This window comes from Thamnophis sirtalis, unplaced genomic scaffold, assembly GCF_051295495.1.
Source record: "Thamnophis sirtalis isolate CommonGarterSnake01/CBP01778 unplaced genomic scaffold, rThaSir2_p1.2 scaffold_4, whole genome shotgun sequence".
Taxonomy (NCBI): Eukaryota; Metazoa; Chordata; class Lepidosauria; order Squamata; family Natricidae; genus Thamnophis; species Thamnophis sirtalis.
In genome coordinates, this window is record NW_028261384.1 from 111,301,318 (window position 1) to 111,373,406 (window position 72,089).

At 35.8% G+C, this 72,089-nt stretch overlaps 6 protein-coding genes and 1 pseudogene across 6 annotated transcripts; 5 read left to right on the forward strand and 2 right to left on the reverse strand.

Annotated features, from left to right (window-relative positions):
- Positions 1 to 2,536: 2,536 nt before the first annotated feature.
- Positions 2,537 to 3,280, reverse strand: LOC148046210 (olfactory receptor 14J1-like). The gene has a single exon (XM_087714582.1). The coding sequence runs from the start codon at positions 3,278 to 3,280 to the stop codon at positions 2,537 to 2,539; it is 744 nt and encodes a 247-aa protein (XP_087570708.1).
- A 6,477-nt stretch (positions 3,281 to 9,757) lies between these two features.
- On the forward strand, positions 9,758 to 14,236 carry LOC106550516 (olfactory receptor 5G29-like). Its single transcript, XM_087711949.1, has 2 exons — positions 9,758 to 9,775; positions 13,322 to 14,236. Exons 1-2 carry the CDS (start codon positions 9,758 to 9,760, stop codon positions 14,234 to 14,236), a joined length of 933 nt encoding a protein of 310 aa, XP_087568075.1.
- Positions 14,237 to 19,840: 5,604 nt separating this feature from the next.
- Positions 19,841 to 21,199, forward strand: LOC106550515 (olfactory receptor 14C36-like). Its single transcript, XM_014068445.2, has 2 exons — positions 19,841 to 19,861; positions 20,285 to 21,199. Exons 1-2 carry the CDS (start codon positions 19,841 to 19,843, stop codon positions 21,197 to 21,199), a joined length of 936 nt encoding a protein of 311 aa, XP_013923920.2.
- An 8,946-nt stretch (positions 21,200 to 30,145) lies between these two features.
- LOC148046211 (olfactory receptor 14A2-like) lies at positions 30,146 to 30,717 on the forward strand (annotated as a pseudogene).
- A 14,313-nt stretch (positions 30,718 to 45,030) lies between these two features.
- On the reverse strand, positions 45,031 to 45,798 carry LOC148046212 (olfactory receptor 14C36-like). Its single transcript, XM_087714583.1, has one exon. The coding sequence runs from the start codon at positions 45,796 to 45,798 to the stop codon at positions 45,031 to 45,033; it is 768 nt and encodes a 255-aa protein (XP_087570709.1).
- A 14,704-nt stretch (positions 45,799 to 60,502) lies between these two features.
- LOC148046213 (olfactory receptor 14A2-like) lies at positions 60,503 to 61,417 on the forward strand. The gene has a single exon (XM_087711950.1). It carries the CDS (start codon positions 60,503 to 60,505, stop codon positions 61,415 to 61,417), a length of 915 nt encoding a protein of 304 aa, XP_087568076.1.
- A 6,516-nt stretch (positions 61,418 to 67,933) lies between these two features.
- Positions 67,934 to 68,848, forward strand: LOC148046214 (olfactory receptor 14J1-like). The gene has a single exon (XM_087711951.1). The coding sequence runs from the start codon at positions 67,934 to 67,936 to the stop codon at positions 68,846 to 68,848; it is 915 nt and encodes a 304-aa protein (XP_087568077.1).
- Positions 68,849 to 72,089: the final 3,241 nt, after the last annotated feature.

Here is a 72,089-nt window from a genome sequence, read left to right on the forward strand (position 1 = left end):
CTGCCAATGTGCGTTAAAAAGAGATTTCTACTCTAATGCCAGAGACAAAAGTAATCACTCACAGCTCAGGTTGTTTCCTGAAATTTTAGACTTCATTATTAGCTTTTAAAAAGATGATAGTACTTTTAACATCTCAATCTAGGTCTCTTTTTTACCTATATGTAAGGATGTTTTCATAGTTCCAATTAACACCCTCCACTAAAGAAGACTCCGAGGCTAACAATTCCTCAAAGTTCCATTTTATTGGAGATGTCATATTGGCACATCTGGGAAAACCTGAATCTGAAAGTCCCCTTAGTTTTCCTCACCCAAAGGAAATTCAGTCACATCCCTTACATCCACAGGTTCATCCATGATCCAATCAATCCATCATCCCAACAGGAGATGGTCTCCAGTCACACCAAACAAGGTGCAAGCTGAACATCCTTGACTCCCAGAGAAAAGAATATTGTAATGGCAATAGTGTATATCTCCACCAACTTCTTGAAACCCCCCTCCAATCTTCCCAGAGCACTAAATGTGGCGGCCCTGAAGATCCATAGAAAAAGATGGCCTCCAGGGCTAACACATGTTTTTGTTTTCTTAGCCAAAACCATTTCTCTGGTATGTTGAGAATGAGCTTTTTCAGCAACTATACAAAACAGAGCATATTCTGGAAGTTCTTGAATAAACTTTCAACTTTTAAGAAATATATAAATCCAGCTTGGATAGAAATATATTACCTATAACTTTACTACTTGTAGAAGATTATTAGAATCTATGTGTTGTCTTGTGCAATTCTCACAGATAATTGTCTTTTATTGTTTGATCACTTATTTTCTGATGCATCACATATGCCGTATGTAGCAATAGCACTTAGACTTATATACTGCTTTGTGGTACTTTTACAGCCCTCTCTAAGTGGTTTACAGAGTTAGCATATCCCCCCAACAATCTGTATCCCCATTTTACCCACCTCGGAAGAATGCTAGGCTGAGGCAATCTTAGGTCAATGAGATTTGAACTGCCAAACTGCAGCTAACAGTCAGCTGAAGTAGCCTGCAGTGCTGCATTCTAACCACTGCACCATGTCGGCTCTATAACATAAAGTGTTTAACTACATATTAATAAATATACATATATACATATAAATACGTATGTATTTTACAATGTATTCATGTCTGTATCCTATGAAAAAACATTGACCTTCCCCCATTAATAAATAAGTTTTGTTTACCTGGTAATTTTTACCTTCAGGTTTGCAAATAGCCTTTTAGAAATGGTAAAAATCTCTCAAATTCTCTCAAGATGCCATCAAAATCTGGATGGCATCTTGATTGGTTATCAAATTCAGGGATTTATCAGTTCCACACCCAAGGCAACAAAATGTGATCCCTGGGATTCAATTTCACTCTTGAATTTAAGACCTCTGGACTGGCAGAAATCTCTGGGATCAATTTAGATGACTCTTTTGTATACTCCCCATTTGAAAAACACATTTTGCATGCAAGTCTTTATTATGTTTGACATTTTAGGATAGATTGTTAACTCTTCTACCTGAATATCAAAACTGATATTCTTTCAAGAAACCGTGTGTGTACGCGCGCACGCGAGAGAGAGAGAAATAGAGAGAAACCTGAAGAAAGACAATAGTTGAGAATTTACCTAATACCTTATTTTATTCATCACATTTTCTGCATCACTAAAATTAAAAAAAACTGCTTTGTATTATAGTACATACATACATACATACATACATACATACATACATACATACATACATACAAACATACATATATACATACATTCTTCCAGTCTTGATTCCAATTGGTTCTTTGTAAATGGCATATATACATAACTTCCACCTTTTGCCTGTTTTTCCATGTTAATAAAAATCAATATTTTATATACTGATTCATTGGATAGTTGATGAAGTACTCATGCAATGTTTGTTAAAACATTGTCTGGATGATTGAATAAATTTATTATTAAGCAAATAGGTCTCAGATGCTGATTGCAAAAACAGTTCTTTTTTATGCAAAGATACCACTCAGAAGTAGTATGCTCGATATGCCAGTGTGATAAAGGACTGAGATGTAACAGAAATCATACACAGGCAGGAATATTATCAAAGTCCTTCATATATATATATATATATATTTTCTTAATCAAAGAAAAAGCTGTATGGCTTTTCATTTCTAATCTGGTCTTTTTATTTCTATATGATTATCCCATATTTGACATTTATCTAAAATATTAATTAGATATTATTTAGTTTATAATTATAGTTCTGTATTAACACAATGTTTCAATTTATTAATTACATTTCAAAATTCCGACATTAGTTCTACAAAAGGCCCAATATTTTAAAACATTTATTTTGGTCTGATATAACAAAATCTATAACACATTAAATAATCAATTTATATTCAATGGGATATGCTTGAGTAGTTACCCTTATCTAACTGCAACTTCTTAGTCTGCTTAATTCCAAGTTTAAGATGATAAACAAATTCGTGTATCAAAGGGAAATTATCATTCTTCACCAAAATAATTGTCAACCAAGCAATTTTCTAAAGGCAATTTTGACATCTTTGTTCCTCATGCTGTAGATTATTGGATTCATTAAAGAAGGTGCAACTGCATATAGTGTAGTAAATATTTTGTCCAGTGTGGATGGAGAATTTGCAGGTAGTATCAAGTGAGCCAAGAGGCTACTTCCAACTAATAGGGAAACCACAATCAGATGGGGGATGCAAGTAGAGAAGGCTTTTTCTTTTTTCTCAGTTGAGGGCATTCTCAGCACCGTGGTAAAAATCCATACATAGGATAAGATAATGAATGAAAGGCAGCCAACCTCTAAGGCTGTACTAAAGATAAGTATGTAGGTTTCACCGACGTAAGAACCGGGACAAAAGAGCTTAATTAATTGTGGAACTTCACAGAAGAAATCATTGATGATGTTGGAGCAGAAAGGCATTGAAAAAATATATCCTGTGTGAAGAGCTCCATGCAGAAATCCAACTACCCAGGCCCCCCCGGCCATTTGAATGCAACTGGACCAATTCATTATGGATGCAAAGTGTAGTGGGTGGCAGATAGCAATGTATCTATCATAGGCCATAACAGTGAGAAGGAAGAAATTTGATGATAAGAAAGAAAGATAGAAAAATAATTGAGTCATACATTCAGAATATGAAATCCATTTGGAGCCCATGAGGGCATTTACTATAGATTTGGGTATAATAGCAGATGTCCCACCAAGGTCACCAATAGATAAATTGATTAAAAAGAAATACATTGGTGTGTGCAAACAACGATTGAACAGTATCAAAAAAATAATGAGAAGATTTCCCCCCAGAACAAAAAGATACATTATAAAGAAAACACTGCTGTGTAAAATTTGAACCTCTTGATTTTCAGAAAATCCAACAAGGATAAAATCCAATATATTTGTTGTGTTCAGCATGTCATTATGCTGTAGGAAGATGAAATATAAATTATATACATATCTATTACTTTGAAAAGTTTATTTTCTCCTAAGAGCAACAATGTTTTATAAGTGTATAACAACTTTTTATTCCCCCTGTACTTTTTTCTTATATGCTTAATATATATTTGAGAATAGATAGTTATAAGAAATGGCTTATATCTTACTGAAATTTATGTAATTTTATAATGTTCAGTATAACTGTAAAAACCAACATTAAAGTTACCTTCCCCCCCTTCATTATGTGTAAGAATTCTTTATTTATTTCCTAAATTCTGAGCACATCTCCCATTTCATGTTCAATGCTTACCTGTGCATCACTTGTGAAGAAGTACTATCTTCACAATAATTTTTACAATGCAAACTAATCACTGCTCCCATGTGCATAGCAAAAGACATTCAGTAGCGTAATGTCAGCAAACATTAAAAATACTTGAGGGGATCAGAGGTACACTTTTAAAAACTTACATTTTAACAATTCATAAGTAAGTATCAAAAAAGAGATGCTGCTGGAAAAAAAACCTGACTTTTTAAAAATATTCAAATTAATAGAATGGAAAAGTAATAGAAAGTTTTAAAAGAAAAAAGGCTCCTAGCAGCAGATTGTTTATATTTATTCTTCCATAATCTGATTCAAATTTATGCACACAAAATGGCAGATTTATTTTGAGTTTCCTTACATGCTCCTCTTCAGCTTTTACACAAGAAATAGGCAACATATTTCTTATTGCAGATTTAAATTTTGCAGTTGTGATTCATTGTACACTTGGATAATGCACACTTAGGAAACCTGTTTTTGAGCAACAATGAATGAAAATGTGATAGCTAACTGGCTGATCCTGACATCCAGATTTTTCCCCCATTTCACATTACCTCAGTGTTAAAAGACCACGGTTAAAACTAAAAGAGAGGAAAAGAATTGAATTTTCTAACTGCAACACACCATCTTAAAATTTGTATTCTAAGGTTACCTTTCATATCTATATCAGAGATGGTTTGAATGGTGCAATATATGAGTCCAAGTAAATAAATACATAACTGTCACCTATATTATCATGCTGCAAATTTCATGAGGCCCACATAAGGTGATCTCAACATTTCAAACTCACTCTCACATGGGAAGCAATATTAATGGCATCTATACATAAGGGAATAGTCACACTAAGTAGTTTTGCTGGGGCTGATATAATTGTTCAGCTTGATTATCAACGGCATTGTACATACCTACATTGTTAATAAAATGTACAGATGCATAGGAAAACAGTGGCTATCTGCATCATCTAGGATTGAGCAAACTTCTATATTTTAATGTCCGTTACAGTTTATGAGACATGAACACTAAAATGTCTGCTGTTTTTCAAAAGAATGCCCAAATTTGTCTCAATTGTTTTCATCAGGAAATGTAAACATTCTTTTTTCCAGTATTATATGGAATTTTTATGGGAAAATGCTATTAATAAATTATTTATATTTATTATAAACAGAAGAATGAGTAATAGGCAATGTTTTACATAATTGGAAAAAAAGAAGAAGAACAAGGTATCAGGATAACAAAATAACAAAGTTGGAAAATCTTGGAGGTATTCTGATCTATTAGTTCATTGGCTGTCCAAACTCTTCTTAAAAACTTCCATAATGGAGTACTGATGAGCAGTGATGAGCAATGGTGTCAATTGGATTCCTCCTTAATAATTTCCTGCTTCTGGAGGCAAATTGTTTCACTGATTAATTGTTCTAACTGTCTGCAAATTCCACTTTAGTTCTAGGTTAGTTGTCTTCTTGATTAGCTTCCATCCATTGCTTCTTGTCCTGCCTTCAGGTATTTTAGAGAAGAGGTTTACCCACTTTTCTTTGTGATAGCCTCTTAGACTGCTAATGTCACCTCTAATCCTTCTTTTTATTAAAGTAGACTTCTCCAATTCCTGCAACCATTCTTTGTATATTTTAACCTCCAGTCCTCTAATCATCTTTGTTGCTCTGGTCTTACAAAAGTGTTATAAAATAATACTAACAATTCACATGATCTTGATTCTATCCCTCTGTTAATGTAGCCTAGGACTATATTTGCTTTTTTGAAGGTGATGTCACACTGCTGGCTTACATTTAAGTGGCTGTGTGGCAGGGGGGGGGAAGTACGCCAGAAGTGGTTCGTCAAATTTACCATACCTTTTAGAACCCCTTTGTCCAGTGGGACAGTACAGGAACGCTCCCCTCACCCCTCCCCCTGCCTGGTCACTGCTCTCTTGCTCACTTGCCCCTCCTGTCCACACCATGCTTGTCCTGCCCACCCACTTCTTTTGCCAAGGCTCCAAGGCTGCAGGCAGCTGGGGAAGTGGGGGGAACGCTGCCTGTCTGCTGCCCACTCCAAAAGAAACTGGGTGGGCCCTGGGACAGTCAGCAGCCATTGCACCACTGCCATGTGACCGGTCTAGGGGCACAACACCTGCCCAGACATGGCTGCAGCCGGCAACAGGATGAAAAGAAAAGGCCATCCAGCAGTGTGTTCTGAGTCAGTGAGTTGGTGGGAAGGTTGTGCGGACTGAAGGCAGCAGGAAGGTGGGACATCGAAGCCACCCTGGATGCCTGCAATGGGACATGGCAGCTACTGGGCTACTCCTTTGTGCCACATTGCCAGCAGAGTTGGCTTTCTCCTGCTGATCCTTCCTCTCCAGGAATCTAGGTGGGCCCTGGGTCAGTCAGCAGCCTATGCGCTGCCACCCCATGATGCTCTGGGGTGCAGCCAGGAAAGATCGCTAGGAGAATGCCAACTGCAGCTGGGAATGTCCCCAGGTCAGTGGGGTGATGGAGAGTTTGCGCAGGGCTGGACTGGAGGCAGCAGGAAGGCAGGGATCAAGACTATGCCCCCGTACCAGTGAAAAAAAGAATATCCTGCCATCCTGGAACTGTGCCATGAGGTAAGGGAAGCAGGTCTTGGGAGAGACCTCCCATCTCCCTACAGAGAGCCCATGCCAAAAGAGAGGAGGCGGACTGGTTTGAATGCAGGCAAGCAGGCAGTTTAGTGGCCTGACTAGGTGGTGAGTGGAGAAAGGAGGTATGCAATAGCTGAGGGCGAAGATGTTCCCCTTCGCCCTTGGTAACAGGGATGCTTAATCACAAGCCTCCTTTCTTTCTCTGCCTGCCTGAATGAGCAAATGAGGTGCTGTCCCCAAACTGCCCACTCCTCCGCATTCCAACCAGTCCACCCAATTTTCTCTCCAGTTATGGGCTCTCTGGAGGGGAAGGGAAGGTTCTTTCAAAGGCCGGCTTCTTTCCAGTGTGGCGGTGATGGCAAGAAGTGGCTGCCAGCGAAGCTCTCAGCAATAGCAAGTCCCGCCACCATGCTGGATTCAGCAAAAGTGCCTACAGCAATAATAGGACATTATTGGGGAAGGGAGAGCTGAAACTAATTGCCTGGGATTGTGCTTCTGCCGCTGCTGTGAAAATATCTGTTTTCCAAACCACAGAAGGGAAGGAAAGAAGCTGGTCTTTGGAAAGTACCTTCCTCCCCCCTCCAAAGAGCCCATGCCCTCAGCTATCGCATGCCTCCTTTCTTTCTCTGCCCATCTGAGCAAAGAAGGTGGGCCACTAAACTACCTGTTCACTCGCATTCAAACTAGCCCGCCCTCACTTGATTTTCAGCATAGGCTGTCTGGAGGGGGAGGAAATGTCCCTCCCAAGATCTCGATTGTCCTGGCAGAACCCCAGCGATAACAGCTGAGAGAGGGAAGGAGAATTTCTGCAAGTTGAAGTCCACAACAGGACTTCCTGCCCAAAGCCTGGAACTTACTGCCCTGGATTGTGTTTCAGCCACCATAGCCACTTCTGTTACCACAGCCACCAGAGACTCCTTCCTCACCGCTGCTTTGTTTCAGGCCGAGAAGCGGAAAAAAAGAGAAGCTCCCCTTTCCCCTCTCACTTTCCTAAGCCTATGTGCTATTCGGGGGGGAGTGCCCCTTGGCTTTCCCTCCAGGAGGATCACCCCATATCCTCCATAGATGGAAGGTTGAAGGGGTGACCACAGGTGAAGAGCACTGGGGGTTTTGGCAGCATGGAAGAAAGACTTCAAAATCAGTGGAGGTGGTGTGTGGCTGGCGCACCTTGTTCTGACTTTCCTCAGGTACAAAATGCTTTAAAAAATAAAGTTTTAGGTTTTGGGGGGGTTGTAAAGAGTTAGGGGTGCAAGGGTCTTGTAACTTGGCAGCTTTAAGATTTGCGTGCTTCAAAAGCCAGAGTTCCTCAGCCAACATGACTGGAGGAGGAATTCTGGGAATTGAAGTCCACAAGTCTTAAAGCTGTCAAGTTTGAACATCCCTGGATTTTTTTCTAAAAGATTAGGGGTGCAAGGGTCTGGTAACGTAACAGCTTTAAGACTTGCACACTTCAAATGCCAGAGTTTCTGAGTCAACATTTTGGTTGCTAAGTAAGAGCATTGTTAAGTGAGTTTCACCACATTTTATAAGTTGGCCATGCCCACCCGATCACATGACCACCGAGCCACTCCCACAAAACAGATCACACCTACAGAATAGGTTCTAAAAAAAATGAAACCCACCACTGCTGTCTAGGATTCCTAGTTTCCTCTCAAACTTATTGCTACTGGGCCAGGTACCACCCATTCTATACCAGTGCATTTTTTGTCTAAGTGTAAAACCTTAACATTTTTCACCACTGAATTTCAAGTTTGTTAAGATCCTTCTAGATCTTAAACCTATCTTCTAAAGTGTTGGCTATTCCTGCCAACTATGTGTTCTCTTCAAATTTGATGAATTTCCCTTCTATCCTACCATTTAAATCATTTTGGAAGAATCATTTGCTTTGATATGGGTGGAAAATAAATAAACATTTACAATTTTTTTTAAAAAATGATATAAAAGTCTAAACATTAAAAATTATAAGATTTAAAAATTATAACATTCAAAAATCTAACCATTTTATAAAATTGGAACACCTATTTTTATTTAATTTTTAGTTAAAATATGTTAGTGGTGAAGAGCTATATAACCTGTGGAGTTTCATGCTGAAGTAATGCTTATTTTAGCTCCTCTCCTGGCGAGTTCTGAAATTTACCTTCTTCCACATTGCTACCATTTTCAGTTGTCACTCTGTTTTCCACACATTCCCAGTTTGCCAGCACAGCCTCCTTTGCAATACTGCTGGACCAGAAATTCTCAGGCTGCTCTTTAGAAATTGTTTTGCATCTAGGCCTCTTAACCCCAATATTTTGTCCTACAGTGACCTACTTGGATGCAAGGTTAGGTACTGCTGCCACTAGTGGTCTACTCTGCCTCTGGTTGCTCTGTGCCCTGCAGCTGGCCATGGCTCCACCACTGGTTGCTCTACAGTGTCATGGGTGCTATACTCTCTCTGGTTGCTCTGTGTTACTCTGGGTGCTGCTGCCATTAAGCTTCCCTTTGCTCAGCCACTGGTTGTTCATCCCAGAATCTGCACTTCTCCACTCTAAGTTCTTTTTAGACATTTATGATTGTGATTTTTATTCTGAAAGTTTACCCAAGATATACTGGGAAAGAGCTAGAATTGTAAAAGAGCTCAAAATAACTTCTGTCGATTGCCATCTTTAAAACTACAAGTAGAAGATAGTATTATTACAATCATGATACCATGATACGATTACAATTTGAAAGATACTAGACATATATTAGTCTAGGGATTGTTATACGGAGGATTTGTCTTCTAGACACTACCAGCTGACATTCTTTAATTAATTAGATCTGCAGTATTAACATTCTGGATCAAATTGGGTGGAAAGAGACTCTTGGAAAAATATGTTCTCCCAAATAACCTGGTCACAAATACATACAACTTTAGCACCTTGAATTGCACCCAGAAATGGTAACCAGTGCAACATGTATTAGTGTCTTTTTTTAATTACTTACTATTCATGCAACTGCATTCCAGTTGCTAAATGTAATTGTTCATTCTTGAAATCTTCACAAACTGGAAATCTCCATTAACTCACCACTAGATTTTCAAATGGGGAACTGGCCTCTGGAACACTTGTGGAATACTCTTTTAAAACATTGAAACACCATGTTCTTTAGACACACATCTATCCACCAATGATACCAACATTTATGGTGGTGGTGGTGGTGGATTTCTTCATGTAACCGCATAGAAAATAAACTTGGAAAAAGAGCAATCAAAAATGTGTGTGTGTGTGTGTGTGCGTGTGTGTGTGTGTTATTTATTTATTAAACATATACACCTTGTAAGATATAATAGAATAATAGAAATTCAGAAGGATTTCTAGAAACTTCTAGAAATTTACTAATGGCAGTTAGCAATTTAGTAAAAGCCGAAAACATGGAAAATGGTGTAATTCAAGGTTTTGGAAAGCAAATTACCCTAATTAACAGTTTAAAAGCTGCATTTTTCAAAGAATTTCAGAACTGAACATCTTTACAAAAATCTATTTAATAACATATTAAATTTTGAAATCTATAAATTAATTCCTGGATTAATCTTATTCAGTTTAGATCAATTAAGATATGTAGAAGTTTGTTATTGTAATTATTTAATACAATTCTGAAAATAACTATGATTTATTCATACTCAGTTAAGTTTTCTCATGAGTAAAATACCATTAATTTTAATAGGCTACCACAAAGGGGCAATGTCTTGTATTGTTTAATCCTATTATATTCCCATTTTTGTTAGCAACTACAAGACACAAATGATCAAAGGGATAAAAATAATTTTTCACTGTAGATGAAAGTTCTGCTTCTCCTCATTTTTCTCTCAAAGGATCTTTCACAAACTAAAAAATCGATATCCCTTTTAAAATTTGTTTTTTTAAAGTTACAGTAATTGATAAATTCTAAAACTTCAGAAAAGAGATCTATAAATAATTAGCATAATCCAAAGTCCTACCAATGCAGAATAAAACATTACTTTCACTCTCAGTCTTGACATAAGCAGTTGAGCTAGCTGAACTGCTAGCTCAACTAGACTTAGATAAAACTATTTGCATGGAGACCACAGGTCGCCCTTTATGATGTTCTGCTGATAGTATCTGCCTGAACTCTTATGTCAGTTGCCTGGAGATAAAAGGCAGCTATGGTAACCTCAGGTTGCTGCTACACAACTGAAGAAGGAAAGCTTTACAGAATAAGTCATAAACCTCATCCTTTAAACTTTAAATATTCTTAAATTTTAGTTCATTCTTTTAGTAAGCTTATAAGAGTTTGATTGTGTATATTTATTCTTTTATGTTTATATGAGCTCTGATCTATGATTCATGTATAATATATTATTATGTTTAAAGCTATTATTGATTAACCTTTCCATCTTGTCAAAATAGTTGCTTTCAAAGCCATGAATATAGACTATTTCTAGTTTCCATTCACTGTTTTCATCCAGGAACAATTATCACAACCCAAGTGTTTTTTGTCCAGTGGGAATTATTTCATGTAACCCCAGGGAAGGTTAACTTTGAATAACAGCCATGTATAAGTGTACATATAATAGAAATTTAGTATGATTGCAAATGAAAGTTCTCAATGATATAAGAAGGAAAGCATAAAAAAATAAAAGTGCAGAATCTATTTGATAGTTAAATTTAAAGAAACTGATATCATGAAGCCATATTTGCACTGTTATAAATTACAGGTTAATTCTGATATTTCTACTTAGAAGTAGCTGGCTCTGAATTTGATAAGATTGACCACCGGTAAGTGAGTATTATAACTTCAGTGTTACTTAATTCTTTTTGAAGATCTATTTTCTAAAATATTACATAATCCAACAAGATCAGCTTGTTTTGTGTGGAAGAGAGAAAAAAAATAGGATCTTTATTTTTCTGATTTGATCATATCAATAACACTATTTTTGCTTTTCTTTCAGAATATTTTAATGTAACTTCAGTGGAGATTAAAGCAAGAAGAAAGTCATTATTTCATAAGCCCACTCAGAGAAAAATCTTTTCCCAGATCAGCAAAGGAAGGGCAGACAGAAATATAATTTCAGAGAACTAAAAATATACTTACTGTACATCTAAAAATATGAATCATTGGTTACAGTAGACTGTTTTGAAGTGAATGCAATCAACCAATTTTCTTTTAGAGGCAAGCAAATAGTAGTAGGCAGTGCACAACACAGAAAATGAAGTGTTATCCAAAACATTCATTATTTGGCAATATTTGTGCAGCTTGATTTTCAGTCACAATATAGATTGCCCAGTGCCACAAATTTCAGCTTTCTCAATTCTTGAATTAACCTTTAACACCAGAATTCATCTGAGAACCAACTTTCCCACTCATTGGAGTCAATGTGGCTATTGTGATCTGTTCTAGATGAGCTGTAGATCAGTGGTTCTCAACCTTTTCTTCATCACAGACCCCTTTAAATAACTTTTATGCCCCCAAGACTTACCTCAAGATTTCTTCAACCTTCACAGAGCCCCTGTAATGATGTTGCAGCCCTGCAGGGATCTGTGGATCAGAGGTTGAGAACATAAATCACAACTCAAAATCACCAACTCAAAATTTAAGCTGCATAACAATGTACCACAGATATAGCTGGTGACAAGTAGAAAGAATATTGTATGAATATAATAGGACTGACTTTAAGCTAACCGGATTATAAAGGAGGTTCTAAGAAACACTTGAAAATAATCTTATAGCACTGTTCTTCCTTTTATAGGGGCAACTAGCAGTTAAACTCACAGGAGTGAAGTAGCATCAAATGAGTTTGTGCACAAAGGTAAGATGACAGTGAAAAAAAGTAATTACAAGTAACACTTGATTACAACAATCCAGTATTTCAATCCTGAGCTACCTATATTTTCTACTATTGCATTTAAATAAATAAAGATTTTGGAATTTCAAAATAAATTTAGATTTAATCTCCACAAGCTCATCACAACCTTAATGTATCTGTGTACTCATCTAATACAAAATACCTCCATGGTAGGTATCCCATTTTTAAGGAAAATTTTAGACTTCTTGTTCTGAATGGTAGCATTCAATTTCCTTTTTGTTTCTACCTTTCAATTGGCTCTTGAACAATGTCCACTGTAGCACTCTAGGAATCTGAAATCAATTTTTAAGATGTGTAGTAATCATTCTGGCAACTGGAATATTGGAAATCATTTTTGTTTCTCATATTGTTATTTCTTCCTGTATTTGTATTTACTACTTTTCAGGGAAGTCTAATAATTCCATTCCTCCATTACCTTTTTAAATATTTATTTTATTAATATATATGTGTGTGTATCATAATCATAATATACATATCAATATTAATTCCATAGTAATATGATTAGCTTATCAATCTTAAAATGTTTTCAATATATACTTATCCTTTTAATTTTTTTTAATTTCTAACCTCTCTTTCTGTTAGTTAGCCAATGGTAAAACAAGTCCCATGTTAAAAAGTTTTATTATCTTCATGATCACTATAAGATATCATACAACTGAGAATTAGTGATTTGATTTAATAAAAGGAGCTCCATCCTCACAGTTAGTGACTGGCATTGTTGATCAAGAACATAAGAAACCACATATCTAATTAGTTTGAAGTATATCATTCTTGGCAAGAATCCCCAAAAGCAGGAGGCTTCAATGTTCTAATGGAAATTAGCCAGTGGCCACCAACTCACTACAGCTAACTTTTTATCCTGATCTAGGTTTGCTACTTCTGAAATTGGTGTAAAAGGAAGCAATTACACAAAATGGATTTATAAAAATCACTATGGACTGATGATATTTTTTTAACCTTGGCATTCCTTGGAATTACCAGCATTGGCTGATTAAACACCCAAGAAATCTTCAAAATCCCAAAGCTTCAATAATATGATTAAAGATGGATGCCAGGCCAACAGAAAATCAAAGCCAGACAAGTGTTACAGGATTTCTCTTGATGGGTTTTTCTATTGACCAAAATAACCAGAATCTTCTTTTTGTCATAGGACTGTTTATCTATTTGTTAACATTAGGAGGGAATCTATCCATCATTACATTGATCATTATAGATCAGCATCTCCAAACTCCTATGTACTTTCTCCTTGGCAATCTCTCTTTTGTGGAGATCTGCTGCACTTCCACTATTGCTCCTAAAATGCTATGGGACCTCTTGTCAGGGGACAAGACCATCTCCTACATAGGGTGTGCTTTACAATTGTATTTCTTTGGTACTTTTGGGAGCACAGAATGTGTTCTTCTCTCAGCTATGGCATATGATCGTTATGTAGCTGTTTGTCACCCCTTGCACTACACTCTGTTCATTAACCAAACAGTACGCCGACGTTTGTTGGCAACCTCCTGGATTATTGGCCACTTCAATTCCACTATTAATACAGCCATGGTCTTTTCCCTTCATTTCTGCCATTCTAATAAAATAAATCACTTTTTCTGTGACATTCCTCCCTTACTACACTTATCTTGTTCTAATATATTTGTTAGCCAGATGGTGACCTTCACCATCTCTGGTGGTATTATGATTGTGTCATTTAGCCTAACCCTTCTTTCCTATGTTTTCATTGTTTCCTCTGTCCTCAAAATCCACACTGCTCATGGTAGGATGAAGGCATTTTCCACCTGTGGATCACATCTCACTGTGGTGAGCATCTTTTATGGCACTCTGATGTACACCTACATAAGGCCTTCCTCTGCTCACTCCATAACAGAAAACCCCCTAATTTCAATTTTATATACCATAATTATACCATTCCTCAATCCCTTGATCTACAGCTTTCGAAACAAGGAAGTGCAAGGGGCTCTTTACAAAGTTCTTGCAAAGAGGAGGTCATAAATGTAAGTTTTAAATTTTACAAATTTTTGAAAGTTGAGTCCACACAAAATCATAAAAATAATAGATGCAAGGAAAATCACTGAGAGGTTTTCTCTGTGATTATTTGTAATAATGTAATGTAACTAATAATGGAAATAGCTTCCATATTTGTTTTTAAAATTGTGATAGATAACAGAAACATTCACCTGTCTTCTTCAGACATTTTCATTTGTTTCACAAGAATTCATAGAACAGTAACCTGGATTAGCAATCTATCATTCATCTTCAACCGGAAAGGGAGTTTTTATTTATTTATTAACTTTTGGATTATCGATAGAGGCCAAGGTTATTATTTTATTTTCCATAAAGATCCATCGTGCTTTATCTGAGTGGCTTTTATTAACATATAGAAAATTATGAATATGTAACCCAGAAGATTGGTTTGCAAGTATTGCAACTGTTCCCAAAATGGCATTTATTTCTGAGAAGGCACCAAGCAGTTTAATATGATGGCTATGAATTACTTTGAATGTTTCTCTTTCCAAAAGAAAGTTTACAAAGTTCACCTTTTGGAAAGAGAAGCAGTAGATGAACTTTCTACACAATAGCTATTCCATGCAATCCTGGGATGGGCACTAATTTTCAGGACTGCTAGGATTTAGCAACTTCCAAAATGGCACCTGTTTGGTGTGGCACAAAGCAGCTTCTATATAGGAAGGTTGCATGAAGCATAGACTGCTTTCTGAAAGATAATCTTAAAAAGAGGTAAACAGTGCAAGACATGATGGCATGAGGGAGGGCCAAATGTGTGTGAGGTGCTGCAAGGAAAGAAATAGGCCCAAGAGCTGTGGAAACCCATTCTGGTCAGAAGTAGGCCCAAGGGACCCAGCAGGGCACTATGGAGACATAATACTGTCCCCTGTAACAATATAAAACATAATTGAAGTGAAGCAAAACTTTGTCAAAAATGTTAACAATAGAAATGTACCAAATCCTTTTTTTTAAAAAAAAATATTACTTTTATATTAATTATATTCCTTAGTCCTTAATAAACATCATGTTTTCTGAATATTTAATTTGCTTAACAATACAAATGCAATTCTTCCTCTACACCGCTTTTTTCCAACCACTGGTAAAATAAATTCTGAGTTTGATAATATTCTATCTTCTTTGTGTTTGATTTTCAATGTAAGTCTGTCCATTTCTGCAGAGTCTTCTTAATTATAATTATCTTCTTAATTATCTCATCATCCTGAGGTGTTTCTTCCTCTTTCCAATATTGTGTGAAAGTGATCCTCGCTGCTCTTAAAACATATAATACTAAATACATAGTCTCTTATCAATTTTTTCTGATATCATCCCTAATAAAAATAGTTCAGGTTTAAAATATACATGTTTCTCTATTATTTTTTCTAGTCTAGATATTTTTGCCCATTTTGGGGGGTTGTCTTGGCACAAGTCCATCACATATGATAAAGTGTGCCCATCTTTAGATTAAATTTCCAACATTTTAGTTACCCTAGCCATCCATGTTAGATGCCATCTAAATTTAACCAATCCTTGAACTCACTGGGAAACAAAATATTATTCTTAAAGTACTAATAATTGTATCAAATTGATGTACATCAAGTGACAAATTACTTTTCTTCAATACTCCATCATTCCTTTCTTGGTTTTCTTCAGCTTTTCCCCAATGAAATATAAGCATAATCTCATGTTTTCCATTTCCTTTTTTATTTCTCTTCAGACTTAATTATGAAGAGGGAAAATACTAGGAATGACATTGAGAAATTGCATTACTGTTCAAAACTTGCTATTGTGCAAGAAGTCTCTTATTCACAAGTGACTTTAGGAGCATCTCTGTTTGATATGTGAGTGATTTGTTAATTTTGCAGCATAATAAATTCAGGCAATAAATCTAACTATGAAAGGTCATCCTAAAATATAATTTTTGAATATGGAGCATTAAATTTAGAAAAATCTGTCTATCTCTCTTTAAATTTATTCCTTCATCTAATTATGATATTAAGGATAATGTCAACATAAATGAAGTTTCCTAATTAGAAATTTATCTGAGGGGAGAGCATGGGAGAAAGCTAATTAATACTGTGAAAATAACCATGAGTTTGATTGATGTATCCCAAAATTATACTCCATATCAATAGCTTGTAGATTATTAGAAAATAAAGTTTAATTGCTCATAATCATTACTGAATAAGTAAGTGTCAGAATATATTCATATACTGTTCCCATTCTCCCTAAACTGAAAGAAAGATAACACTATAAAAATGCTCAGTTTATCATTTCAGAATAATGCTACTTAAATTATATTGATCTACCTACAAAATCAACTTGAAATAAAATAAGGCATTTTGATGTATATCTCTCTGGGTTTTGTTTTATTTTATAAAGTTATGTCTTTACTCATAAAGGAAAATAAATAAAGGTTACTAACATTGATTGGTAACTAGAAATAAATGTCATCAACTTTGATTTTCTTTCAACCTCTCACTGAAGCATCAAGGTGACTTACTGTTTTTAAAGAAGACATTTTCACAAACAACTTTATTGCAATCCTAGAAAAATGTGGAAAGATTTCAAAGTTATATTTAGCTCTCCAGTTTTAAAGTAATATTTCTCTTTTTTCCCTGATACATTTTGCCATGGATACAACGTATGACAATTTCCTTGCAATGGCATTTTAATTACATATTTTGGAATGACAATTCCAAGTAAGTATACTACAAAACATAAAGAGCCTTCCAGACAACCATGGATGAGAATGGGGTAGGTCTTCATTTCAAATTTTAGTCCTATAGAAAAGCAACCTTTTCAATTCAATTCACTTCAACCCACTGTTAATGTCTTCTACATCCATGTATAGAAGGGAATGAATCCATTCAGAATCATTATTTATGAATCTCAGTAAGCAGATGGTTGTTGCCAAAATAAAGGCTTGAATTTGCTACTCTACTTAAGTAGAGATAGTACCATTGCTCAATAGAAAGAGTACAGCTCCTTACAGAGTGCCTTTGCACTGCTCTCTTCTCTTCAAGTTAAGCCTTTGTACTGAGGTGAAAGGGCAACCAAGCCTGTTCATATTCAGAGAAAAACAGAATGACTCTTATAGATTGCTCGATGTGTCCTGTCTCAGGCCAAGCCCACACATACATTCAAGAGGCAGTTGCAAAACTTTTATGTATAACACACAACAAAAAGCCATGTGCTAATGTACACAAAGTAACCAAGGTTTCACCAGTCCATCCGCTTGCATAAATGAAGTATTGCAAGTTCAGAGAGTCAGGCACAAGAGGAGTCAAACTGATCTGGAGTCTAATGCATGGAAAGGTTTGTCAACTAAGTGGTTCCCCAAAGCATGAGACAAAAGGGTAAGGCAAGGCAAGGCAAGACAAGACAATAGCAGATGAGGCAAGATAAGTCAAGGCAAGGTAAGGCACAGCATGGCAAGACAAAGCAAGGCAAAAGGAGTCAGAGTAAGGGAGTTCTCCATGCAATGATTCATTTGGCAACCCTGGAGCAGGCTGATTGTTGCCAGTCTCCTTGTCTGAGCTCACCAAGCCAGTCAATCTTCTCAGCAATCTTCTCAAAAAGGGAAGTTAAGTTAAGTTAAGTTTATTTCATTTATATGCCACCCTTTTCCCCCGAAGGGGACTCAGGATGGTAATTGTCCAAGACCATTAGGTCAGAGATACTTCCTTGAGTAGTGGGCCTACCACTAGCTCCTTCAAAGCTGAGGACATCTTCATTTCCATGAATGAAGTTAAGATCATTGCATGAACCAAGCTATCAGTAACCATCTGGGAGCCTTAATAGTGAAATTTTAGAAAAACTGAAAGCATATTGTGATAAATCTTCAAACATGCTTTAAAAAATTGTGCCTAATAATGACTTAACTAATGAGTTTCCATTTGATGAAATAGTTAAGGTGAAGGCCTAAAAAACAGGGGACTGTGAGTTTTAAACCTCATATAGCGGGGGAGAGATATTTGTTTGTTTGTTTCATTTGTTTGCCACCAAACTCACCAGGACGTGACTCTGGCAGCTTACAATATAACATAATACTATCATCAAAATTATTCACTGGAATATTTATAAAAAATATTATGTGCCTATAATGAAAGAATGGTGAAAAAGTAGAGTTGGAAAAAAGTAGTGAAAAATGTCCGGATTAAAATATTGTGGGATTTCCAAATACAAATTGATAAAAGTCTTGGCTCATAACATGCTATGCAATTGTGATTGAAGAGAGCAAAGTATGGATAATTGATATGTAAATACCAAAAAATAATAGAACAGAAGACTAACAATTGAAATAGATCATAAAATAGCAAAATCTGAAACTGAAATTGAAAGATTGTGATATGAGGCAACTGGTTATCTTCACATTGGATGCCGTAACAAATAAAATCTGACAGCACTTAAAAAATATGCACATTGACAAAATTTCCATCTGTCAATTTCAAAAGGTCACATCATTTGGAGGCACATATACACTATTATACTACTACATTATGACATCTTAGGTTCTTGAGAAAAAATTCAGTGCATATAAATTTAAAAAACTAAATACAGTTGAACTAAAAAAATGACATGTGTAATTTCGCATTGTTGTATATAAAATAATAACAAGTATTACCAGAAAAGAAAGGAAGCAGCATGCTAGAAATCAAAACATCAACTTTTAAAATTACCAGTATTCAAAAGATCTATTCACATTATGTGACTAAGTGATGGAACTCACTGATACCTAAATCACTAGGTAGAAAGCAGTTCAGATGGCTTTGATATAGCATTGTAAAAAATCAAGGAAATGGCTTTGAAGTAAATATTAAGAAATCATTGTGTAAATAAAGAGTGGGAAATCATTCCTTAAAATCTGGGAAGGGTTATGGCATTAAGAAGAGACTCAGAATAATTAAAACCTGATTTATTGGGGCAAAGGAGAGAGACGTACTAGATGTGCAACATTCTATTGTAGCCTATCGGTAAAATATATTAGCAATGAGATTGCTCTAAAACATGCTCACACATATCCTATCTTCACTTAATTCATATCTGAATATAGATAGCAGAAGCTATTGCTAATTATGTTAATAAGATACTAGTATTAACATTGTGTCTCATTTTGATTGTGTTGTATTATACTGTATAATTAGACCTTGAGGGAAACAATTAACTGATTAATCAGTTTGCTAACTATACATCTAATTTTTTCCACTCATTTATTTGCACATCTGTATCCAACAGAAGTTTGATAGTATTTATCCAATACTGCACCTATACTATATGGTGTAAAGAATATGCAGCAGAAGACTCAAATTCTAAGAATACAAGTAGTAAGTGATTTGTTGACTAAACATTTAACAGCAAAGCCATATCCTGTTTTCTCGGTCAAATTGTCATTTAATTAAACATGTCTGACTCGACTATTTGTTAGACTCAATTTATATTGTCAACATTGGAAAGAGAATTTAAAGAAAAGATAACATATGCTTTCCTACAACATAAAATGTTATATGTTTTTTTTTCAGAAATTTGGACTCAAATTAAAAATATTATGAATCAAAGTAATGAGAATCTATTTGTGTGAGGACAGAATTTTATATGAATCTGAAGCAACAAAACTAAGGCATATTTAAAGAGATTCTCAAAGGAGCTTTTTTCATTTCTTCAAAAGGCAACTGGATTGTTTTTTTCCTTGAGGAAGAAGAAAATGTTTCACTTCTAATCCAAGAAGCTTCATAAGTTCTGATGGTAGGAAGATGGAAGGTTAGGTACTGACAGTTGAGACGGGTTGAGATGGGATCGAAGGATATGTTCTGATAGAGTGGTGGGGAAGTGTGAGTGAGTCAGATGTATGTTATACTTCCTTATGCAATTAGAGAAATTCCATCTTCAAGCTTCAGTGTAACAGTGTTTAGTAAGTGCAGATTTTCTAGCTTTGTATCATGTCTTTTTGGAAATCAAAATACCATACATGCCATAGGTCCTTGCCTTTCCTCTAATGTGTTTCCTTGTCCTTCCTTGTTGGTATGTCATAAATTAATAATGGAGAATCAAACTACTGTTCCTTATTTTCTGCTCCTGGAATTTTCCAAAGATCGTAACCTGCAGCTTCTACATTTCTTCTTATTCTTCATATTATACCTGGCAACAGCAATGACAAATCTTTTCATCATCACTGTAATAGCTTTTGACCATCAACTGCACAACCCCATGTATTTCTTCCTAATGAATTTGGCTTTGCAAGACCTGGGCATTGTTTCAGTCATTGTCCCCAAATCCATGATAAATTCTCTTATGGGCACCAGACAAATCTCTTACTTTGGTTGTGTTGCTCAAATTTTTCTCTTTATCTCCTTTGAAGCATTTGAATTGTCCCTCCTGACAGTCATGGCATATGATCGGTATGTTGCCATTTGCCGTCCACTGTACTATGAATTGTTGATGAATTGGAAAGTCTGCATCAAAATAGTGATTCTGGTGTGGGTTACAGGTATACTCTATGGAATGTTGCACACCACTGGAACTTTTTACATCCCTTTGTGTTCTAATGTTGTCAACCAGTTTTTCTGTGAAATTCCACACTTGCTAAATCTTGCCTGCTTTGATTTCAATCTACTTGAAATTGGATTGCTTGGAATTAGTATAACTGCAGGACTTGGTTGTTCTATTTTTATTATCATCTCCTATGTTATGATCTTCAAGGTGGTGCTGAGAATCCCTTCTGTGAAAGGAAGGCAGAAGACCTTTTCTACTTGTCTTCCACACCTGATAATCTTTTGTATTCTTTTGGTAACTTCATGCTCGACCTACCTGAGACCACCCACTAACACCACATCTTACTTAGATTTAGTATTCACTGTCCTATATTCCTTACTTCCACCCCTGTTCAATCCAATCATCTATAGCATAAGAAATAAGAATATCATACTTGCCCTAGCTAAACTGTGGAAATTCTGACATTTTGTTCACTCATGTTTTTTATTTGATTCTATTGCATTGAGCTTTTTATGTTTTTTGCCTTCAGTTTTCTCAGGAAGGGAAAGCAATTATAAATGGAAACACAGTTAAGATAGAGATAGCTACTAATCATATCCTGCCAGATCAATGCTACCACATGGGAAGGTGACAAAGTATAATTCCATATCCTGAGTCACAGCCTTAACCCCTTCCTCTCAGCAGCCCCTCAAATATTGGGACACTGCTGTCATGTTTCCTCTGGTCCTTCTCTTCACTAGACTAGCCATGCCCAGTTCCCAGTTCCTGCAACCATTCATCATATGTTTTAGCCTCCGATTTCATAATCATCTTGGTTGCTCTTCTCTGCACTCTCTTAACATTTTTATAGTGTGGTGACCAAAACTAAATGCAGTATTCTAGATGAGGTCTTACTAAGGCTTTATATTTATTATTGGTATTAATATCTTTATTGTATCCCTCTGTTAATGCAATTTAGGATAGCATTGGCTTTTTTGGTTGTCGCTGCACACTGTTGGCTCATATTTAATTGGTTGTTCACAAAGACTCCAATATCCCTCTCACAGTTACTGCTATTAATCCTGGTTTCCCCCAGTTTGTGTGTGTATTTTTTATTTTCTTGCCTAAATGTACGACTTTTCTCTACATTGAGTTTCATTTTGTTAGATAGGGCCAGGTGTTCAAGTCTGTCAAGATAACTGAGAAGAACTGGGAAAAAGGTAATTGATTCTTTTACTGATGAAATATATATTTATACTACAGATAGGCTCAGTTTAAAATGTCAGGTGGGTATATATACTTGCCTAAGCTTCCTTTTGTAAACTTATTATTGTGACACACTTTAGTTTCAATGTAGCTGTTGTTAAAATTTATGTAGAACTTTAAGCTCTCTGATTCTGAAGTCATTGCAATCTCTCAAGTTCTCCAATATTAAGTGGGATCTAAGATGTGAATGCACTTTTATTAAAACAAGAAATAAATGTATAAAATTGACATGATCTCTTTTGGAATAATTAGCTGCTCCTTTGAGTTGGTGAAAGGCTGTCTTAAAGACTGTAGTATTAATTCCTTTTGATCATAAAGCAAATTTATTTTACAGAAAACATATTAGTTAAGGCCTTCCCAGGAGTGGCATACAGTTGGTCTAAGCCAAGGGTAGTAAACCTTTTTATACCTACCGCCCACTTTTGTATCTCTGTTAGTAGTAAAATTTTCTAACCACCCACCAGTTCCACAGTAATGGTGATTTATAAAGTAGGGAAGTAACTTTACTTTATAAAATTTATAAAGCAGAGTTACAGCAAATGCCTACCACCTACCATGAAAGCTGGAACGCCCACTAGTGGGCACTAGGGACCAGGATGACTACCACTGGTCTAAGCAGTGATTAGTGCCCCATTGTGGGAGGAGGTGATGCTGTCTCCTTTGAAGAAGACAATGTTATAGCCTTTTCTTAGGAGGCAATCCCTGAGTCCAACTTTGTTAGGAAAATTTGCTGGTAACCAACTTCCCTGTTTTAGAGAAGGCTGGTGAATCCATAGATGGTGCTAGTTTCAGGGGGCATTGGATGAAATAGATTATCTGGATCCTTTTCAATCAGTGTTAAGGCCATGTGACAGCATTGGCAAAGATTAAAATAATCTTTGTTTCTTCTAGCTACATCTTTTGGAACGAAGCAATTCCCAAATTTCCAATTTGACATTTTTGTTCCTCATGCTGTAGAATATTGGATTTATTAGTGAAAACATGAGAGCATATAGCAGCCTGGATGAAGAATTAAGAGGTAATATCAAATGAGCCAAGATACTATTGCCAAGGAATACATAAATAACAATGAGGTGGGGGATACAAGTGGAAAATACCTTTTTCCTTTCTCTACTGAGTATTCTCAGCATGGTAGAAAAGATCCACACATAGATTTTTTTAAAGTGAAGAATAATATTGGGATAAGAATTTGGATGTTACATAACTCAAGAAGAGAGAACTGCCATTGTATCAGACTGATGCTATGCACTCGACATAAAATGCCAACCTCTCTGAAGGTAAGAACTGGATATAACAATTCTATTTTGACAACCTTTGCTTGGATATGACACTACATTCACAAGATGATCTAACAAGCCAAAGAAGAAAAACCAACTTCATATTAATACTGTCAATAAAACTGACTGATCTTTATGTTATCATCCAAATTTTGTCTGTTAAAGGAAAAACAATTTAACCTGCCTTCACCTTAGAACAAGAGCAAAATAAATGTCAGAGATAAACCCTACTTACCTTTTACACCTAATATCTAAAATTTCTTAATCTAATGTCTTCCTATAGGGATGCTTTTGTGATTGGGTGAATTAACTCTGATAATTTCTGAAGCTGAATGAAATAATTATTTCCCATTTAGAAATAGCCACTCTCCCGTTTTACAAATTAAGGTGAATATATGTATCCTAGGATAACGTTGCAGGATCCAATCTGAATCGGTTACCAGGACCAGAGGTTTTGTGTGTTTTGGGCATGTTCTCTGTGTGCTGTATATATGGTATCTGTTGTAGTGGCTTTCTAGATGTTGATAGGGATGTTGATGGATGGCTATTAAGTCATGGCTTTATTTTTATCTTGATTCCCCCTCCTGCATTCTACTGTTTTTAATATTCTTTCCAGCAGCACCTCTTTCTTGATATTTACTCATGGGCAATTTAAAACAAAAGATTGTAATGAGCATTTGAAATACAGCATCTCAATTATTTTAAATCTTTACTTATAGTTATAGGTAGTCCTTGACTTATGACAACAATATTTCTGTTGCTAAATAAATCACTTGTTAAGTGAGTTTTCCCCCATTTTATTACCTTTCTTGCCACAGTTGTCAAGTGAATTACTTCAACTGTTAAGTTAATAACACAGTTATTAAGTGAATCTGGCTTCCCTATTAACTTTGTTTGTTTGTTTTTTTGGATTTATATGCTGCCCTTCTCCCAAAGGATTCAGGGCAGTGTACAACCTTAAAAAAATACATATTACAAAAGTTTTAAAAAATTAGATAAAGTATGCAAAAAACAAACCCAATTAAGATTAACAATAAAATTTGACAAACTTTTCTTTGTCAAAAGGTTGCAAAAGGTGATCACATGTCCTCAGGATGCTGCAGCCATCATAAATACATGCCAGTTGCCAAGTCTCTGAATTTTAATTATGTGATAATGGGGATTTGGCAACCATTGTATAAAAATATTTTAAATCCCCCTTTTTTAATGCTGTTACAACTTTAAATAGTCACAAAATGAATGATTGTAAATTGAGTACTATTTGTATTGATTTACAAGTTCACAAGATTACTAGGCCCTGATAAAAAAAAACTTTCACAGGGAGATCAAAGGATTGGTTAATTTGCATTGTTAAGGTTTTAGTGAAAATGGCAAATCTCTTTAATTATATTTCATCTAACTACAGGAGACAGCATCATGTCATGTCAAACATAGCACTATCTCCTTTATAAAGTCCTGTTTGGAAATCTTCAGATTTTCTGATACTATTCAGTCATGATCTGCACAACCCAATGCATTTCTTTTCAAAAGTTTATCTACAGGTAGTTTTCAACTTACAAATAAAATTACAATGGCATCGGATGAAGGAACATACTATGCACACCCAATTACTTTGAATTACTTTGACTGATACTTTACCAATAGTAGCTATAAATATAATAATAAACAAATCATAGATAATAAAAATCACATTTCAGATTGGGATTTATATGCATCAGCAGTAACAATAACATTGGTGAAGGATTGGATAGAGCTAAAGAATAAAAGAATTTTGACCTTAGAAGGCCATGATCTGCAAGCAGGCTGGCATATATTCCTATGGGATGATAAAAATAAAACGCACAAATACTTTCAAAATCATTTAATCAGAAGAGCGTTATTGCAAAAATGGCTCAAAATAAAAAAAAATCCATTATGTGAAAATCCCGAATTGGCTATCACCAACAGAAAAGACGACTCACCCAAATTTTATAGATTTGTTCAAAATGCTAAGATACAGAGACTTAATTGATAGACAGGGAAATTTAAAAACAATTGAAGAATTGGCAGATCAGAACATGAAAGTTGACTGGCTAACTTACCTCCAAATCAAAATTAAATACAATAAAGATACTAAATTACATGACATTGAAACAGAACCACACAAATTGGATAAAATTATTCAAAGCTCAGATAGAAAGATGATAGAGAGAATATATAAATTCCTCCTGAAGTATAAAATGGAAGAGGAAATTGTGAAAGAACAAATGATAAAATGGGCGCAGAACTTTGGCTATAATATTGAATTAGACAAATGGGAAAATTTTTGGGGAACAAACTTAAAAATGACACTATCAGTTGCATACAAGGAAAATCAGTACCTAATGTTTTACAAATGGCACCTGGCACCAACAAGGTTAGCTAAAATCTTAACAAATACCTCCCCAAAATGTTGGAAATGTGAATCAATACACGGAACATATTACCATTTATGGTGGACCTGTGAGGAGGCTAAAAATTTTTGGAAAAGGATCAAAAATTGGCTGGAGGCAATAACAGGGGTTAAAATAGAATGGAAACCTGACATTTTTTTATTAGGAATAATGTCTGTGAAATACAAAAAATAAATCCAGTATTTAATACTACATATAATTACGGCGGCAAGGATTGCCTTTGCCCAGAAATGGAAAAACAAATTAATTCCAAACGAAGATGAAATAATAAGAAAAGTTATAGACTCTACCAGGGAAAAGAAGAATCAGAATTCTACCAGATATGGGATAAATGGTATAGGTGGATGGAGGAAAGAAACATAAATCAATGAAGGAATATAACAAAACTCAAAAATAATAGTTATGAGTAAAATAAGAGGGTTAAGAATGGTGAAACCCAAATGAAATACAATAGAAGGGGAAATAATATAAGGTGAGCGGTATTGATAATTGCTATTATAAAGAACAGGAAGTTCCTGTTCATATTATATTGTGTAAATGTGGTGTACGTCTAAATTTTGTTTGTGTGTATTTTACATGTTGGTTAATAAAAATCTTTTTTAAAAAAATCACAGGTCAGAACTTATATAAATATGAAAGCATAAATATACATAATGTAAATATACATAATCAAATGTTCATAAGTTTAGTAAAAGAATAAACAAAAATTTAGGCATATTTAATAACTCTCATTTAATAAATGAGAGTGAGGTTTATGATCTTATTCTGCAAAGTCTTTCTTCTTCAGTTAGGTAGCAACAACCTAAAGTTACCATGGCTGCATTTTATCTTCAGGCAATTGACATGGGATAAAATGTCATTAGATATTTTTCATAGTCAGGTAGATAGCATCAGCATGACATCACAAAGGGTACTTTGTGATCTCCATGTAAAGGTTTCATTATTAGCCCAGCTGAGCTAGCAGTTCATGAACCCACCTGAGTCAAGTCTTAGAGTGAAAGAAACCTTTTATACTGCTTCAAGATCTAAGAGAAGGCAAGCAGAGTTTTGGATTATGCTACTTGTTCAGAGGTTTCATTTATAAAATTTTATATTCAACTTATGTGCATTGACAAAATTTGCTACTCTAGAACATGCTTCATGCACATCTTCTCACTTAATTCATATCTGAACATGGATAGTGCAATCTACTACTTGCTAATTACATTAATGATATTGTTAACATTTTGTATAATTTTGACAGTGTGGTCCTTTGCTATATAATTAATTCTTGAGGGACATGTTTACTAAATATACATTCAACCTTTCATACTGATGATATTCTGCATATCTGCATGCAACAAAAGTTGGAAATGTTTTATCCAACACTTCATCCATGCTTCCACGTCAAAGGTGTATGCAGCAGGAGAGAAAAATTCTGAGAAGGAAAGCAGCAACTGAAATATAGACTGAAAATTTAATAGAAAAGATATATCCTGTGTTCTGCAAATTGTCATTTAGTTAAATCTGTATGACTCATCTATCTGTTAGACTCAATTCTGTAATGCTAACATTGGAAGAATTTAAAAGAAATTATAAGATAACACCGTACTTTAATATGTTATTTAAGTGGAAAAAAGAAAATAAAGGAAGATTATTTTCAGAAGTATCGATGAATTAAGAAATATGACAAATCAAAATAATAAGAATATTTGTGGGATTGGATGGGATTTATACACATCCTAAAAAATAAAACAAATGTCTTTTTAAAATAATCTTCTCTCTCCCTCCTGCTAATACTGGAAAATAAAAACATATTTATCCATTGTAAAAATGTAAAAACTAATGAAAGAACTCCCTCTAATAGGTGAATTAATATCACTGGCATTATTTTTACATTCATCTGCACTTAAGGGACAAAGTTTGATGGCATTTCTGAAATTGTTTCTTCATTATATACCACTAAAATTCTCATTCCTGTAATCTCAAACAGCAATACTGTGCACTATAGGACAAAATATTTTCACCCAAGGTAGGCTATCCACAGTATGCCTTCCATGGATCTGAAATTTGACAAATGTTATAAACCATTTTGCGGACAGAATGCAAAATGTTGTAAATCCTCTTGATGTTCGTGCTATATAGTTCAAGATGGGATATTTTTAAGACAGAAACATCTCTGAATGTCTCCCTGTATTTTTAAGAGAATTTTCAGTGAAGGCAGTACTTAGAAGCAGTGTCATTGTTGAAGGCAATGAGAAATTTAATAAAGAAATTATGCCTCCCTGGCAAAGTGGCAAGCAATTCAATAGCAGAGTTGGAAGGGGCCTTGGAGGTCTTCTAGTCCAACCCCTTACATAGGCAGGAAATTCTATACCATTTCAGACAAATGGCTATCCAACATCTTCTTAAAGACTTCCAGTGTTGGGGCATTCACAACTTCTGGAGACAAGCTGTCCACTGATTAATTGTTCTAACTGTCAGGAAATTTCTCCTCAGTTCTAAGTTGCTTATCTCCTCGATTGGTTTCTACTCATTGCTTCTTGTTCTGTCCTCAAGTGCTATGGAGAATGGTTTGACTCATTCTTCTTTGTGGCAATCCCTGAGATATTGTAACACTGCTATGATGTCTCCCCTAGTCCTTCTTTTCATTAAACTAGACATACCCAGTTCCTGCAACCGTATATATGTTTTAGTCTCCAGTCCCCTAACCATCTTTGTTGCTCTTCTTTGCACTCTTTCTAGAGTCTCCACATCTTTTTTACATTGTGGCGACCAAAACTGAATGGAGTATTCCAAGTTTTGCCTTACCAAGGCATTATAAATTGGTATTAACACTTCACGTGATCTTAATTCTATCCCTCTGTTTATGCAGCCTAGAACTGTGTTGGCTTTTTTGGCAGCTACTGCACACTTCTGGTTCATATTTAAATGGTTGTTCACTAGGATTCCAAGATCCCTCTCACAGTTACTACTATTGAGCAAGGTACCACTTATACTGAACTGTGCATTTCATTTTTCTTGCCTAAATGTAGAACCACACTCTTTTTTCACCACTGAATTTCATTTTGTTAGATAGTGCCCAATGTTCAAGTTTGTCAAGATCCATCTGTATCTTTAGCCTATCTTCTGGAGTGTTGGCTATTCCTGACATCTTGGTGTCATCTGCAAATTTGATGAGTTCCCCATTTATCCCCTCATCCAGATCATTGATGAAGATGTTGAAGAGTACTGGGCCTAAAACAGAGCCTTGGGGTACTCCACTGCATACCTCCTTCATGTAGATGCAGTTCCATTCAGGACTACATGTTGAGTGTGGTTGGTCAGTCAGTTATGAATCCATCTAGTGGTGATGCTGTCTAACCCACATTTTTCTATTTTATCTAGTAGTAGGTTATGTAGACACTTTATCAAAGCCTTGCTGAAGTCCAAGTAAATTATATCGATGGCATTCCTCTGGTCCAGTAATTTTGTCACTTTGTTGAAGAATGCAAAAATATTAGTCTGGCATGATCTGTTTTTGACAAACCCATGTTGGCTTTTGGCTATTACTTTGTTTACTTCTAGCAGTTCCATGGATCAGCCAAAGATAAGAAGATTTCACCATGGCTCTCCTAAGGCCTGTAAGGGGAGGGGAAATGGTACAAGCCTATATATTAAAAATGTTTCAAAAAGTTATAGTTGTTTAGTTGTTGATAAATGTTTGAGTTGATAAATGTTTGAATTATTGATAAATGTTCAAGGATGTTTAAGTGATCCTTAAAAAGTCATGGCTAACATATTATGTTTCCATCTAATTTTTAATTAAAAATAGGTGAAAATTATTTAGGTATATTTGATAGAAAGATTTTAATTTCTTTAGGAAAATAGACAGAATTATGAATCATGCCTATGAAAAAATTACAGAAAGCTTATATCTAGTCCAACACTTATCAATGGATAGTTTGGCAAAGAATTTCCCTTTTAAACTCATCATTAAGGCAGCACATTTTATACTGCAATAAAATAAAATAATAAAGTGTGAGAAATATATGAGTGGCCACCAAGAATCGAAAAGATATTTAAGAATGGAAGAGATGATTTTGCACACACATATATTTTTCTCTAATATTATTTTTTACATGTGCTTCCTTACAGTTATGTCATAATTTAAAAACATGGAGAATCAAACCACTGTGTCCTATTTTCTATGCATAGAATTCTCAAAACAATGTGATCTGCGACTCCTACATTTCTTCTTATTCTTCATATTATACTTGGCAACAGCAATAGCTAATCTTCTCATCATCATTGCAGTGGATTTTGACCATCGCCTGCACAGCCCCATGTACTTCTTTCTCATGAACTTGGTTATGCAGGATGGGTATTGTTTCAGTCATTGTTCCCAAATCCATGATAATTCTCTCATTGGCTGTGTTGCTCAAATCTTTTTCTTTTTCTCCCTTGAAGCTTTTGATTTCTCCCTCCTGACAATCATGGCATATGATCAGTATGTAGCTATTTGTCATTCACTGCATTATGAGATAGTAATGAATTGGAAAGTCTGCACTAAAATAATGGTTCTGATGGGGGTTACAAGTCTTCTCTATGGAATGTTGCACACCACTGGAACTTTTTCCACCCCTTTCTGTTCTAATGTTATCAACCATTTTTTTCTGTGAACTTCCATACTTGTTAAAGCTATCTTGCTTTGGTTTCAATCTAGTTGAATTTGGATTCTTGATTATTAGTATCATTGCAGGATTTGATTGCTCTACTTTTATTAATGTCTCCTATATCATGATGTTCAAAGCAGCATTCAGAATCCCTTCTGTGAAAGGAAGACAGAAGGCTCTTTCCACTTGTCTTCCCCCATCTTATAATTGTTTGTATTTTTTTAGTAACTTCATGCTTGGCATACCTAAGATCTCCTTCTAACATCCCAAATTACTTAGATTTAATATTCACCATACCATATTCCTTACTTCCACCACTATTCAATTCAATCATCTATAGCATGAGAAATGAGGAAATCAAATCTGTCTTGTCTAAACTGTGGAGAGTCTGAAATTTTCTTTTTTATTGAATTCTTCTGCATTGAACCATCTGCGTCATTTGCCTTCAACTTTATCAGGAAGAAAAAGCAATTGCAAAGTGAAACTCATCTGAGATACAGATAGAACAGGGGTGTCAACTCACCTTGCCACAGTAGCGTCATGTGATATATCGGGACTTTTTTTCCTCTTCACTAAATTGGGTGTGATCAGCATGTGATGCATCTGGCTCACAGACTGGGAGTTTGACAGCCCTGAGATAGAGCTTATCATGTCCTTTCAGATTAATTGTCCAGGTCAGCAGTGGAGGAGGTGGTAAATTACAATTCCATACTGAGTCATTGCTATTTCAATTAAGCAGAAGTCAGGAGAGGAATATGAAAGATATGTCCAATTAATTATTTTACCATTGAAATATATATTTACTGTATACTATAGAAAGGATTAGTTTAAAGGGGCACATGGGTGTGTTGACCTGTCTAAGCTTCCTTTAATAACATTAATTTGGCCCAGTTTAGTTCTGATATAGGTGTTGTTAACATTTCTGCAAAACTTAAAATAAAGAGTAATGTACTATATTTTTCAGAGTATAAGATGCACCTTTTTCCCTCAAAAAAGAGGCTGAAAACCTAGGTGAGTCTTATACACTGAATATAGCATTTTTTGCCTCTAGAAACCCCACCCACTTCACCAAAATGGCCGTGCATAGCTTCTAGGAGTTTTTCAGAGAGCTCATGGGGGCTGGGGAAGGTTGAAATGAGTGGAAATGAGCTGGTTTTTGCTCAATTTTGCTCCCCACCCCCAGGCTCCAGGAGTACTTTTAAGCCTCCTAAAGGCTATGCATGCAATTTTTTTTACAAAAATGGGCCCATTTTTGCAAACAATGGCCCCATTTTTTGCTTGTTTTTGGTGCCCTCACCTCCAGGTGTACTATGCAAGCCCCCTAAAGGCTATTCATGCCTTTTGGGGGTGAAGGGCCCGTTTTCACACAAAATGGGCCGTTTTGGGGAGGTTTGCAGAGTGCAAAAACTTGTTTAAAACATTTGCCTCTTCAAAACCTTGGTGCGTCTTATACTCTGGTGCATCTTATACTTGAAAAATGCAGTTTTTAAATTTATTTCTGAACAGTTTGTTCCATTTAAGCACCACTCTGGTCTTGATATCATTGCTGTGTCCCAGCTAGGTTGGCAAATGGATAATATGTATCTTTTCTAGCCAGACCTGGTGACAGCTCTGAGAAAGATTAAAATAAGATGCCTGATTACCTCAGGTTACCCTATTTGGATTTTCATCATTCCAACACTCTTCCTTATATATATTATATCTACTCTACACCATTGATGCTGACACAAAAAATAGTCATTGTGGTTTTGGAATGAGGTCTGTTATTGCTGATTGCCACTAAATGACTACTTTGCCTTTGAGAGTTTGTGGGAGCAACGTAGTGGAGAGCTGGCCATTGGTTAAATTGGGGCATGAAGAGGTGTCATGGCTCAATAAGGAGGAGATCAGAATAGTGGTTCTATTAGATTATTTGCCTAGCAACAGAATAAACATTCCAAACAGTGACAATTGGCTGCAGCAACAGTACAAAGAGTGAAAGTTCACTGCAGTCTACATAAGGGGCTTGGTTATCTCTGTCTTCTTTGCTGGAAACGTCTGGCTCTGGATCTGGATCTCCATGTATGTATTTCACTCTTGAATCTTAGACCCTTGTACTGGCATACAATCTTGATCCAATTCTTGAACTTTGAACCAGCTTTAGACAATTATTTTTCACACTCTTTTAAAAAAAATAGTTCACAGGAAATACTTTTCTTTATTTGACAGTCCTTACTAACTCTGTTACATAGAAACAAAATTGATAGTCTCTCAATAAACCATGCCTGTGTGAGAAAATTAAACCTGAAAGAGACAATAGATGAAAAGTTACCTAATTCCTTATTTTATTTATCACATTTTCTTTTTCACTGCAGTCAAAATACTGTTATGCCATTACATGATATATAAAGCTGATTAATCGCTCACAATATATAATTTCCTAAAAACACACCACACAGACCTAAAAAAAGTATAAGTAATTAAAACAAAAGTTAATGATGATATAAAATGCAAACAAGCAGGGCATTCTTCCAATCTTGATTCCATCTGGTTCTTTATAAAAAGCAAATTCAATAACAGGTCATTTTCTATCCATATTTTCCATGTTAATGAAACCCATTTTTTTTTACTGATACACTGATTGGCAATCATGTGACCTGCTCTGATGTCCAAATATGTCTTCTAGGTATATGCCTCAGTATGCTAGATGCCAATTAGGTAACAAACAAAATCATTTAAGTTATGGTTTATTTAAATGTTTCAAATTCAATTTTGAGGAAGGAACTCAGAACAAAGACTTGCATTTATTTTTATAGTTTGTATAACAAAGGAACTTCAAAGTAAAAGTTGATTGACTTAGGAAAAAGTCATGTCCAGTCACATGATGAAAAATTAGACATTCAATAATATGGAAAGAGCATTATATTCTGAACAAAAGTAAAAGAAACATTTGCAAGGGAAAAACCTAAGATACATTCTCAGCACTATCCCAGTGCTGGGGTCAAATGCTTTGTGGAGACTTTGGAACCGTTAGAAACAAAAGTATTTTATTTATAATGTTTTAAGAACTGTGGTTACTAAGAGAAAGGCTTTTTAAGTTCTTTTTATTAGGTTAGTCTTATGGTCAACTAATAACATATTTTTTAAAAAATAGGGGGGTAAAGAAATAAGACAGATTAAAATAGAAGAAAAAACTAGTTAGTTAGCCAGTACAACAATACTACAAAACCCACATTGCAAATATTACAAAGTCCATTCTATGTAGCCTTTAAGCTCCAGACTAAATTTGGCTGGATTCTTGACTCATTGATTTCTTCTCCAAACCCTACAACTTTAACCTTAGACTTACTGTTGACCTCACTCACCATCACCCCCAGAAGTCTGTAGGGAGCATGCATAAGCACACCAACGTGCCTACCATCCTTGCCCTAACAACTCCATTTATTCATATCTATTTCATGTATTCATAGTCTTGTATATATTTGTATCTATTATCTTATACACACTTGACAAAAGAAATAAAATAAATTTAAAAAATAAAACTTATTATTATTAAGCTAGCCAGAAATGCAGATTTCAAAAACAATTCTTATTTATACAAAGATACTCCTTGGTGCTAAAAATAGGCTGCCAGTGGGTTAGTGCCAGTTATGTCAGTGTGATAAAGGGCTGAGATATAGTAGAAATCATATACCAGTAGTAATATTATCAGAACCACAAATTCTTCATAGATAGTTCAGGACTTAATCAAAGCAATAGTAATATGGTTTTTTATGATTTATCAGGTCTGTCTGCTTTTGTTGATTACCCTATGTGCCATTGTCCTTAAATATAATCATTCATATTTTTAGTTCCTAATTATAGTACCACAATGTTTTCAGGATGTTATAGTAAACTATCACCAATCAAAACAATTTATTTACCACATTTCAAGATCTCAACAGAATTTGTGATGGTAAGAGGCCCAATATTATAAAACATTTGACAAAGGCACCCGATCAAAATGTATAACGTTAACAAACAATATACATTTGATGGAACATGTCTAGTCAGCTATCCTAATCTGATTGGAATTTCTAATAACCTGACTTTAAAAAATTAAGGTAAGGAACAAATTGATATAGCAAAAGGAAATTATCATTGTTTGCCAAATAATCACCAACGCAACAACTTCCAAAAGGCAATTTTGATATCTTTATTCCTCATGCTGTAGATTATTGGATTCATTAGTGAAGGCACAACAGTATATAGTGCAGTAAATACTTGGTTCATTTCAGATGAAGAATTAGTTGGCAATATCAGGTGAACAAAGATAGAATTGCTAACTAATAGAGAAACAACAATAAGGTGAGGGATGCAAGTGCAGAAGGCCTTTTCCCTTCTTTCAATTGAGGGCATTTTCAGCACAGTGGTAAAAATCTGCACATAGGTCAAGATGATGAATGAGAGACAGCCCACTTCTAAGCATGAACTAAAGACAAGAACCCAGGTTTCATTCAGATAAGAACCAGGACAAAAAAAGCTTCATTAACTGTGGAACTTCACAAAAGTACTGATTGATGATGTTGGAGCTGAAAGGCATTGAAAAAATATTCCGTGTGTATAGAGCTGCATGCAGAAATCCAACCAGCCATGCCCCACCAGCCATTTGTAGGCAAGTAGACCACTTCATTATGGATGCAAAGTGCAAGGGGTGACAGATGACAATGTATCTGTCATAAGACATGACAGTGAGAAGGAATAAATATGATGAGAAGAAAAAGAAATAGAAAAACAATCATTTATTATTTATTTATTTATTTATTTATTAGACACATTTATATGCCACCCAATTCTGCGGGCGGCTTACAAAAATAAAGAGAAAAAACACATAACGAAAGACATAACGAAAGAAACAGTTTAAAAACAGCAACACCCTCATACATTCATTCTAATCGGGGCTGGACCTCAACAGTGAGGTCAACAGCCCCAGGCCTGCCAGAACAGCCAAGTTTTTACAGCTATCCTGAAGGCCATGAGAGTGAGTATGGTCCGGATCTCCAGGGGTAGCTGGTTCCAGAGAGTCGGAGCAGCCACAGAGAAGGCTCTTCTCCAAGGGCCCACCAGCCAACACTGTCTGGCTGACGGCATCTGAAGGAGGCCCAATCTGTGGGATCTTACTGGCCGCTGGGGGTATGTGGCAGCAGGCGGTCTTGAAAGTACTCTGGCCCTAAATCATGTAGGGCTTTAAAGGTGATAACCAACACCTTGAATTGTGTCCGGAGACCAATTGGTAGACACTGCAACTTGCGGAGGACAGGTGTAACGTGGGTCTAACAGCTTTTTGTTCTGCCTGTATTTTTGATATGCTTACTATAAGTGCTTTGGAAAGACCTAGCTATCAGAAACAGCTTATACTAAACTGAAATGTATGTAATTATAATTTTCATATAGTTTAAAATTCTAATAATACTATTAAATATAACTTGTAATAACTATATATAACATAATTATATGCACCCACACTAATATTACCTTTTATTTCTCTACTATGTGTGAATATCATTTTTTTTCATCCTGTCTCCAATCTTGCCTTTCCTAAGGAAACCTCCAATGATCAATAATTTGTTGTTTTTTAAAAGGTACTCATTGTCATTCTCATTATAAACCCTTCTTTTTTCCAGTATCATAATATTTTTAAGGTGAAAACCATAAATTATAAATATTTATATTTGTAATACAAAGAAGTATTGGGCAAATATGCACTTGAATATTCACCATATGAGTGTGGGAATGCTACAATGGTTGTAAATGTAAGAAATGATTGAAAGACACTTTTTTTCAGTGCCGTTGTTACTTTAAATGGTCACTAAATCAATAGATGTAAGTCAAGGATTATCTGTGTTCTGTATAATTATAACCCATATTCTGAAAGTTTACTCAAAGTCTATTGTTTTACCTAACACATAAAAAGTTGTGAATTTTCCAAGGAAACTTTTTAATTGCTATTTTTTACTTTGCTTAAGCTATTTAGTTTAAACTATTTATGTTTTTTTTAAAGGGGATAAATCTAGGTGTGCATTATGGTCATTTGAAATACAGCAATGTAGTCTGACATCCAAGTTTATTTCATTGCTGGTTTATTTTAATCTTTAGATAATAAACTTAATATAGAAGTGGAACCTGGCCTGATAACTGTGCTGCTTAAGTTTGGATGGTACAATGTATTTATTTTTTATTTTAGACAATCATTAAATGTTGTACCTTATGATTCTTGACTAATGTGTTGTCCACAAACCTAGGCTCCTGCTTGGTGTCAAAGCCAATAAGTCACTGGACAGAAGTGTGATACAGAATTATATTTTTATTTTGGTACCAAGATATAAGTACCCTGTTTAAAAATTTAACTAAGGGCCAAGATTAGAATCTTACAGCAATTTTTATAGTCAAGGGATGGTAGCATGCAATCCTTTTCCCTTCCCCTAACAATGCATGTGTCAGCGTTCCAAATATCATGCAGAATTAAATCAGAGTTTAAGGCAGAGCTATCCTTAAAATTCCAATTTAATAAGATGTTGGCATTATGCTATGGAATCCCAATACTGAAAATGACATCGGAATTCCACCCAGTTAAAAGTTCATGATCTTGTCCCCACACCCACAATCCATCACATGGTCCAATCTTCTTCTTCCACGCTGGCATCCACACACAGCTTCTTCCGTCAGGTGTACTGGTGCGGAGACAAAGGATGACCTTGGCTTCTAGTAAAGAATGAAAACAATACATTCCACAATCTCACTCCTGTCTATTCCCCCTCCCATCAACTATACTAAAGTAACAGCATAATGAAATAAGAGAAAGTGTGGCAGGCCAAAATTCTAAAAGGAATATAATTGCATGCCTGACAGCATGCATAACACATAATATTGATTGGTTATTTGGATTTTAGCCCCCATCCACCCACCCTTACGCTTGTTATGTTAAATAGCTAAATGTCATGTCAGCTGTTTTTCATCCCAGGTCACAGATATCTTACAAAGTGTGCTAGCTATGTGGGTTTTGGGGGTTTTCTTATAAGGGAGCTATTCTTGTTCCTAATAGCCTGGCTAGTAGTTTTAAGGTGCTAACTTCTGTCTCACAGTTAATCTGCAGACACCCCCACCCCATTCCTATAGAAGAACAAACTCTTTTTATCTGAGGCAGCAACCTCGTGACACCCTCCTTCTGCAGAAAAAAGTAAAAGCAGTTTAAAACTTTTGTCTGAGGAAACCCTCCCCACCACTCCCCCGCCTTCTTCTGCAGTGAAGAAATGAAGACAAGAGAAAATGTTTTATCAGAATTCATATTCCTCACTCTCATGTCCATTCCATCCATACCTGGGTCCCATCTCCACATGTGAGCCTTCCTCTGATCCACAGGACCTCACCTGTGCATACATTCCATCATCTGATCCTTCAAATGTATCTTGTCTTTTTATGAACACTGAGAGTATATGCACCAAAGATAAGTTCTTTGTGTGTCCAATGGTTCCACCACAAATCTGCGAAGCCCTTCTGCGTGGAGACATAAGCGCGAAGACTAATTCGTGCCGTTCTAAGTGCTAAGGAAAAACGCGACCCTACCGCGATGACATAATCACGGAGGGCAAAATCGCGCATTCCCAAGCACTCACTACCCTAAACCTAACCCTAAACCTAACCCTAAACCTAAACCTAACCCTAAACCTAACCCTAAACCTAACCCTAACGCTAAACCTAATGCTAAACCTAACCCTAAACCTAACCCTAAACCTAAACCTAACCCTAAACCTAACCCTAAACCTAACCCTAAACCTAACCCTAAAACAAACCCCTAAACCTAATCCTAACGCTTACCTTAAATGAAGTCGGCTTTCTGCCGTGGCGCCGTTTTAAAGTGCCCTTCTGTTGCCACACTGTTGCCGCGCTGTTGTCGCGGCGGTGATGACGTACGGTGATGACGTCGCAGCTTTAGCGCCGCAATTTTATCGCCGCGATTTTGACCAGCGCGGTTTTGTCGTGCCACGCTTTGTTACCAGGCCTGGGGGCTTTTAGAGGATTAATGACATCTTGAGGTTGCTGATCAAATCTCTTGTGTGTACTTTTTAATATGACTGTTTGACATGCTTAGTGTTTTATCCTTTATTTGCTGTAGATAACATCCAGGCAGTGTGAAACCAGTTGTATATTACCTCAAGGAAATAAACATTTTTTTAAAAAATGTATATGGGATGTTCACAGTGTAAAAATCAAGAAGCATCATCCCAAGAATGAAGTAGGAATTTTTTTATATATATATAAAATGAGGCTATGGTGTAATACACAGTAAAATCTATACCTATATTTGAGTTTATGAAAAGGAAGATAACATATCCAACCATTTAAATATCAACTAAAATATAAAGGGACATTTATATTTAAAGCTATAAATTCACATTTAAATGCTCCCATTTTACAGTCTTTTTTCCACTTGAGTTAAAGATTTATATTTAATCATCATTTTGACTAGATAACCTACAAGGTCTCTTCCAACTCGGTTAATCTGTTAATCTCAAGTGTATATCTGCTGGATCTACTGATGCTGATAGTGCAATCATCTAAACAAATCAATCATCTTAATTTCTTAGAACACCCATTGGATGTTTAAATAAATAAATAATATTTAAGGGCACCTGACACTAGAACAATTTTTACAAAATATATTAAAGAAATAATAGGCAGAAGAAACCATGTATGACAGTGAAAGATAGATTTGGTTCACTGTACAAAATGCTCCCAACAGTGCCAACAAAAGGCAGAATGTAGACCTGGATGCCTAGTTTTCAAAGACTTTTAGAAAATCAATAGAATGAAATATTTCAGCAATGGCAGAGCTTCTAATGTCCTACCTTTACTTGAAAAGTTGGGAGACATTTAGAGATGTATCTGCCTTGAAAACTTTGAAATTATAGTCTATAGCTATTCCTCCTTCAAAGTAAACCTCAAATTCCCACAGAAACTTTATTGGGCTGACAGTCCCAGGCTTATTAAGTAAATTAGATTTAGATTTAGATTTATTTTATTTGTATGCCGCCCTTTTCCGGGAGGGACTCAGGGTGGCGAACAACTCAAAGAGGGAAAAGGGAACATAGAACACAATACAAGTAATTAAAATAGCCAAGAATCACACAGCCATACAGGTCGAGAGGGGAGGGGAACTCATCAACCCCAGGCCTGCCAGCACAGCCAGGGTTTGACAGCTTTCCGGAAGGCCTGGAGAGAGGTGAGGGTCTGAATCTCTGCAGGGAGTTCGTTCCAAAGGGCCGGAGCTGCCACAGAGAAGGCCCTCCCCCAGGTAATAGCCAGATGGCATTGGCTGGTGGATGGAACCCGGAGGAGGCCGACCCTGTGTGATCTAATGGGTCTTTGGGAGGTAATTGGCAGCAGGCGGTCTCTCAAGTACCCAGGTTCAATACCATGAAGGGCTTTATAAGTTACGACTAGCACTTTGAAGCATATCCGGAGACCGATCGGTAGCCAGTGCAGCTCGCGGAGAATAGGTGTAACGTGGGTGTACCGAGGTGCACCCACAATCGCTCGCGCGGCTGCATTCTGGACGAGTTGAAGTCTCCGAATACTCTTCAAGGGCTGCCCCATGTAGAGCGCATTGCAGTAGTCCAGTCTTGAGGTCTAATTCTATTGATCCCCCAACAAGATGATGGTTATTAGGGAGGGATCTCACTATAGCAACAGGCTTTTAGGATTTTTTTTAAGGATTTTATTGAGGATTTATATGCCGCCCTTTTCCCTGAGGGGACTCAGGGCGGCTTACAACAATGAGGGGAAGGGAGTGCAAGACAAGACTTAAAAGAAAGAAAAATCGTGAATAAAAGAAAATTATCCATAAAAACACAACATTCACTCAGCATTCGGGCGGGGTGAGAGTAATCCTATCCCCAGGCCTGACGGGATAGCCAGATCTTGAGGGCTGTGCGGAAGGCCTGGACTGTGGTGAGGGTACGGATCTCCACGGGGAGGTTGTTCCATAATGTCGGAGCTGCAACTGAGAAGGCTCTCCTCCGCGTAGTCGCCAGTCGGCACTGACTGGCGGATGGAATTCGGAGGAGGCCTACTCTGTGCGATCTGATGGGACGCAGGGAGCTAATTGGCAGGAGGCGGTCTCTCAAATAGTCAGATCCACTACCATGGAGCGCTTTATAGGTGGTAAGTAGGACCTTGAAGTGCACCCGACGATCAACAGGTAGCCAGCGCAGCTCACGGAGGATTGGTGTTATATGGGCGAACCGTGGTGCGCCCATGATCACTCGCGCGGCCGCGTTCTGAACTAGCTGAAGTCGCCGGATGCTCTTCAAGGGCAGCCCCATGTAGAGCACATTGCAGTATTCCAGCCTAGAGATCACAAGGGCTCGAGTGACTGTTGTGAGAGCCTCCCGGTTCAGGTAGGGCCGCAACTGGCGCACCAGGCGAACCTGGGCAAATGCCCCCCTGGTCACAGCCGACAAGTGGTGGTCAAAACTCAGCTGTGGATCCAGGAGGACTCCCAAGTTGCGGACCCTGTCTGAGGGGTATAAATTTTGCCCCCCCAGCCTGATTGATGGAACGTTAGCCAAATTTTTGGAAGGAAAACACAACAGCCACTCGGTCTTTTCCGGGTTGAGTACCAGTTTGTTAGCTCTCATCCAGTCTTTAACAGCCTCAAGGCCCCGGTTCATCACGTCCACCGCTTCATTGAGTTGGCACGGGGCGGACAGATACAACTGCGTATCGTCCGCATATTGGTGGTACTTAATCCCGTGCCTCCGAATGATCTCGCCCAGCGGTTTCATGTATATGTTAAATAGCAGGGGGGACAGAACCGAGCCCTGCGGCACCCCATAGGTTAGGGGCCTCGGGGACGATCTCTCCCTCCCCACCAACACCGACTGCGACCTGTCCGAGAGGTAGGAGGAGAACCACTGTAAAACAGTGCCGCCCACCCCCACCTCCCGCAGTCGTCGCAGAAGGATACCATGGTCGATGGTATCGAAAGCCGCTGAGAGGTCGAGGAGAACCAGGATGGACGCGTGGCCTCCATCTCTGGCTCTCCAGAGATCATCGGTCAATGCGACCAAAGCGGTTTCAGTGCTGTAACCGGGCCTGAAGCCAGACTGGAAGGGGTCAAGATAGTTAGCTTCCTCCAAGGTACGCTGAAGCTGTAAGGCCACCACCTTCTCAACAACCTTCCCCAGAAAGGGGAGGTTGGAGACTGGACGATAGTTGTTAAGAACTGCTGGATCCAAGGACGGTTTCTTCAGGAGGGGCCTCACCACCGCCGCCTTAAGCGCGGTGGGGAGGTGTCCCTCCCGAAGAGAGGCGGTAACAACCGCCTGGATCCAGCCTCGTGTCACCTCTCTGCTGTTGGTAGTCAGCCAAGAGGGACACGGGTCCAGTATGCAGGTGGAGGAACTCACAGCTCGCATAGCCTTGTCCACTGATGAGGCTGATGTCAATATCCTCCAATCAGATCAGATTTATTTTTATCTCAAGTCAGTCTAATTAACTGAAATGTAATGTAGGAATGTTCTAAATGGCATTAGTAAGGGGAATGTTTACTAATGGCAGTCACTCAAAATTTAGCTAGCCACAAAAATGTAAAATGTGTATTTTGAGGCTTGGACAAAGAACTTCACACTCTAATAGAAAACAGTATCTTTTTTCAATGAACTTTATAAAAATCCTTACAAAAATGTATATTAAATTATGAAAGACATTGAAAATTGGGCCTCACTAAAATGACTTCATGTGATGAATAAAGTGTCATTTGAATAAGTTACCTGTAAAGAAGATCCAGGGGTAGGTTTCATTCTGTTTTTATGCAATCTGATTACAAATCTCAGAACTGCTACAATACAAATTGGGGCTATGATGAAGATAAGTCCTGCTTTTACTCCTCTTTGTCTCCAAAGACTTCACTTTTCCTAAAATATAGGAATTAAATAAAAACACCTGGGATCTACTTACAAAATCTGTGGACCTACCAGGATTCCTGATCACTCTCTTTTAAATCTAGAACCACAGCATAAGATAGTGACTCTCAGTTTAAATCTTGATTCACTTAGCTGGGTTCCTGAACTGTTACCTCAGCTAGACTGGTGATAAAGCCATCTGCATGGAGACCACACTCTCTACCCTTTGTGATGTCATGTTGATGCTGCCTGGCTCAGTATGAAAAATTTCTATAGATACTTTGCTCTCATGTCAGTTGCCTTGAAATAAAGTACACCCATGGTAACTTCTTCCTGATACCCCAAAGATGGAAAAAATCTTTGCACAATTAAGATCATTAATCTTACCTTCTACACATTCTAAGTTTTTATTTATTTAATTAACAGGCTTATGAGTTATTGTCTATGTTTGTTTATGCTTTTATCTTTATATATAAGCTCTGTTGTTGTTACTAATGTTAAATTTAGAGGTGTTACAAAGATTTACGAAGCCATGAATTTAGACAATTGTGTTTTCTTTCCTTGTTTTCACTAAGGAACAATGATAGTAACTCATTAGTTATTTTTTCCAAAGTAATTACTCCCTGTAATCCCAGCGAAAAAAACTGACTCTGAAAGACAATGGAGCATAAGTGTAGATACAATAGAAATTCAATAAGAGTGCAAGTGAAATTAAGTTCTCAGTGATGTAGTAATGATAGAGTGAAACAAAATTGAAAACCAACTGGCACCCTGAAAAGGTATTCCTAGTATGTTAGAAATTACAGCACAGTCCTGACATCTCTACTCACAAGTAGCTCGTACTGTTTTCAATTTACTGCCAGGTAAAGTGAATATGGCATTTTAGTTCCATTCTTATTGAAGATCTATTTTCCAGAGTAGATAAAATAAGAAGTTTACCTTTTGGTTCTAATTCTTTTGTTAGGTTGTGTGCAACTCAGAATCTGAATTAATCCAATGAAACTGAACACGAAGCAACTGATAAATAGCTTTATTATTGATCAAGATCAAAGCTGAACATTTTTAATCTCTTGCCTTAAACAGTGCGGGCAGAGAGAGAAAGCAAAAGCTGCACATTTACTAAAACTTTTTTCTTTTTATACATGGTCCATGCAAAACCGTCATTGTGTTAGAAATATAATTTCATATCCATTAGTTCCTGCAAACCTCTTTTTTTACTAGCGCTCTGAAAACAACAGACCTCAGAAAGGGGAAAGGAATACATTTTCTGGCATATAACCCAAAGTATGCTAGAGTTATTATCTTACTTTATTAGTTACAACAGGCAGAATTCACATTTTGCATTTCACAAGTAGTTATAGCTAGGCTACTTGGCAATTAGCCTCGAGACTTTGTCTTTGCAAGTAGTGCATTATGGAGCTCAGCTCTGCAGGGAATTAAAAGCTGAGTTAAGTTACACTCTGTACATGTTCTAATCCTTTCAATACAGTTAATTCTTTGTTTACATGTTTGCAGAGCCCCTTTAAAATGTCACCAAGGACAGAAGCAAAAAAGTGCAGTAGATGTTAAATCTCAGTATTTTTTCAAATCATCTCCAGTAGGATCTGCTATTCCAAATCTCAGCGCAATATTTTTCAGAGTACACTTGGTTTGCAAATTGGATGATATGGGCCGTAAGAATAGAAGGGCCTTATTCATCTGATCAAAGTTTATTAGAACTAGCTATCATTTCTATTCCAATGTTGGAAGTATTCAAGGTGATTAGCCTTCTGAAATGAACTAAAAGAGGAAAAAATATGTACATTGATATAATTATCAATAAATGTTCCATGTCTATTTGTCTGACATATAGGTTCCAGAAGAATCTCCTAGCAGTCCCTCACTTTTAAAAGATAAGGAAGATGGAAGTGGACAGGCATTGTTTTTCTATGCTAAACCTACTCTTGATATTCATCTTCTCCTCTATTAGCTTTTTGGAAAGTCCTGAAAACTGAGTTGGGTATACTATTGTGATACATGAACAAAAGTCATGCTTATTCTCACAGTACTACTTTAATTTTTACTACCAATGGTCCCTCCCTTCCCTTATTTCTGCTCAGCTGTCACTGACTCACACAAAACTTCACACAAAATCATAAAAGAATCTACAAGAAGCAAGTGATTAAAACAGAAGTGATAAATAAATTAGAGATAAGAGTTTGGACTTGCTCCTCTCTGAGGAGAAGAAATAACTATCATTGTGTTACATTGAGTCTCTGTATTCAACAAGAAATGCCAGCATTATGAGTCTTCTTTTTGAAGGTGAGAACTCTATATAGAAATTTCATTCTGACAGTACATCCTCAGACTGATCTAACAAACTGTAGAAAGACAAATTTAATGCTCACTGTCTATAATAAAAATGACTCACCTATATTCTATCATCCAAATTATCTGTTAAAAGATAATATGATCAATATATTTCCTACAAAATCAAGAACAAAAGAAACTGAAGAAATAATCCATAATTATTTTATACACCTAACATCATGACTTTTAATTCCAAACTTAATCTCGGTTCTGTATTGAAAGCAGGATGTACGAAACATAATTTCACTACATAGGGTAGCTTCTATATTTCATGTAATAAAACACAATATGATATATAATGATACATTTGATTCTGCACATGTAACAAATCACAATTTATGTATGTAAATTACATACATAAGCAAAACCCAAATTAGGAAACCTCATCTTTTTATTAGTTCTCCTTATCTTATATAATAATTATATGAAATAATATTACTTTTTCCTAAAATGCCCCCAATCAAGGAATTTCCAAAAGGCAGTTTTGACATCTTTGTTCTTCATGCTGTAGATTAGTGGATTCATCAGTGAAGGGGCCAAAGTATATACTGCAGAAAACAATTCCTGCAAACTGGGCAGAAAGTTTGGCATCAGGTAAGCAAAGTGAGCTAAGAAGCCATTTCCAACAAATAGGGAAACCACAATGAGGTGGGGGATGCATGTTGAAAAGGCCTTTCCCCTTCTCTCAACTGAGGGCATTCTCAGCACAGTGGAAAAGATCTGCACATAGCTCAAGATAATGAATGCAAGGCAGCCAATTGCTAAACATGAACCAAAGAGAAGAGCCCAGGTTTCTTTGAGATAAAAATCAGAACAAACAAGCTTGATTAATTGTGGAACTTCACAGAATAACTGATTGATGATGTTGGAGCAGAAAGGCATTGAAAAAATATTCCCGGTATGTAGCAAAGCATTTAGAAACCCAATCACCCAGGCCCCTCCAGCCATTTGAAGACAAGTTGACCACTTCATTATAGATGCAAAGTGCAATGGGTGACAGATGGCAATATATCTATCATAGGCCATGATAGTGAGAAGAAACAGGTTAGTTGTAAGGAAAAAAAGAACGAAAAACATTTGTGCTCCACATTCAGTGTATGATATCCATGTGGAATTCATAAAGGTATTAAATGCTGATTTTGGAATTATGATTGATGAACAACCAAGATCACCAATGGATAAGTTGACGAGAAAGAAATACATGGGGGTGTGCAGATAACTACTGACAGCTACTAAAAGAATAATCAGGAGATTTCCCAACAAAATAAAAAGATATATAATTAGGAAGAGTATAATATATAGAATCTGAATCTCTTGATTTCCAGAAACTCCAAGAAGTACAAAATATGTTAAACTTGTTTTGTTAGACATGACTTTGTATTCTCTCCTACAGGAAAATGAAATGCACATATTAAGAATATATTAGCATGTAATGATGCTGTGAAATATTATTATAATATATAATATGACTAATTCTCTTATTTCATAATAATATGAACAGTTTCAATTATTTGTAATAGCTGTCTGCACCATTCTGACATGTTTATATATTTATATTATATATATATAATCTCTTAAGAAAATTTGTGTGTGTGTGTGTGTGTGTGTGTGTGTGTGTGTGTGTGTGTGTGTTTATTTGTGCTGATAAATAAATAAAGGGAGACTAGTATAGATCTATTTCAAGCTATTTAGCTCTCATCAGCTAGCCATAGCCTTACTGGGATTTGAACCTGGGCTATATTACATACTAGGCAGACATCTTAGCCATTAGGCCACAGGCTCTTATCCGTTATCAGCGAAGCCAGGGTGAAAGGTATTTATTAGATTTTTACAACCCCTGGTAAGCCCCAATTATGGGAGGAAGCTAACTGCTTCCATCATCTGTCAATCGACTCGTCACAAGAGTCCATCACGACAGAAACCCAATATTTTTACTGTTGCCTTTGTTATATTTGTGTTTTTTTATTTGTGCTGATAAATAAATAAAGGGAGACTAGTATAGATCTATTTCAAGCTATTTAGCTCTCATCAGCTAGCCATACCCTTACTGGGATTTGAACCTGGGATATATTACATACTAGGCAGACATCTTAGCCATTAGGCTATATATATATATTTATCAGCACAAATACTACACAAAATGTAACAAAGGCAACAGTAAAATATTGGGCTTTCTGTCTGGATGGTCTCTTGTGATGAGCCGATGGACAGAGAATGGAAGCAATTAGCTTCCTCCCATAATTGGGGCATACCAGGGGTTGTGACTTTAAATGTGACTATATATATACATATACATATACATATACATATACATATACATATACATATACATATACATATACATATACATATACATATACATATACATATACATATACATATACATACACATACACATACACATACACATACACATACACATACACATACACATATACATATACATATACATATACATACACATACACATACACATACAATACATATACATATACATATACATACACACACACACACACACACACACACACACTTTTTATTATTTCAAAATTAATAGATAAACTGTACTATGTATTGGACACAAAGAATATTATTTATTATTCATTCTGGTTATTTCCTATGTGATTTTCAGTAGTCCCACATGTATATTCCAAACATTTATTTATGGTAACACTAAACCTATCTTTCTTTATTTGTGCTGTCTGTCAGAGCTCTTTTTTTTTTTGACTGATCTCTAAGTTTTTTTTCTCAGTACCCATCTTGCTTTTTCTAAAGTAGCTTCTCCCTGAGCAGAGACCATATTATCATTTTATTTTGCTATACTCTAGTGTTAAATATACTCTAAAAATGATACTGGAATACATTCTTCACTGGTTAAGGGGACACAGAACTTTAAATTTTTGTACTATTTCAGTTGAAGTACTATATCTTCCTCCTGCAGAATACTATAGATGCTTTAAAGATAGTAAGAAACTAGATTTTACAACCATATCCAAAATTATTTCTTTTAAACAAGAGTGTCTTTAAAATTCTATATTAAGTTCAGCATTTCGTTTATTATTTTTCTTTTTTTCTTTTTTTGAAAACTATGTGACAGAAAGTCCTGATAATTTGATGAAGATAGGATGATGTACTTAGTGAAACAATAATACATTAAGTTCATCTTTGGAGTCAAGTTGACTACAATTAATCATCCTAAAAGAATATTCATCAAAAACATGGTAGCCGAAATATCTGAGAAAATGTAGAAATGCTATTTCAGGGCAAACGACTGCTCCAGTGTAGTAATATCTATAAAAATACACAGCTTAACTGAAATACTATATTTTTTTAAAAAAAATGAAATAAATCAGTAAAAATACCTTAAAAGTTGATCAGAAAACCTGAGAGGAAAAATAAGGTTTTAAGATACAGATAAAATATTTACTGATTGATTTTCTGTAGCCTGAATGAAATTGACATAGGCAATCAGTTTCTAATTATCTGACACAGTTTGAATACGCTATAATATTCCCATCAATCTTTAACAAAGTACAAGTAAAATATTACCTGATATCTTCCATTGCCTTTTTATCTTCTGAAATTGTATCTATTTCTAACATATCTAACACATCCTCTCACTTTCATATTGGTATATTTGACACTTCATAAGTTTGTTTGGGAAAAATAAAGGTGGTTTTGAACAGAATCATTTGCTAGACTATATGTTTTTGAAGGGTGATGCAATTTTTTAGTTTCATTCCAATAATTTCCCCCTTCAACATTTAAGAAATAGTAACAGATGAACAAAATTCACTGGGAGTTGGCATCATTCAAGTACAGCAAAGATTGAGCATATCAATATATTTTCAGAGTTTACCACATGGAATTATAACATCAGAATGAATATCTCATAGTCTGCATTTCTAAAGGAAATTACAGATAAATTCTTAATTAGTGCCATTAATTAATCCCATGATACAGTTGTATTATTTAAATTCATATTATATCTTCTTCTTGACTTACAACACAGTTGGGACCAAAATGTCCTCTCTTGCAAGGTAGTCAATAAATTAGTTGTGTTCAATTTTATAAGGTTTCTCACAATGGTTGTTAAGCAAGTTACCATGGTTTTTAAATGAATGCCATGGTCATTAAGCAAATCTGGATTGCTCCATTGACTTTGCTTGGCAGAAGCTGGTTATAAAGAACACAGATGGTGATCCTGGGGCATTCCAATCATCCTAAATGTATGTAGTTGTCAAGCACCTGAATTTTGATCATATGATATAGGGATGTTCCAACTATCTTAAATGTGAGGACTGCTCATAAATCATTTTTCGTGCTAATTTAATTTTAAATGGTCACTAAATGAATGATCACAAATTAAGGACTGCCTGTATTTGAGTGATATTTCTGTAGAAAACATGGTAATTGGTTCAGTTCAAAAGAAATAGGCAATAACAATTTTAAATATAATTTTAGTATATGAATGCTAATGAAATATATCATGCAAGAATATATTTATAATTTAAATTTATGGTTAACCAAGTCTCAGAATAATTACAGAAAGAAAAATAAAAAATTCTGTCATAGTTCAGAACATTACTATATTTTGTCCTCTTTTGGTGTTGCTATGACTAGTTCATGTTGTTCAATTATATTTTTTTTGCTGTAATGTAATAAGGAGTCTTCTTTTTTTAAAAAAAATCTAATTTTCTTCTGATGCACTCCTTTTCTTCATTTTGCACACTTGAAAATTAGCAGTATCTAAAATCCCAACTGCAACTGCACATACACTAATCTCAATTGCACATGTTGTAACCTCAGATTATTTGAATTGTGTAATGCAATCAGTTATTAATCTACAGTTCGCACTAAATCACATATTGCTTCATTTGAACTCCCATTAAACACAATCTTAACCTAAGATCTTGACTAATATTCTGAAAATTCACTTAGTTTACTGAAGTATTTGTAGGCAAAAGAAATAACTAATACTTTTAGTGATGATACACACACACACACACACACACACACAAATAGAAAGGTTTAAGTAAGCTTTGTATATATAAAATGAGTACATGTACAAGTTTGTTGGTTCTTTAAGTAATACTGAATAATATTCCAAAGTTTGTAAAATATCATGGACTAGATTTGAAAAAATGAGAATGAATGACATATTATCCCCCACAGCAAAGAGAAGCAGGGATAGTTAAACTGATTCTTTTATTCAAATTAGACATTATATTTAATTACAAGGGGGGGGGGATGAAACTTTGATTCTGTTTTTGTAAACAAGGTTTACCAAAAATGCTTTCATATAATGTTCTATAGCAAAAGTAAAAAAGTTGTGGTTGTAATGTTACTTTCTATTGTTCTACAGAGAGTTGGAAGTTAGTGAATTTCCCCCTCCCATTAATTGTATTCCTTCTTTTTCCCTCCCTCTTCTTATTTTTTCATGTTTTTTCTTTGTATTTTATACTTTGATAAACTAATAACAAGTAAAATAAAAGAAAAACAATATGATATACAAATACAATTATATTTCTCCATATCTAACAAATCACAATTTGGAGTAAATCACATCAGCAAATAAATTACAGAAAGAAATCCCAAATAATTAACCTTCACCTGTTTACAATGTCATTATTTTTAATTTCATAATTAGATGGCAAAATAAATTATTTCTTAATTATTATTATTTTAATTTGTTTATGTCTTTCTCAGATTCCCCCAATCAAGGAATTTCCAAAAAGCAGCTTTGACATCTTTGTTCCTCATGCTGTAGATTATTGGATTCATCAGTGAAGTTACCAAAGCATATAGCCAGGGCCGGATTTAGATGAAAAGATTACATGAGAGACAATAAAATACATCATTACTGTGATATATATCAATATATCAATATATATATAGCTGGCCTCCTGACGGAGGGCGGCTCTGCCCTGAGGCAAAGGTAGCGAGGTCAGCCGCCTCCCCTGCTGTGCTCAGCTGCCCGGCTCGGCCCCCTCGTCCTCACCTGCCTGGCCGCTGGTAGGCTCCGTGTTGACAGGGCGGCTACTGGGAGCGGCTGCGCCCCTCGCCCAACCGCCGGTGCCAGGAACGTGGGCGGGCTCCCCAACTGCCACGGCGCTGGAACGATCTTAACCAATACATTTTTATGTTTGTTTATTAGTCATATGCATAGAATTTGTCCTTATTTTCGGTTCAGTGTTTTAGTGTTCACTGTTTTTAGAATAGTGTAATTTTAATTTTACTAACAATTTGAATGTAGGCCCCTCTTGATCTTGAGGCCCTAGGCTGAAGCCTAGTTAGCCTATAGGAAAATCCAGCACTCCATATAGCACAGTAAATACTTCATCCACCCTAGATGGAGAATTTGAAGGTAGTACCAGGTGAGCCAAGAGGCTACTACTAATGAATACACAAACCACAATGAGGTGGTTCCCTTCTCTCAACTGAGGGCATTCTCAGCACAGTGGAAAAGATCTGCACGTAGGACAAGATAATGAATGAGAAGCAGCCAATCACTAAGCAGGAACCCAAGACAAGAGCCAAGGTTTCACCAAGGTAAAAATCAGAACAAAATAGCTTGATTAATTTTGGAACTTCACAGAAGAACTGATTGATGATGTTGGAGCAGAAAGCCATTGAAAAAATATTCCCTGTATGTAGAGCTGAATGCAGAAATCCAACCAGCCATGCCCCTCCAGCCATTTGAATACAAGTGGACCATTTCATTATGAATGTAAAGTGCAGGGGGTGACAGATAGCAATGTATCTGTCATAGGCCATGACAGTGAGAATGAAGAAATTTGACAATAGGAAAGAAACATAGAAAAACAATTGTGTCACACATTTAGAATATAAAATCCATTTGGAGTTTACAAGGGCATTAACTAGAGATTTTGGTATAATTGAGGTAGTGATAGCAAGATCACCAATAGATAAATTGATTAGAAAAAAGTACATTTGGGTATGCAAAAATCTATTGATTGCTATTAAAACAATAATTAGAAGATTTCCCATCAGGTCACAAAGATACATTATTAGGAAGAGAGTGATGTATAGCTCTTGATTTCCAGTAAATCCCACAAGAAAAAAATCCCATTCTACTTGTTCTATTAGGCGTGACATTATGATGTCTCCTATAGAAAAATGAAATTTATTTATTTATTATTATTATTATTTATTTAAAGCTTTTATATGCCGCTCAATCCCAAAGGACTCAGGGCGGCTTACAAAGAAAATATAAAAAGCATAACAACAATACAATTTAAAACAACAGTCATCCCTCATACATTCATTCTAGTCAGGGCCGGACCTCAACAGTGAGGTCAACAGCCCCAGGCCTGCCGGAACAGCCACATTTTTACGGCTTTCCTGAAGGCCATTAGAGTGGGTATGGTCTGGATTTCTGGGGGGAGCTGGTTCCAAAGAGTCGGAGCAGCCACCGAGAAGGCTCTCCTCCGAGGGCCTGCCAGCCAACATTGTTTGGCTGACGGCACCCAAAGGAGGCCCAATCTATGGGATGGGATCTGACTGGTCACTGGGAGGTATGTGTCAGCAGGCAGTCTCGAAGGTATCCTGGCCCTAAGCCATGTAGGGCTTTAAAGGTGATAACCAACACCTTGAATTGAGTCCAGAGACCAATAGTAGCCAGTGCAGCTAACGGAGGATAGGTGTAACATGGGTGTACCTCGGCACACCCACTATCACCTGCGTTGCTGCATTCTGAACTAACTGCAGTCTCTGAAAGCTTTTCAAGGGTAGCCCCATGTAGAGCGTGTTACAATAATCCAGCCTCGAGGTGACAAGGGCATGAGTGACCATTAGAAGCACATCCAGATCCAAATAGGGCCACCATTGGTGCACCAGAGAAATTTGGACAAAAGCCCCCAGCCGACACAGCCGACAGATGATGTTCCAATTTCAGCTGCGAATCCAGGAGGACTCCCAAATTGCGAGCCCTCTCTGACGGGCATAAATTTTCTTCCCACAGAGTTAAGGATGGACTGCCCAAACAATCCTTCGGGGGCAACATCCAAAGCCACTCAGTCTTATCGGGATTGAGCACAAGTTTGTTCGCCCCCATCCAGACCCTAATAGCCTCCATATATGTAAGTTTATTTTACAATTATAAGTTATTGTTCTTCCCAAACGTATTAATGACATATTGCAGCAGTATAACAGTATTTCAGTCTCTCTACCTCTTTCTGATATGATTCATTCTTTGAAAATATATAGTGTTAAGATGTAGGAAATGGTATATTGAAATTAACATATTTTTCTATTATACAATATATCTCAAAACTAAACTTACCTTTCTTTTCTCAATGTGTGAGAATTCTTTTTCATTTATGTCTCAGATTTTAAACTCATCTCTCATCTTTCCTTTCCTAAAATGAATGCTCCTCAAAACACATCATATAAATGTGTTCAGTTTTTATGCAGAGCAAGTGCCATCTTTAAAAGAATTTTCACAACACAAATTTAACCAAACCTCTGATCTTCATAAGAAACAATTTACTTCACTTTACTATTTACTTCACCCTAGTAATAAGGGCCAATAGGTGAATGGCCAAACTAAAATAGCCTAACCACATTAAAGATTAAAAATAACTCAAATGTAGCTTTAAAATTTTCCTTAAACAAGTATCAGGAGAAAAGATGCTGCTGGAAAAAACAGACATTTGACTGACAAAATTTATACTTTTCTATGCTATCTTACATATTTTCCTTCGGTTTTTACTCGACAGAGTGACATGAATATATTATCTGACGTCTTCCATTTCTATTTCTTCTTTTCTTCAGACTTTATAATTCTGTTATCTAACTCATCCCCTCCACTTCTGGTTGCAGATTCAGTTTTCACATTTGTGACTCCGTAATGGTTGTGAGCAGGGCTGAGAAACAGAGGCATTTGGTGATTATCTGAATGAACTTGGCATCCAGAGATTTTCTCCCATTTCTCCAAGCATAGTAACTCAGAACTAATAGACAACAATTAAAATCAAAAGGAGGAAAGGTTTGATTTTGCTAACTGTAACGTTTCATCTTCAGAATCTGAATTCTAAGACTACTTTTCATGTAGTTGGTATAATTGGAATGGCACATAAATCCCAATAAATACAGTCCATGAGCCAGAGCTTCCCCATGTTTTCAAAATTATTTCCATGGGGAACTAATTAGGCAGTGTCAAATGTATCTATGCATAAATCAACAATTGCAGGTCTGATGCAATTCATTGCCAGAAATGTTGTTTTCCCTTTCACTGTTAAGGAAATGTAGTTGCATGAGATTTCGCTGATGCTGGGCAGCAGTGGTGGGTTTCAAAAAATTTTAGAACCTCTTCTTTAGGTGTGGCCTGCTTTGTGGGAGTGGCTTGCCGGCCATGTGACTGGGTGGGAGTGGCTTGCCAGCCATGTGACCGGGTAGGAGTGACTTGCCAGTCATGTGACTGGGTGGACAGGGCCAACTTGTAAAATGTGGTGAAACTCACTTAACAAGGTTCTTGCTTAGCAACCAAAATGTTGGCTCAGAAACTCTGGCATCTGAAGCATGCAAGTCTCAAAGCTGTCAAGTTACAAGATCCTTGCACCCCTAACCTTTAGGGGAAAAAACCCTAGGGGTGTTCAAACCTGACAGCTTTAAGACTTGTGGATTTCAACTCCCAGAATTCCTCCTCTCACTCTTCATCTTGATGATGTGTGGACGTGGGCGGGGGAGGGAGCTGGAACCAGTTCTAAACAGCACTGTAGATTTGTGTAACCTCTTCTATAGAAGAGGTTAGAACTGACAGGAACCCACCTCTGCTGGGCAGTATCCAGAATTGAGCATACTAATGGATTTCCAATATCCATCCCAATTCTATGCAACAAGAACCCTAAAATGAGGGTCTCGCACAATCTGCTGCATTTCTAAAGGGTGCCTAATTTAACCATTATTTTCATTAGGAAATCTTAACATATGCAGTACTGTATGAAATTCTTAGGAAGGGAAATGCTATTAATAAATATATTTGTAGTAAACAAAAGACATAAAAGCTTTGTTGATCTCAGCTGATAGGTGATATTATATAGAATTATTCCCTCCTACTATATAGCATGTAAATAAGCCATACAAAGAGGAATTACATATTTATGATTATTATTCCTATTGTGAAAATTTACCCCAAATTTGTTGAAACATCAGTGCTAAAAATGGCTACAATTTCATTGTAACTCAACAAATTCAGGCATCTCTAAATTTTCTCCGGCAGATGGCAGCTTTAAATGCAATATAACATCATGACATAAGACTCATTCTGAAAAATACTTGACATACATATTGTATGGTGGTCCCTAGGTGAAAATTATTTTACACAAGGATCTGAATGCACTAACAATAATAAAAGTGTATTTTGAAGATATTAGGCATGGATATCATTTATGTTCGGAGAGATTTAACTCTATTCTTCTTGAACTCCCCTAATTTCTTTTTCTATAAAGAGTAGAATTTCCTTGGAATTCATTCATGACTCTAAGTAGAAAACATAAAAAGGAAATACAGTAAAAAAAAATGAAAAGCATATATAACTAGATAGTGTATGCGTTTTAAAGAGTAATGCAGCTCAACTTTTAAGTAAAAAGTTAAAGCTGCATAATGCAGTAAAATGTTTCAGTTTATATAAGTTCACCTAAGAGAATAATAACTGAGTATTTAAAGAATAACAGAATTTGAAAGTATATTGGAGGTTTCTAGCCCAAGACCCCTCCCAAGCAATAGACCCTAACCATTACAGACAAATGATTGTCTAATCTCTTCTTAAAAACCTCCAGAGAAAGAACACCCATAACTTTTGAAAGCAAGCCATTCCACTGGTTAATTTTTCTCATTGTCAGGAAATTTCTCCTTAGTTCTAGATTGCTTCTCTCCTTGATTAGTTTCTGTCCATTGCTTTTTTTATGTCTTCTGATGTTTTGGAAAAGGTTGACTTCCTCTTTTATGTGGCAGGCCCACAGGTATTGGTACATTGCTATCATGTCACCTTAGTTCTTCTTTTCACTAGGTTGGACATATCCAATTCCTGCAATAATAAGCATAGAATAGACCAGCATTGGAGGCAAAGCCAAATTTTAAGAAGAAAACATTATGTTCATCCTATATACACACATGCATACATATATTAAACTGTATAGTTTATCAGTGTACCAAACAAATTGCATGGCAAATAGATATTAATGAGATAGAATGGTGAGGTAATGAGACAAAACCAATGGCCAGCTTAAGTTAAACAAAGATATATTAGAATGTATCTTTTTAACTAGTGTTTTATTCAAAACTCTCATACTTCTCAGCATTTCTTCTTATCTGAAACAATATTCTGAGTGTTTCCTGGCTGAAGCAATAGTTTGATTTCTTTCCAGAATGTACATATATGGAAGGGATGAATGGCTTAGAAGAAAATAAATTTATTTGCTATTTTTCCTTCAATCTATTACTTCATAGCTGCATGGATAAGGAAATGATTGCATGATTGAAATTTTGGTGGAGACTTTATTACAGACGACTTTATGTTTCCCTTCATTATTAGGAAACAAAAGGATAAGTGTACAAAATTTCTCTGACTGTTGGCATCATCCAGAAATGGAAAACAACTATCTGTCTTGAAGGATCATTAAGATTGTATTAGAACAAAGCTCTGGGAAAGATAATTTTCTTCCCAAATCCTTTTATACATAGAACCATTTACTTGAGACCTTTCATAGCACAGATAAAGAACATGTTTAGAAACATCCTCTAATAATTAGAAGGAAAAGAAGATAAGAAATCCCTAACACAAACTGCTTTGCAGTCTTCCATGTGCTCCTCAGCATTCTCAAATGGCTTTCTTGGTGCTGAGGATAACCCAGGTCAAAATTTGTTTATTGGTATGTCACACCTTCATCTTCTTCTAAGATTCAGCTCATCAAGTAAAGCATGTTGAACACAATAAAATACAGTATGTTCAGGAGCAGCCATTTTGAAAAACATAATCAAGTGTTTAGATCTAAACTTTATCTACGTTAAATAGAAAAGGAGAAAAATAACTTGCAGAACTGCAGATGTGTCTTTATAAGATATGAATTAAGATGAAAAGATACAGAATTATTGAGTCTTTCACAAACCTATCAAGACATTTAATGTGCACTATTTTGATGAAAGGCGAGGATGGTATGCTAATGAAATACCAAGCTTTTAAACAGAGATCCTAACATGGAAAGCAATTAAAAACACCAAAAGAGAGGAAATATTGGTATCAACATGCTCAAGAAGAAGACATAGAAGTGGTGACAAAACAACCAGAATGAGAGTGGCAAGTTTGAGCCAGTAGCAAGATTTTGAAACAGGCCTGAAAAAGTGATACCACCCAAAATTTACCTATAAACAAGGCTGAAGTGGCAATCTGAAAATCAAAGCATTAATTTATAGAAGTGTGATTGTTTTAAATAATATATTAGCATTCATAAGCATATTTATAAGATAAAAATGGTGGGAAATGAGAGACACTCTAGAAGATAAAATGAAGAGAAGCAAGAACTTTATAAGTAAATGGGCATAGTTGTAAATATTCATCTATTCCCAAAAGTGTTTGGGGTCCCTAATCTAATTGTTGGTGCAGCCCCATTTTGCATACCACATAGTAATTTCATCCTCAGCTAATTATATCATGGAAATTTAAAGATTTGGAGCATTCTGTTAAATGGACAGATGACCCAGATTTCATGTATAAAAGTATTTCTTCACACTATGTATAATTAAGTGATGGTCCTCACTTATGTCACTAGAAATGCAGCAGCCTGGATAACTATGATGAAAGATGGAATCTTATTTTTAAAAAACATCCATGAAACAAAGTGAAAAGACTTGTTCTAGATCATTTTTCACAGATATTTTTTCAATTCATTTTTGAAGATAGATAATAATATTTGCCATATAATATTTTGTGTAAGGTTGACTCTATAGTCTTGTGCTGTGTAAATAAATCTGGAGGGATACCAAAAGATTTATTGAGCTTGCCAAATATAAATCTTCTCCTCTGATGATACATCTTTACATGATACAACAAGAGTTGAATAATATTTCTCCATTACAGAATCAATACTGAGTCTTAAAAGCATGCATCAAAAGAAACAATAATTTTGTGTAAAAAATAAATAAGTGATTTGAATATTTGATGGAAAAACTGATTCCTTTTTCTGGGGTAGATTGGAATTTATTGAAATGTGCATGATTTAATGGTATTGGATTCATTTCTATAATTTCAGTATTGGGAAGGTAACTTAAACAAATGAAATTATAACCTAGTGCTCTTATAACATCATTCTTCAGCCAAAACCCTCAGAGCAATTGACAAAATCATTATCCTTCATCTGTTCCTTGCATGTGTGGGTGTATATCTGGTTGTGTGTAAGAGGGACTAAGAAAAAGAGGCAATTGGAAAGCCTCTTCTCTCAAAAAATATTATAACATTATATATTATGGATTTAGTTGTAAAATTTGTGTCCTGCCTTTCCTCCAGGAAATCAAGGCATCCCTTCTCTTTTTTTTTCTTGACTACTGAAGCCTTATGAGTGCTAATTGCTATACCCTGTGGGATACTCTGGAGAATCTCATGTGTTGAGACAATTAGTTGCTAATTGCTAATTATGTTAAACATCCAGATTCTTGTTATAATATTTTGTTAATTCTTTTTGTATGGTCTAGAGGAAAGCAAAATAATCGCAAATATAAAGTCAACTTATTATTGAGCTTCCCAAATATAAATTCAAATTTATCCACTCATACATCTTTTTCATAGCTGAACAATTGTGTAGTATTTCTGCACTACTGGATAATAATTATGTGAAGAAAAATAGTAAGTGATGAATATATTAATTCTTGTGCAAAAAGGCCATTTCCTGTTTTCTAAAGTGAATTTGCACTTCTTTACATATCTATGACGCTTCATTGCACTCACTTCTATACTTCTGATTCTGGGAAAAGGATTGAAAAAAATAAATAAAATTATAATACCAGTATTTTGTTAGAGTAGAGAAACTTTTTAGAGTTCGGAGGAGAACAGACTTTTATCATAAAAGGTAGGTTTAAGGTATTATGAAACAATAATGGAAATCTGCTTCAGTAGTGGGGATGGTCTATAGCCTTCCTAAATAATAAAGCAAGGTAATGCTTAACATAATGGTATATCTTCTGCACGTGAATATCGGATATTTAAAAAAGAGGTATTTTACAATTTGCACAAATTTAAATACTATGGTTGAGTTGAATACTATTTGCTGAATTAGCATCTATAACATCATTTCTAGATCCAATTGCACTTTATGTAATAATGTTTGTTTTCCATTTTAGCTAAAAAATTGACTCATGTTGTTCAAATTCATTGCTATGTACAATGTGTTCATTTTATATTGGAGCAAAAACAATAGAAAAACAAATCCCTTATTGTTCTTTGTTATGTTTTTGGTGGAAACATTCAAATATGAATTGTTTTAAAATTTAGCTAATCAATAAAATTTACTTCCAATCCCATATTTATCAGTTAGTAGAATGATCCATTTAAACACACCATTATGGTTGCACATTATTAATTATTCTAAGATAGTATCAGTAATAAACTGTGAGAAAAATAGGAATGATAATTAAGAATATTTTTAAAGCATGCATGTACCCCAAATTGGAAAGCTTGAGGGTTATTGTTCCAGTGATTTGGAAAGGAAGAAAGGAAGATAGTGGGTCTTCTACTACTATTTTGTCAAAGCTCTTTTTCTGGGTTTTCTTAATGCATTCCTTGGCTTTCTCAAACTATGTTTCTCTTGAAGCTGAAGACCAAGACGGCTCTGAAAAATTTGAATGATTTTCAATCCAGCTGATCTGTTGAAGCCAGGCTATGAAACCCAACTTTACTTGTTTGCATCAAGGAGTCAGGAAAGGTAGACCTGCAAAGTCCAGGAAAACAACATAGTGAAGGCTTGGGCTCAGGTTTTGTAAAACCCATCCATCTCCTTGGACTGTCCCGTAAATTCAACTCATTGCATGGATCTAAGTGCCTTTGTCAATATCAAGGTCACACTGAGGGTCTTTCAGTCTAGAGGCAAAGAATCTGGTTTCAGGGATTCAATGAGATTTCTCTCAAAGAGAATTAAAAAAGTTAGAAGAAGCTCAGGGCTGGCTACCCCTTTCTGCATATCTCATGAATGACTTCAAATAAGAAGAAAGGAGGAAAGCAAAGCAGAGCACAACACAGAAAGTCTCATGGAAAAGCATCTGAGCCCTCAAGAGGTTATGTTCTTTGTTCTGACTAACAAACCTTAGTTTGAAATTATTGGATACCTTTTAATATTGATATTAATTTTGTTTCCTGTGGCTATTAGAATTATAGTACAAAAGGTAAAGGCAATCTGTTTTTCTTCAGAGTAGGATCTCTTCTGGAACTAGAAATGCCTAGCAGACTTCTTCTAAAGCCTGAGGTTTCACTTCTGGGTGAAAAAAAAGAATTTTTAATTCCATTTTTAAAAAATGACTTGACCAATATAACATCTCCCAAGTTTCCTCCGTAACTAAAAATAGTCTTGGCAGACACTTTCAAATTCTAAAAATTATTTTAACCATAACAACAATGTAAAAAATTGGGATGGAAGAAGGTTAAGAAAAAAGAAGAGAGATTTTGTAATTTCATCAATGTTTAATTGAAATATATGGAGAGTACCCAGACTAGACATTGGCATTCTTTTAACATGGTATGGTTTGTTTAATAGTTGTCATTTTACTATTAACATTTTCCTTTCTTTTCCCAGTACATATCAACTTGTAACTTCATTGTTTTGATATATTAGTGTTTTCATGTCTGATTCCTTACTGATGTGGCATTCATCTCAATCCTGATTTTGAGAGAATCAAGAAAATGGAGAATCAAACAATTGCACCTTATTTTCTGCTCCTGGAATTTTCCAAGGATCGTCACCTGCAGCTTCTACATTTTTTCTTATTCTTCATATTATACCTGACAACTGCAGCAACAAATCTTTTCATCATTTCTGTAGTAGTTGTTGACCTTCGACTACACACCCCGATGTATTTCTTTCTAGTGAATTTGGCTGTGCAGGATATTGGTATTGTTTCAGTCATTGTCCCCAAATCCATGATAAATTCCCTCATGGACACTAGACACATCTCTTATTTTGGTTGTGTTGCACAAGTCTTAGTCTTTGTCTGTTTTGAAGCTTCTGATTTATCCCTCTTGACAGTGATGGCATATGATCGGTATGTTGCCATTTGCCATCCACTGCACTATGAAATGGTAATGAATTGGAAAGCCTGCACCAAAATTGTGATTCTGGTGTGGGTGACAAGTTTTCTCTATGCAATGCTGCATACCAGTGGTACTTTTTCCACTCCTTTCTGTTCTAATGTTGTCAATCAGTTTTTCTGTGAGATTCCACAATTACTAAAGTTATCATGTTCTGGCTTCAGTCTAATTGAAGCTGGAGTTGTATTTGTGAGTATCTCTGCAACATTAGGTTGTTTTATTTTTATCATTGTCTCTTATACACTAATCTTCAAGGCAGTATTGAAAATCCCTTCTGTGAAAGGAAGACAAAAGACTTTTTCCACTTGTCTTCCCCATCTTATAGTCTTTTCCATTTTTTTGGTACCTGCCTGCTTAGCATATCTGAGACCATCTTCTAACACTGCAACTTATTTAGATTTTGCATTAACCGCCCTATATTCTTTACTTCCACCACTGTTCAATCCTATCATCTACAGCATAAGAAATAAGAATATCAAATCTGTGCTGCCTAAATTGTGGAGATTCTGACATATTATTTTGAATATGTTTTCTAATATATTTTTCCTTACATCAAATGTTCTGTGTCTTTTCCCCTCATTTTTTGATGCTAAGATAGAAGTAGAATTTGCCATTCTGGACCAGAAGATGTAAGCCTACTATACCACAACTCTAATTACTCCCCTGTTTTTCAGGATGCTGTATGTTGTTTTAGCAGCATGTTGAAAACTACCATCCTAGGCTTTAATATCAGGATCAGATATAATGATGAGATGATACCCTCAAAATCTTTCTATCATTTTCTTCCAATTTTAAATATTAGTTTCTGTTCAATACAGGGGGTCTTTCATTAGAGAAAAAAAATCAAAGTAGAGATTATCTTTATTGAAATCACCATCCATTTTTCCCCCAATGCATTCGTTGCAAAATATGGTCCTGGAGCTTATTTTGTGTATAACACTAAGCCACTGTTCAATCAGTTATTGAATAAGTTACAATTTAGTTACATCCCAGACAATAATAAGGCAACAATAAATGAGCCATGGTGGTACAGAGGGTAGAGTACAGTACTGCAGGCTACTTCTGCTGATTACCCGCTGCCAGCAGTTTAGCAGATCGAATCTTACTAGACTCAAGGTTGACTCAGCCTTCGATCCTTCCAAGGTCAGTAAAATGAGGACCCAGATTGTTGGGGGCAACATGAAAACTTTGTAAACCATTTAGAGACGGTTGTAAAGCACTATTAAACATATGTTTAAGTGCTATTGCTATAAATCCTGATTTAAATACTGTATATTAACTATCTTCACACAATGTTTAAATCAAAGCAAGGAAGCAATATGACTTAGCAAATTGTTTCAATAAGCCCATAATCTCTTTGTAAAGAAATCCTAGGCACTATCATTCAATTTTTAAAGGAAATTGTTTTAATTAATGTTATACTAATGTACTTTTTTTTTTCAAAAATCACATTGTTTCAGAGAGCAAAAAATCAGATTATTGCCATATGCATTGGGAAATACTTAATTGGCATATTGCATTCTGCATGTCACTTATGCCAGTTTGCGATCAAGAGAATATAATAGGAAATGAAATCTGGATATTGGGGAGTATGTATGAAGGCAGACTTTTTTACAATGGCTATTACACATAGTCCTTGATTTACAACAGTTTGTTTAGCAATGGTTACAAGTTACAACAGCACTGAAATAGTGGCATAACTATTTTTCACACTTATGACCATTGCAACATCTCCGTGGTGATCAAAATTCAGGCACTTGACAAATTTATGATAGTTGCAACAGCACTGAAATAGTGGCATAACTATTTTTCACACTTATGACCATTGCAGCATCTCCGTGGTGATCAAAATTCAGGCACTTGACAAATTTATGATATATATCTTTGTGTCTGTCTGAGAAGCAAAGACAATGAAGAATCCGGATTCACTTAAGAACCGTGTTATTAATGTAACAGTTGCAGTGAATCACTTAACATGGAAAAAAGGTCATAAAATGAAGCACAATTCACTTAACTGTCTCAGTAGAGATTTTGGGCTCAGTTGTGATCATAAATTGAGAATTACTTAGATTCTATTTTTCAGATGAATACTATTTCCAAGATTTATAGTTCTATATTTCTTAATAAAATAACCCTAGCATAGAAGGAGGCTTCAGTGCTATATAATATCTTTGTAAACAAATGCCATATTCTTTGTTTATGATTAGTTTTATGTTAATGAGTTTTTAATAGCCTTCTTTGTCTTTTAAAGGAAGCTATGGTTTATTTTCCAAAAATTGTAGATTTTTTTTGCCTACATCATGAAAGATATTAAATTTCTCTCCATTCATTTTTGTTTCTTTGTTTCATATAGAAAAGTCCAATGAATAATATTGTTCATCATAACCAGAAATCAATTGTGCTGTATCCTAAGATGGTGGAGAAAATTTGTCTGCAACATAAAAGCTCCAAATTCATGGAAAACACAGATTCCCATGCTAGAAGAGTTCAAGTGAAACTTAGAAATTCATTGAGCATTTATTGATGTTATTTCTCCTGTACAATATTCCCCCCCTATATATATATATATATATATATATATATATATATATATATATATATATATATATATATATATATATATATATATATATATATATATATATATACACACACACACACACACACACACACACACATACACACGCACGCGCACCACGCGCGCGCGCACACACACACACACACACACACACACACACACACACACACACACACAAGATTTTACAATCCCCCGGTATGCCCAAATATGGGAGGAAGATCACTACTTCTATTCTCTGTCCTTCGGCTCGTCACAAGAGACCATCTAGGCAGAAACCCAATATTTTTACTGTTGCCTTTTTTGTTACATTGTTGTATTTATTTATATATACATACACACACACACACACACACACACACACATACACACATACAAATTTGTATCAGGAAATTTAGAGATGTGTACTTTGGACCATGATCTACATCTAAGAACATAGAACTCCTTTGCCCTGTTTAGAAACATTTTCAGTGATAGAAAAAGATGGCCATTGTATTTATTTTTCTTGTCCACATTATTTAAAATAAGAGACAATACTAAATAAGTTTCCCCTGTTTTCTGTTTTTATAAAGAAAATACCATAAAAACATCTGTTTTGATGAAACCCAAGAATCCTATGCTAATGAAATGTTAAGATTTCATGTAGAATTCCATCATAGGAAATAATGGACATCATCCAAACAGGAATTGATTGATATCCTTTATGCTCAAGAACAAGACACAGAAGGCAGAAGAAGAGGAGAGTATAGTTGAGCCAGTAGCCCATCTCTTAATCAAGCACATATAGATTGTGCCACATAAAGATTTATACTGTCAGACAGAGCAGATGAAACACTAATTCCTTTCAAATGACAACACATGAAATGGCCATAGACACATGCACAAGCATAATTCTACACATACACACAAATACACAGAGAAACAATACATGTGGCTATAAACTGGTAGAAAATATGATTAAACATATTTTCAAAATTCCCATTAGGCTATGATGTCTATTGGATGCAGATGTTCTTCTGTATTAAAAGGAATGCAGAAGTGGACATCAAATGCCATAATTATGGATGTCATCAAAGAACATTTCCAAAAGAATGAAATTGGGAATGGAATCTTTCCAGATGTCATCAATAGACAACTTTTGAATATATTTTATAATCGTTCAGATGATCCTTGCTTTCATAAGTATTTTACAGTAGTACAGGCAGTCCTCACTTATCAACTGCCTCACTTGAGTAACAGTTACAAAGGTTAGGGGAAAATGGCTTTGCAATCAATCTTTGCATTTACAATTGTAGCATCAATGAGTCATATGATTACCATTCATTTGCTAAACAAATGGCTTTCAATAAGCAGCTTTAATGGAGGACAAGGAAAAGTAATTGCAAGTAATGGTCATATGATATATTATTTAATAACTTCAGTGATTCATTTAATGACAGAAAGTGGAAATAAGGTTATAATTCAGCATGGTCATGTGATGACTCAAAGACTGCAGTTCTTATTAACAGTTTCCAATTCCAATAGCAAGGACCACCTGCATGTGCAATGTGAAACTGAACTTATAATCAAGTATTCAGTGGGCCTTTCAACCTGAAGCATGAATTACAAATATTGATAGATTTAACTTTGTCTCATCTTAGGGCTCATGAATATTTTCCAGATTCCGTGTTCTGCAGTATATGACTTCATTATTTTAACAAAATTTGTGCTTATCAGATGGAAAGATATTCTAAAATTAATTTCCAGCATACTCAATATTAGACCTCATAAGAAATATTTAGGAAAAAAGAATAATGAGCAATAGGGTATACTCTGGAGAATCCCATAGGTTGGGACCAGTAGCTACTAATTGCTAATTATGTTAAACATCAAACACTTGTAATAACATTTTGTTAATTGTTGCTGCTTGTTGTTTGTATGGCCCAGAGGGAATCAAACTGATTACAACTGCAAAGTCAACTTATTATAGACTTTGCCAAATATAAACTCAAAATTACTCACTGATACATCTTTTTCATAGCTAAACAATTGGTGTAGCATTTCTGCATTACCAAATAATGATTCTGTGAAGAAAATAGTAAGTAATGAATTTATTGATTGTCTTGCAATTTTTTTCCTGCTTTCTAAGAAAAAAATGGCACTTCTTTACATTGACTCTGTTTTAAACTCATTTCTATATTTTTGACATTGGGGAAAGGATTTTAAAAAATGAAATTAGGGTTAGTCCTAATGCTTTACCATAGTAGAAAAGCATTTGGGATTGTGAGGACAACAAAGATTTGTTTTCAGAAATTTAAACCCTGAAAGATAGATTTCTAGATCTAGCTGCACTTATGGAATAATGTTTGTTTTCCATTTTAGCTAAAAATTTGATTCATGTTGTTCAAATTCATTGCTATGGTACAATGTGTTCATTCTATACTGGAGCAAAAACAATAGAAAAAAATAAATTCCTCAGTGTTCTTTGTTATGTTTTTGGTGGGAACATTCAAATATGATTTGTTTTAAAATTTAGCTAATCAATAAATATACCTCCAATCCCACATTTTTCAGTCAATGGAATGATCCATTTAAACACAGCATTATGGTGGCACGTTACTGAATTATGCTAAAATAGTATAAGTAATCTGTGAGAAAAATAAAAGTGATAATTAAGAATATTTTTAAAAAGCACATATCTGAATGAGAAAGCTTGAAGGCTAGTGTTAAAGGGTTTCCCTATGAATTGGGAAGGAAGGAAGGAAGGAAGGAAGGAAGGAAGGAAGGAAGGAAGGAAGGAAGGAAGGAAGAAGGAAGAAGGAAGGAAGGAAGGAAGGAAGGAAGGAAGGAAGGAAGGAAGGAAGGAAGGAAGGAAGGAAGGAAGGAAGGAAGGAAGGAAGGAAGGAAGGAAGGAAGGAAGATAGTGGGTCCCTATCAGTAACTACTTTGTCAGAGCTCTTTCATTGGTTTCCTTAATGCATTCCTTGACTTTCTCAAACCATGGTTCTCTTGAAGCTGAAGGCCAAGACCAGTCTGAAAAGTTTGATTGATTTTTAATCCACTGGGTCAATTGAAGCCAGTATGCTTTTCCAGGCTATGAAGCCCAACTCAACTTGTTTGCATCAAGGAGTCAGGAAAGCTGCACATGTAAAGTCCAGGAAAGCAACATGGTAGAGTTTTGGGCTTTGGCTATGTAAAGCCCAACCATCTCCTTGGGCTGGCCCATAAGTCCAACTCATTGGAAGGCATAGATGGCCTTTGTCAGTATCAAAGTCACACTGGTGAGGCTCTTTCAGTCTGGAGCAAAGAATCTGGCTTCAGAGGCTCAATGAAGTTTCTCTCAGGGAGAATAAAAGTTGTCAAGTGAGGAAGAATTTCAGGATTGGCTGTCCTTCTCTGAATTTCTTTTGAATAACTTCAAGTAAGAGGAAAAGAGGAAAGAAGGAAAGGGAAGCAGAGCCCAACAAAGAAGTCTTGTGGAAGAGACTAAATGAATGTCTGAAAAAATTAAAACTGGAAAGAGTTGATAATTTTGACAACTTTACAATTACAGTTATTATTTTGCTACATCCGCCATTGGGTCAACAAGACATAGCAATTAGGAACGCCAATGGAAATGTTTAAGGGGGATTGTCTGCCAAATATTATTGAAATTATTGGTCTTGGGGTTTTTTAATATTAATTTTCTTTTCTATGGCTTTTAGAATAGCAGTACAAAGGGTTTTACCAAAGAGACTATTGAAGCAATCCATTTGTCTTCAAAATAGGGTCTTCTGATATTAGCAGACTTCTTTTAAATCACAGGATATAAATTCTTGATGAAAAAGTGAATGAATTCCTGCAAATATTTTTTTCAACTTTTTGATTTTACTTTAAGGTTAAGATGAGCCAAATTGGGTGAATGGCAGCAGCAATAGTCTTAGACTTATGAAGCACTTCATAAGTAGCAATAGCAATAGCAATAGCAGTTAGACTTATATACCACTTCATAGGGCTTTCAGCCCTCTCTAAGTGGTTTACAGAGTCAGCATATTGCCCCCACAGTCTGGGTCCTCATTTCACCCACCTCGGAAGGATGAAAGGCTGAGTCAACCTTGAGCCGGTGAGATTAGAACCGCTGAACTGCAGATAACAGTCAGCTAAAGTGGCTTGCAGTACTGCACCCTAACTACTGCGCCACCTCGGCTCATTTTACCCATAACAACAATGCAAGTAATTGTGACTGAAGAAGGGAAGAAAAAGAAAAGGTTTTTGGTTGATAATTTCATCAATTATTGATTGAAAAATATGGGAATGTTCTAATTGGACATTAACTTTTTTTATATTGTGGTGCTCTTTTAATTGTTGTCACATATTCTTAATTTTTTCCTTTCTGTTCCCAGTGCATATCAAATCATAACTTCATTGTTTTAATTGTGTTCTCACCTTTGACTCCTTACAGATGTGGGATTCATCTTAGTCCCAATTTAAACATGAAGAATCAAACAATTGTGTCTTACTTTCTGCTCATGGAATTTTCCAAAGACCGCCACTTGCAGCTTCTGCATTTCTTTTTATTCTTCATATTATATATGGCAATTGCAACAGCAAATATTTTCATCATTTCTGCAGTAGCTTTTGACCATCGACTACACAGTCCCATGTACTTATTTCTGGTGAATTTGGCTGTGCAGGACATGGGCATTGTTTCAGTCATTGTCCCCAAATCCATGATAAATTCTCTCATGGATACTAGATACATTTCTTATTTTGGGTGCATTGCACAAGTCTTAACCTTTGTCTGCTTTGAAGCTTCCGAATTCTCCTTCCTAACAGTCATGGCATATGATCGATATGTTGCTATTTGCCACCCACTGCACTATGAAATGGTGATGAATTGGAAAGCCTGCACCAAAATAGTGGTCCTGGTGTGGGTCATAAGTCTTCTCTATACAATGTTGCATGCCAGTGGCACCTTTTCCACCCCTTTCTGTTCTAATGTTGTCAACCATTTTTTCTGTGAAATTCCTCATCTGCTAAGACTATCGTGCTCTGGATTCAGTCTAACTGAAACTGGAGTAATATTTGTGAGTATCATTGCAACATTCGCTTGTTTTATTTTTATCATTGTCTCTTATACATTGATCTTCAAGGCAGTGTTGAGCATCCCTTCTGTAAAAGGAAGACAAAAGACTTTTTCCACTTGTCTTCCCCATCTTATAGTCTTTTCCATTTTTTTGGTACCTGCCTCCTTAGCATATCTGAAACTATCTTCTAACACTGCAACTTATTTAGATTTTGCATTAACAGCCCTATATTCTTTACTTCCACCACTGTTCAATCCTATCATCTATAGCATAAGAAATAAGAAAATCAATTCTATCCTAACTAAATTATGGAGATTTTGATATTATCTTTTGACAATATTTTCTCTTTTATTTTTCTTCATATTTTAGTTTCCCATTTTTCTTTTGAGGGAAAAAAATCAATTGGAAACAAGTTGCTAAAAAGTAGCTTGCTGTTCCGAACCAAAGGCAACATTTGAGAAAATGGTGACCTGCAATCCCATATCTGTATTTACTGGCTCTACTTTTCAGGCTACTATGAGTTGCCTTAGCAGCATCTCAAATTCCACAGATTCACAACTGCAATTTCTGGATTTAGTATCAAGGTGATGAATTGATCATCTTCCTCCCCCCCACCATTAATTGCAAGCTACTTTGAATAATTAAGATTGGACTCCATGCTCTGCTGAATAAAAGCATATTTTTGTTAGTGAAAAAAACTTTAGGCAAATGACCATAAAGATTTTTTATTATTATTATTTCCTTTATTTGTATGCCGCCCTTTTCCCTGGGGGGACTCAGGGCAGCTCACAATTCAAAAAGGGAGGGGGGGAAAGACAAACAGTATTCCAATATGGAAACAATACAACATATTAAAAGAGAGCACAACAGTCAAACAATTCGGGTGGGGTTGGAATCTTAACCCCAGGCCAGCCGGGACAGCCAGATCTTCAAAGCGGCACGGAAGGATTGGAGGGTGGTGAGGGTCCGAATCTCCACGGGGAGTTCGTTCCAGAGGGTCGGAGCAGCCACCGAGAAGGCTCTCCTCCGGGTAGTTGCCAGCTTGCACTGGCTAGTAGATGGAATTCGGAGGAGGCCTAATCGATGCGATCGTATCAGTCTAGTGGAGGTAATTGGCAGTAGGCGGTCTCTCAAATACCCAGGCCCACTACCATGAAGGGCTTTATAGGTGATAAGTAGCACCTTGAAGCGCACCCAGAGATCGACATTTTTTCTTCATGAATATCCAGAGTATTTTAATATGAAAAAGAGGAATTGTTATGAAATGTATTGCTGTGGCTGATTTTATATACTACACTATCACAGAGTTCATTTAAAAGTTATTATTGAGGAAGCCACAAAATTCTCCTATTCCACATGATGCTGCAGCATGAATCATGATTATACAGATTGTATATCAACTTCTTCTTGTTGCTGACCCATATCCATCATTGGATATTAGTGATCATGTTGTCAATCCTATTTTTATCAACAGCCATACAAAAAAATGCTGCTGAGTTTCATCCAAACCCGTCTATCAACTTCTTATCAACTTCATTCATACAATTTATACATCAAAGCCAAAAATATCATGTGAATTAGCAACATATTTTAGCAAAGTCAAAGTCTCTTGGAAACTCCTATTGAAGTTATTCCAGATACTAAAATGTGTGTGATGTTCTTGAATGTTATAATTCAGTACTTAGAACTGAAGAGGACATGGTCAGATTTGCTAAGATATTGACTAAAGGCTTGTTATAAAACTCAAGATATGATGCATGTTATACTGATAGACAATTACTACACCTCTTGAAAACATCAAATAAAAGAAAATTACAAAATGTGGGACTTTCAAATGAGATGCTATAATCCTTGGGAAAACATCAAGACATAATGCTTCTCAATTCAAGGCTCACATACCGAAATCTATATATCAATATGATATGCAGTGGCTCAAAGACAGAAATAAGATAAAATATAAGAGACCAAATAAAAATAACTTTAAAACACAATAATTATAAATTTTGTGGGGTTAGGGTATTTTACAAGTAAAGCAAACCTTAGCCAAGTAAGAGAAGAATGGTTGCATTGATTGTGTAATAGCAACTGTAAGAAATTGAGTTTGGCTAACCTGAGAATCTAAATAAATAGGACATTTTTGTATTAGGAGTGACAAAAAGAATATGGTTTTAGTGTTTTGTAATTTTTTATCATTGGGAAAAACAGCAAATAGAATATTCTATAGATTTCCTGTGAAAACAGCTGTTGAGAAACATTAAATGGTATCTGTTTGGGGTTGGAAATTCAGCCATGTGTTTAAAGGAGGTTGAATCGTGGTTTTTCCTTGGAGTATACTTTTCAATTAAGAACAATAAACCCGAGGTATATTCTTAAAAAAAACATATTTTTATTGTAAAATAAATAACAAACAAACTTACTGGCTAATAACGACATTTTGGTAAAGTTCCTAGCCTACCTCCTCGTGGCAAACAAAACAGAAAGAGAAAGAAGAAGGCAAAAAAGAGCATGCGTAGTAGGCTTACAGAGAAAAGTCAGTCTACCGTATGTCTTAGAATATAAGCACAGCTGGCAAAACAAAAAAACATTGTGACACCCCTTCTTTTTGCCAGTTGAGCAGATATCAGGTACATCATCAAATAAGGCACATCTTCTTACGCAGATGCTCGTGTTGAGCTGCTGGAAGCGGTTTGTTCAGCATGTCAGCAATTTGATCATATGTAAGGTGACCAGATTTTCAGATTGGTAAAGAGGGACACCATTGACCGGGGGGGGGGGGGGGGGCTTGATTAAAAATTTTATATTTTGTCAAAAGGTCACCCCAGGACACTGAAACCAGCATAAATACAAATCTGTTGTCAAACAAAATTGTGATCACATGACCATGAGGGTGCTGCAATGGTCGCTAAGTGTGAAAAATGTTCGCAACCATTGACTTATAAATAGACTAATGTTCTGAAAACCTGACCTAAATTACTATATATTTTAAATAGCTGTAAAGCTATGCTGAAAAAATTGTTCTCAAGGTATTGTGATAAATTCAATAAAAAGAAGGGAATTCTTCTTAAACTTAAGGAGAAATGAAAGTATTGGATAGTAAATGGGCAAATAAAATTACCAATCAAAGAGAATATTTGCACCTCAGGGTTGAAATGAGATGTTCTCTCCTACTCTTTCCTCTTCCTCTCTTCTCTCTCTGTCTCTCTCATCCTCTTTCTCTTTGTCTCTCTTCTCTTTCTCCTTCTTTTCCATTCTTCCTTCACTTATTCTTTCTTTCTCCCTTCTCTCTCCTCTTTGTCTCTTTCTGTCTCTCATCCTCTTTCTCTTTGTCTCTCTTCTCTTTCTCTCTCCTTCGTTTCCATTCTTCTATCACTTTCTCTCTTCTTCTCCCTTCTCTCTCCTCTTTGTCTCTTTCTCTCTCTCTCTCTCTCTTACCCTCTTTCTCTTTTTCTTTCTTTCTTTCTCTCTCCTTTCCCACTCTTCTGTCACTTTCTCTCTCCTTCTCTGTCTCTTTCTGTCTCTCTCCCCTCTTTTTTCTTCCTCTCTCCCACTCTTTTATCACTTT

Excerpts from the sequence above, each read along its gene's own strand:
- LOC148046214 (XM_087711951.1), top strand. The coding sequence starts at position 67,934 with ATGAAGAATCAAACAATTGTGTCTTACTTTCTGCTCATGGAATTTTCC.
- LOC148046212 (XM_087714583.1), bottom strand. The coding sequence starts at position 45,798 with ATGTATTTCTTTCTCGTCAACTTATCCATTGGTGATCTTGGTTGTTCA.
- LOC106550515 (XM_014068445.2), top strand. The coding sequence starts at position 19,841 with ATGAATCTGAAGCAACAAAAC. Across the intron at positions 19,862-20,284 it reads TGAATCTGAAGCAACAAAAC|ATGGAGAATCAAACTACTGT; the intron begins TAAGGCATATTT and ends CATAAATTAATA.
- LOC148046210 (XM_087714582.1), bottom strand. The coding sequence starts at position 3,280 with ATGTATTTCTTTTTAATCAATTTATCTATTGGTGACCTTGGTGGGACA.
- LOC148046213 (XM_087711950.1), top strand. The coding sequence starts at position 60,503 with ATGGAGAATCAAACAATTGCACCTTATTTTCTGCTCCTGGAATTTTCC.